General features: G+C 45.1%; 3 protein-coding genes across 3 annotated transcripts; 1 reads left to right on the top strand and 2 right to left on the bottom strand.

The window, feature by feature from the left end:
• The first annotated feature begins 29553 nt into the window (after window positions 1-29553).
• Window positions 29554-32559, top strand: LOC125551124 (bifunctional bis(5'-adenosyl)-triphosphatase/adenylylsulfatase FHIT). The gene is made up of 4 exons (XM_048714281.2): window positions 29554-29892; window positions 31521-31667; window positions 32007-32105; window positions 32200-32559. Exons 1-4 carry the CDS (start codon window positions 29776-29778, stop codon window positions 32314-32316), a joined length of 480 nt encoding a protein of 159 aa, XP_048570238.2. The 5' UTR covers window positions 29554-29775; the 3' UTR covers window positions 32317-32559.
• A 427-nt stretch (window positions 32560-32986) lies between these two features.
• Window positions 32987-33671, bottom strand: LOC125551125 (uncharacterized). The gene has a single exon (XM_048714282.2). The coding sequence runs from the start codon at window positions 33598-33600 to the stop codon at window positions 33202-33204; it is 399 nt and encodes a 132-aa protein (XP_048570239.1). The 5' UTR covers window positions 33601-33671; the 3' UTR covers window positions 32987-33201.
• A 1436-nt stretch (window positions 33672-35107) lies between these two features.
• On the bottom strand, window positions 35108-39851 carry LOC125551123 (putative serine/threonine-protein kinase PBL8). Its single transcript, XM_048714279.2, has 6 exons — window positions 39440-39851; window positions 38228-38562; window positions 37503-37638; window positions 36307-36443; window positions 36072-36195; window positions 35108-35878 (listed from the first exon to the last, which is right to left on the bottom strand). The coding sequence occupies exons 1-6, from the start codon at window positions 39492-39494 to the stop codon at window positions 35433-35435; spliced, it is 1233 nt and encodes a 410-aa protein (XP_048570236.1). The 5' UTR covers window positions 39495-39851; the 3' UTR covers window positions 35108-35432.
• Between the last annotated feature and the right edge of the window lie 32238 nt (window positions 39852-72089).

Raw genomic sequence — 72089 nt, 5'->3', positions numbered from 1 at the left:
CTGTGGTTTGGAAAGAAACCAAAGTTGTCGTTTCTTAAAGTTTGGGGCTGCGATGCTTATGTGAAAAAGCTTCAACCTGATAAGCTCGAACCCAAATTGGAGAAATGTGTCTTCATAAGATACCCAAAGGAGACTATTGGGTACACCTTCTATCACAGATTCGAAGGCAAGACATTCGTTGCTAAGAATGGATCCTTTCTAGACAAGGAATTTCTCTCGAAATAAGTGAGTGGGAGGAAAGTAGAACTTGATGAGGTAACTGTACCCGCTCCCTTATTGGAAAGTAGTTCATCACAAAAATCTGTTCCTGTGACTCCTACACCAATTAGTGAGGAAGCTAATGATGAAGATCATGTAACTTCGGATCAAGTTACTACCGAACCTCGTAGGTCAACCAGAGTAAGATCCGCACCAGAGTGGTACGGTAATCCTGTTCTGGAAGTCATGTTACTTGACCATGACGAACCTACGAACTATGAGGAAGCGATGATGAGCCCAAATTCTGCAAAATGGCTTGAGGCCATGAATATGGGGTCCATGTATGAGAACAAAGTGTGGACTTTGGTTGACTTGTCCGATGATCGACAAGCCATCGAGAATAAATGGATCTTCAAGAAGAAGACTGACGCTGACGGTAATGTTACTGTCTACATGTTGGGATCTACAGTAGGGTGCGTCGACTGCAAATTTAAAATTTCCTACGCGCAGAACAACCAAGAACATGCTACGGGAGATGGATCACAGTTCGTTACCACTAGACGCGCAGTGCTGTGCAGCGGAAGAAGAGTTAGGGCAGCACGTCTGCGTGGATCGTCTCCTCCTCGTCCGATCTCCCTCGTACAGCCGGTGGTCGGTTCCCACGTACAGGTTTGCCGGAGCGGCACAAGTGCACCGCCTCTAACAGTATCCACGCGTGCAGGAGGAACGTCATGCGGCGGACTGCTAGGTCCGATCACACAACCGACGGCGAGTGGAGGTGTCTATTCGCAACACATGCAAACCCTAGTGACAGCGTCGAAGCAATCAATCGCATGAGTGTGCCGCACCTCCACTATATATAGGCGTCCGTCACGGGCTCAACACCTGGGCCTCGCACGGACCCTAAAGCCCATAAGTCTACTCGGCCATAATCCGAATACAGTTCGGATCACATCTGACCAGTGTCCTCGGATCCGACCTCGTAGGTTCCTTCCCTGAAGCGTGCGACCCCTTAGGTTCAAGTCGGCTTGGTCGCAGTTCGGATCAACTCCGAACTGCACGGTTGGTAGCGGCCTCTAGCAAGGCATGCCGAACACCAAGCAGACTATGAAGTTGGTTAACGAACCTGTACATCATACTTCCATTCCTTTTGCCACACGATATATGTTGTCGAGCTCAAGGCGAGTCTGTCATCCTTGTGCTAGCCCGACCTCTTTCTCGTTCCAGTGATGCTGACCACTATCTAGATTATCTCATAATCATTGTCGCATGGCCATGCTTATCCCGATCAGATCACACGAGGGGCCCAGAGTATATCTCTCCTGATCGGAGGGGCAAATCCCATCTTGCTCGACCACGTCTTGCAGCATGGTTCTGGACAAACCCGAAACCTACCTTTATAACTACCAGTTACGGAGTAGCGTTTGGTCGGCCCAAAGCAAGTCTATCACCATCCTGAGTACATGCGTCAGCTCAGGTCTTAGGACAAAGAACATATGTTGTACTAGAGACTCACAAATGACATATCGATGTGTCTCATAGTTAGGTCTGTCCCACTTGGACCTTATCTCGACTCGGATCCGACTACATCGAATCCGACCAGATCCTTCCAAGTCCATATTATCCGGTTAGCATCCAATGCTCCATGGCTAGTGAGACCAAGCCATCGACGGTGTCATATGCTAGTCTAGTTGGCTGCGCGTCCACACAGCCCTTTCGACTAGGGACCTTTTAGGACAGTCATCATACAATGCATAGTCCCACAAACAAGTCACGTACTTGCTGATACACATCATTGATAATGTCCAAGGACTATCTTTATTCATAAACACATAGGAAATATCATCATACATGATTGCCTCTAGGGCATATCTCCAACACTACAAAGCTTGACTTGTTGCGGAAGATTTTCGACAAGTTTAAGGAGTTGACTACGATGAGACCTTCTCACCCATAGCGATGCTTAAGTCCGTCCGAATCATATTAGCAATTGCCGCATTTTATGATTATGAAATTTGGCAAATGGATGTAAAGACTGCATTCCTGAATGGATTTCTGGAAGAAGAGTTGTATATGATGCAACCTGAAGGTTTTATCGATCCAAAGGGTGCTAACAAAGTGTGCAAACTCCAGCGATCCATCTATGGACTGGTACAAGCATCTCCGAGTTGGAATAAAAGTTTTGATAGTGTGATCAAAGCATATGGTTTTATACAGACTTTTGGAGAAGCCTGTATTTATAAGAAAGTGAGTGGGAGCTCTGTAGCATTTCTAATATTATATGTTGATGACATATTGTTGATTGGAAATGACATAGAATTTCTGGATAGCATAAAAGGATACTTGAATAAGAGTTTTTCAATGAAAGACCTCAGTGAAGCTGCTTATATATTGGGCATCAAGATCTATAGAGACAGATCAAGACACCTAACTGGACTTTCACAAAGCACATACCTTGATAAAGTTTTGAAGAAGTTCAAAATGGATCAAGCAAAGAAAGGGTTCTTGGCTGTGTTACAAGGTGTGAAATTGACTCAGACTCAATGCCCGACCACTGCAGAAGATAGAGAGAAAATGAAAGGTGTTCCCTATGTTTCATCCATAGGTTCTATCATGTAGACAATGTTGTGTACCAGACCTGATGTGTGCCTTGCTACTAGTTTAGCAGGGAGGTGCCAAAGTAATCCAGGAGTGGATCACTGGACATCGGTCAAGAACATCCTGAAATACCTGAAAATGACTAAGGATATGTTTCTTGTTTATGGAGGTGACAAAGAGCTCGTCGTAAATGGTTACGTCGATGCAAGCTTTGACACTGATCCGGATGACTCTAAGTCACAAACCGGATACGTGTTTTTATTGAACGGTGGAGATGTCAGTTGGTGTAGTTCTAAGCAAAGCGTCGTGGAGGGATCTACGTGTGAAGCGGAGTACATAGCTGCTTTGGAAGCAGCAAATGAAGGAGTCTGGATGAAGGAGTTCATATCCGATCTAGGTGTCATACCTAGTGCATCGGGTCCAATGAAAATCTTTTGTGACAATACTGGTGCAATTGCCTTGGCAAAGGAATCCAGATTTCACAAAAGAACCAAGCACATCAAGAGACACTTCAATTCCATCCGCGATCAAGTCAAGGAGGGAGACATGGAGATTTGCAAGATACATATGGATCTGAAAGTTGCAGACCCGTTGACTAAGCCTCTCTCACGAGCAAAACATGATCAGCACCAAGACTCCATGGGTGTTAGAATCATTACTGTGTAATCTAGATTATTGACTCTAGTGCAAGTGGGAGACTGAAGGAAATATGCCCTAGATGAAGGAAATATGCCCAGAGGCAATAATAAAGTGGTTATTCATATTTCCATATATCATGATAAATGTTTATTATTCATGCTAGAATTATATTAACCGGAAACATAATACATGTGAGAATACATAGACAAAAAAAGTGTCACTAGTATGCCTCTACTTGACTAGCTCGTTGATCAAAGATGGTTATGTTTCCAAACCATGGACATGAATTATCATTTGATAAACGGGATCACATCATTAGGAGAATGATGTGATTAACTTGACCCATTCTGTTAGCTTAGCACTTGATCGTTTTAGTTTACTGCTATTGCTTTCTTCATGACTTATACATGTTCCTATCACTATGAGATTATGCAACTCCCGAGTATCGGAGGAACACTTTGTGTGTTACCAAACATACAACGTAACTGGGTGATTATAAAGGTGCTCTACAGGTATCTCCGATGGTAATTGTTGAGTTGGCATAGATCAAGATTAGGATTTGTCACTCCGATTGTCGTAGAGGTATCTCTGGGCCCTCTCGGTAATGCACATCACTTTAAGCCTTGCAAGCAATGCAACTAATGAGTTAGTTGCGGGATGATGTATTACGGAACGAGTAAAGAGACTTGCCGGTAACGAGATTGAACTAGGTATTGAGATACCGACGATCGACTCTCGGGCAAGTAACATACCGATGACAAAGGGAACAACGTATATTGTTATGCGGTTCGACCGATAAAGATCTTCGTAGAATATGTAGGAGCCAATATGAGCATCAAGGTTCCGCTATTGGTTATTGACCAAAGAAGTGTCTCGGTCATGTCTACATAGTTCTCGAACCCGTAGGGTCCGCATGCTTAACGTTCGTTGACGATATAGTATTTATGAGTTATGTATGTTGGTCACCGAATGTTGTTCGGAGTTCCGGATAAGATCACGGACATGACGAGGAACTCTGGAATGGTCTGGAGATGAAGTTTGATATATGGGATAATAGTGTTTGGTCTCCGGAAGGGTTCTGGAATTCACCGGAAGGGGTTCCGGATGTTTCCCGAAATGTTTGGGTACGAGAACACTTTATTTGGGCCGAAGGGGAAAGCCCACAAGGTTTTTGGAAAGCACAAAAGGAAGTTTTGCGGAGTCCAGGGGCCAGACGCCAGGGTCCCTGGCGTCTGGGTCTAGACGCCGGGAACCCTGGCGTGTGGCCCTGGAGTCCGAGAGGGACTCTTGCCTTTCGGGTGAAACCGACTTTGTGGAGGCTTTTACTCCAAGTTTCGCCCCCAAGGCTCAACATATAAATAGAGGGGTAGGGCTAGCACCCAAGACACATCAAGAAACACCAAGCCGTGTGCCGACAACCCCGTCCCCTCTAGTTTATCCTCCGTAATAGTTTTCATAGTGCTTAGCGAAACCCTGTGGATATTGTTCTTCACCAACACCGTCACCACGCCGTCGTGCTGCCGGAACTCATCTACTACTTCGCCCCTCTTGCTGGATCAAGAAGGCGAGGACGTCATCGAGCTGAACATGTGCTGAACGTGGAGGTGTCGTATGTTCGGTACTTGATCAGGACGAATCCTGAAGGTGTACGACTACATCAACCGCGTTGATAAACGCTTCCGCTTTCGGTCTACGAGGGTACATATACATACTCTCCCCTCTCGTTGCTATGCATCACCATGATCTTGCATGTGTGTAGGATTTTTTTTGGAATTACTACGTTCCCCAACAGTGGCATCCGAGCCAGGTTTATGCGTAGATGTTATATGCACGAGTAGAACACAAGTGAGTTGTGGGCGATACAAGTCATACTGCTTACCAGCATGTCATACTTTGGTTCGGCGATATTGTTGGATGAAGCGGCCCGGACCGACATTACGCGTACACTTACACGAGACTGGTTCCACCGAAGTGCTTTGCACACAGGTGGCTAGCGGGTGTCAGTTTCTCCAACTTTAGTTGAACCGAGTGTGACTACGCCCGGTCCTTGTTGAAGGTTAAAACATCACTAACTTGACGAAATATCATTGTGGTTTTGATGCGTAGGTAAGAATGGTTCTTGCTCAGCCCGTAGCAGCCACGTAAAACTTGCAACAACAAAGTAGAGGACGTCTAACTTGTTTTTGCAGGGCATGTTGTGATGTGATATGGTCAAGGCATGATGCTATATTGTATGAGATGATCATGTTTTTGTAACGGAGTTATCGGCAACTGGCAGGAGCCATATGGTTGTCACTTTATTGTATGAAATGCAATCGCCATGTAATTGCTTTACTTTATCACTGAGCGGTAGCGATAGTCGTAGAAGGAATAGTTGGCAAGACGACAATGATGCTACGATGGAGATCAAGGTGTCACACCGGTGACGATGGTGATCATGACGGTGCTTTGGAAATGGAGATCAAAGGCACAAGATGATGATGGCCATATCATATCACTTATATTGATTGCATGTGATGTTTATCCTTTATGCATCTTATTCTGCTTTGATTGACGGTAGCATTATAAGATGATCTCTCACTAAAAAATTCAAGGTATAAGTGTTCTCCCTGAGTATGCACCGTTGCAAAAGATCGTCGTGCCGAGACACCACGTGATGATCGGGTGTGATAAGCTCAACATTCTTATACAATGGGTGCAAGCCAGTTTTTGCACACGCAGAATACTCGGGTTAAACTTGACGAGCCTGGCATATGCAGATATGGCCTCGGAACACTGAGACCGAAAGGTCGAGCATGAATCATATAGTAGATATGATCAACATAGTGATGTTCACCATTGGAAACTACTCCATTTCACGTGATGATCGGTTATGGTTTAGTTGATTTGGATCATGTGATCACTTAGATGATTAGAGGGATATATATCTAAAGTGGGGGTTCTTAAGTAATATGATTAATTGAACTTAAATTTATCATGAACTTAGTCCTGATAATATTTGCATATCTATGTTGTAGATCAATAGCTCGCGATGTAGCTCCCCGTTTATTTTTTATATGTTCCTAGCGAAAAACTAAGTTGAAAGATGTTAGTAGCAATGATGCAGATTGGATCCGTGATCTGAGGATTATCCTGATTGCTGCACAGAAAATTATGTCCTTGATGCACCGCTAGGTGACAGACCAATTGCAGGAGCAGATGCACACGTTATGAACGTTTGGCAAAGCTCGGTACGATGACTACTTGATAGTTTAGTGCACCATGCTTTACGGCTTAGAGCTAGGACTTCAAAAATGTTTTGAACGCCATGGAGCATATAAGATGTTCCAAGAGTTGAAATTAGTATTTCAGACTCATGCCCATGTCGAAGGTATGAGACCTTTGACAAGTACTTTTCCTACAAAATGGAGGAGAATAGCTCAGATAGTGAGCATGTGCTCAGAATGTCTGAGTTCTACAATCAATTGAATCAAGTGGGAATTAATCTTCCAGATAAGATAGTGATTGACAGAATTCTCTAGTCAGTATCACCAAGTTACTAGAACTTCGTGATGAACTATAATATGCAAGGGATAACGGAAACGATTCCCAAGCTCTTCGTGATACGGAAATCGACGAAGGTAGAAATCAAGAAAAGCATCAAGTGTTGATGGTTGACAAGACCACTAGTTTCAAGAAAAGGGCAAAGGGAAGAAGGGGAACTTCAAGAAGAACGGCAAGCAAGTTGCTGCTCAAGTGAAGAAGCCCAAGTCTAGACCTAAGCCTGAGACTAAGTGCTTCTACTGCAAAGGGACTGGTCACTGGAAGCAGAACTGCCCCAAGTATTTGGCGGATAAGAAGGATGGCAAAGTTGACAAAGGTATATTTGATATACATGTTATTGATGTATACTTTACTAGTGTTTATAGCAACCCCTCAGTATTTGATACTAGTTCAGTTGCTAAGATTAGTAACTCGGAACGGGAGTTGCAGAATGAACAGAGACTAGTTAAGGGTGAAGTGACGATGTGTGTTGGAAGTGGTTCCAAAATTGATATGATCATCATCGCACACTCCCTATACTTTTGGGATTAGTGTTGAACCTAAAATAAATGTTATTTGGTGTTTGCGTTAAGCATGAATATGATTGGATCAAGTTTATTACAATACGGTTATTCATTTAAGTCAAAGAATAATTGTTGTTCTATTTACATGAATAAAACCTTCTATGGTCATACACTCAATATAAATTGTTTATTAAATCTCGATCGTAGTGATACACATATGCATAATATTGAAGCCAAAAGATGCAATGTTAATAATGATAGTGCAACTTATTTGTGGCACTGCCATTTAGGTCATATTGGTGTAAAGCGCATGAAGAAACTCCATGCTGATAGGTTTTTGGAATCACTTGATTATGGATCAGTTGATGCTTGCGAACCATGCCTCATGGGCAAGACGACTAAGACTCCGTTCTCCGGAACAAGGGAGCGAGCAACGAACTTGTTGGGAATAATACATACTGATGTATGCAGTCCGATGAGTGTTGAGGCTCGTGGCAGCTATCGTTATTTTCTAACCTTCACAGATGATTTGAGCATATATGGGTATATCTACTTGATGAAACATAAGTCTGAAACATTTGAAAAGTTCAAAGAATTTCAGAGTGAAGTGGAAAATCATTGTAACAAGAAAATAAAGTTTCTACGATCTGATCGTGGAGGAGAATATTTGAGTTACGAGTTTGGTCTTCATTTGAAACAATGTGGAATAGTTTCGCAACTCACGGCACCTGGAACACCACAGCATAATGGTGTGTCCGAACGTCATAACTGTACTTTATTAGATATGGTGCGATCTATGATGTCTCTTACCGATTTATCACTATCATGTTGGGGTTATGTATTAGAGACAGCTGCATTCATGTTAAATAGGGCACCATCTAAATCCGTTGAGACGACACCATATGAACTGTGGTTTGGCTAGAAACCTAAGTTGTCGTTTCTTAAAGTTTGGGGCTGTGATGCTTATGTGAAAAAGCTTCAACCTGATAAGCTCGAACCCAAATTGGAGAAATGTGTCTTCATAGAATACCCAAAGGAAACTATTGGGTACACCTTCTATCACAGATCCAAAGGAAAGATCTTTGTTGCTAAAAGTGGATCCTTTATAGAGAAGGAGTTTCTCTCGAAAGAACTGAGTGGGAGGAATGTAGAACTTGATGAGGTAATTGTACCTTCTCCTGAATTGGAAAGTAGTTCATCACAGAAATCAGTTCTAGTGATCTCTACACCAATTAGTGAGGAAGCTAATGATGATGATCGTGAAACTTCAGATCAAGTTACTACCGAACCTCGTAGGACAACTAGAGTATGGTCCGCACCAGAGCAGTGCAGTAATCCTTTCTGGAAGTCATGTTACTAGACCATGATGAACCTACGAACTATGAGGAAGCGATGATGAGCCTAGATTCCACGAAATGGACTGAGGTCATGAAATCTGAGATGGGATCCATGTATGAGAACAAAGTATGGACTTTGATTGACTTGCCCGATGATTGGTGAGTCATTAAGAATAAATGGATCTTCAAGAGGAAGACGGACGCTGATAGTAGTGTTACTATCTACAAAGCTTGAATTGTCGCAAAATGTTTTCGACAAGTTCAAGGTGTTGACTATGATGAGATTTTCTCACTTGTATCGATGCTTAAAAGTTTGTCCGAATCATGTTAGCAGTTGCCACATTTTATGAAATCTGGCAAATGGATGTCAAAACTGCATTCCTTAATGGATTTCTTAAAGTATAGTTGTATATGATGCAACCAGAAGGTTTTGTCGATCCTAAAGGTACTAACAAAGTGAGCAAGCTCCAGCGATCCATCTATGGACTGGTGCAAGCATCTCGGAGTTGGAATATATGCTTTGATAAAGTGATCAAAGCATATGTTTTATACAGTCTTGTGGTGAAGCCTGTATTTACAAGAAAGTGAGTGGGAGCACTACAGCATTTCTGATAAGTATATGTGAATGACATATTGTTGATCGGAAATAATGTAGAATTTTCTGGAAAGCATAAAGGAGTGTTTGAAAAGATTTTTTCAAAGAAAGACCTCGGTGAAGCTACTTACATATTGAGCATCAAGATCTATAGAGATAGATCAAGACGCTTGATATATCTTCAATGAGTACATACCTTGATAAGATTTTGAAGTAGTTCAAAATGGAACAGTCAAAGAAGGAGTTATTGCCTGAGTTGCAAGGTGTGAAGTTGAGTAAAGACTCAAAGCCCGACCACAGCAGAAAATAGAAAGAGAATGAAAAATCATGCCCTATGCCTCAGTCGTAGGTTCTATAAAGTATGCTATGTTGTGTACCATACCTATTGTGTACCTCACCATAAGTTTGGCAAGAGGGTACAATAGTGATCTAGGAGTGGATCACTGGACATCGGTCAAAAATATCCTTAGTGGAATAAGGAAATGTTTCTCGGTTATGGAAGTGACAAAGAGTTCGTCGTAAAGAGTTACGTCGATGCAAGCTTTGACACCGATCTAGATGACTCTAAGTCTCAATCTAGATACATATTGAAAGTGGGAGAAATTAGCTAGAGTAGCTCCGTGCAAAGCATTGTAGACATAGAAAATTTGCAAAATACATACGGCTCTGAATGTGGCAGACCCGTTGACTAAATTTCTCTCACAAGCAAAACATGATCACTCTTTGGGTGTTAATCACATAGCGATGTGAACTAGATTGTTGACTCTAGTAAACCTTTTGGGTGTTAGTCACATGGAGATGTGAACTAATCACATAAAGATGTGTACTATTGGTGTTAAATCACATGACGATGTGAACTAGATTATTGACTCTAGTGCAAGTGGGGGACTGAAGGAAATATGCCCTAGAGGCAATAATAATGTGGTTATTCATATTTCCTTATATCATGATAAATGTTTATTATTCATGCTAGAATTGTATTAAACGGAAACATAATACATGTGTGAATACATAGACAAACAAAGTGTCACTAGTATGCCTCTACTTGACTAGCTCATTAATCAAAGATGGTTATGTTTCCTAACCATGGACATGAGTTGTCATTTGGTAAACGGGATCACATCATTAGGAGAATGATGTGATTGACTTGACCCATTCTGTTAGCTTAACACTTGATCATTTTAGTTTACTGCTATTGCTTTCTTCATGACTTATACATGTTCCTATAACTATGAGATTATGCAACTCCCGAGTACAGGAGGAACACTTTGTATGTTACCAAACATTGCAACGTAACCGGGTGATTATAAAGGTGCTCTACAGGTACCTCCGATGGTAATTGTTGAGTTGGCATAGATCAAGATTAGGATTTGTCACTCCGATTGTCGGAGAGGTATCTCTGGGCCCTCTCGGTAATGCACATCACTTTAAGCCTTGCAAGCAATGCAACTAATGAGTTTGTTGCGGGATGATGTATTACGGAACGAGTAAAGAGACTTGCCGGTAACGAGATTGAACTAGGTATTGAGATACCGATGATCGAATCTCGGGCAAGTAACATACCGATGACAAAGGGAACAACGTATATTGTTATGCGGCTCGACCGATAAAGATCTTCGTAGAATATGTAGGAGCCAATATGGGCATCCAGGTTCCGCTATTGGTTATTGACAAGAGAAGTGTCTCAGTCATGTCTACATAGTTCTCGAACCCGTAGGGTCTACACGCTTAACGTTCATTGACGATATAGTATTTATGAGTTATGTATGTTGGTAACCGAATGTTGTTCGGAGTTTCGTATAAGATCACGGACATGACGAGGAACTCCGGAATGGTCCGGAGATAAAGTTTGATATATGGGATAATAGTGTTTGGTCTCCGGAAGGGTTCCGGAATTCACCGGAAGGGGTTCCGGATGTTTCCCGAAATGTTTGGGTACGAGAACACTTTATTTGGGCCGAAGGGGAAAGACCACAAGGTTTTTGGAAAGCGCACAAGGAAGTTTTGCGGAGTCCAGGGGCCAAACGCCAGGGTCCCTGGCATCTGGGTCTAGACGCCGGGAACCCTGGCGTCTGGCCCTGGAGTCCGAGAGGGACTCTTGCCTTTCGGGTGAAACCGACTTTGTGGAGGCTTTTACTCCAAGTTTCGACCCCAAGTATCAACATATAAATAGAGGGGTAGACACATCAAGAAACACCAAGCCGTGTGCCGGCAACCCCGTCCCTTCTAGTATATCCTCCGTAATAGTTTTCGTAGTGCTTGGGCGAAGCCCTGCAGAGATTGTTCTTCACCAACACCGTCACCACGCCGTCGTGCTGCCGGAACTCATCTACTACTTCGCCCCTCTTGCTGGATCAAGAAGGCGAGAACGTCATCGAGCTGAACATGTGATGAACGAGGAGGTGCCTTATGTTCGGTACTTGATCGGGACGTATCCTGAAGGTGTACGACTACATCAACCGTGTTGATAAACGCTTCCGCTTTCGGTCTACAAGGGTATGTAGACATACTCTCCCCTCTCGTTGCTATGCATCACCATGATCTTGCGTGTGCATAGGAAACTTTTTGAAATTACTACGTTCCCCAACACTAGTCAACAATAAAGTTGTTATTTATATTTCCTTATATCATGATAAATGTTTATTATTCATGCTAGAATTGTATTAACCGGAAACTTAGTACATGTGTGAATACATAGACAAACAGAGTGTCACTAGTTTGCCTCTACTTGACTAGCTCGTTGAAACAATGATGGTTATGTTTCCTAACCATAGACATGAGTTGTCATTTGATTAACGGGATCACATCATTAGAGAATGATGTGATTGACTTGACCCATCGGTTAGCTTAGCACGATGATCGTTTAGTTTGTTGCTATTGCTTTCTTCATGACTTATACATGTTCCAATGACTATGAGATTATGCAACTCCCGAGTACCGGAGGAACACTTTGTGTGCTACCAAATGTCACAACATAACTGGGTGATTATAAAGGTGCTCTTCAGGTGTCTCCAATGGTACTTGTTGAGTTGGCATAGATCGAGATTAGGATTTTTCACTCCGATCGTCGGAGAGGCATCTCTAGGCCCTCTCGGTAATGCACATCACAATAAGCCTTGCAAGCAATGTAGCTAATGAGTTAGTTACGGGATGTAGCATTATGGAACTAGTAAAGAGACTTGCCGGTAACGAGATTGAACTAGGTATTTGTAGCGCCCCGAGACCGATGTGCCAGGTGTCCTCTAGTTATTCGTTGTTGTTGCTATGTCATTTCTTGCGTGTCATGCATTGCATATCATGTCATCATGTGCATTTCATTTGCATACAGGTTCGTCTCATGCATCCGAGCATTTTTCCCGTTGTCCGTTTTGCATTCCGGTGCTTCGTTCTCCTCCGGTGGTCTTTTCTACCTTTCTTTCGTGTGTGGGGATTAAACATTTCCGGATTGGACCGAGAATTGCCAAGCGGCCTTGGTTTACTACCGGTAGACCGCCTGTCAAGTTTCGTACCATTTGGACTTCGTTTGATACTCCAACGGTTAACCGAGGGACCGAAAATGCCTCGTGTGTGTTGCAGACCAACACCCTTCCATTTTGGCCCAAAACCCACCTAAGACATCTCCATCATCTCGGTCGTTCGATCACGATCGCGTGGCCGAAAACCGCACCTCATTTGGACTCTCCTAGCTCCCTCTACCTATAAATATGTGATCCCCTCCCCAAAAATCACGGATGAACCCTAGATCCACTCCTCCCCGCGCCACCGAACATGTCCGTCCCGCCGCTGGACGTGTCCGCCGCCGCCGCCACATCACTCCGACCAATGGGAGCCTGCCACGTCATCTCGGCGACCGCTCCCGGCCAACCGGAGCGCGCCACATCAGCCCGCGTCGCGCCCTTCTCTCTCCTCCCCACCGCCGCGGCCCGCCAGGCCCATCGCGGGCCCGCGGGACCCAACCGCCGCCGCCCCGCGCCTGTCATCCCCGCCGCCATGCCCGAGGCGCCGCCTCCGTGCCGGGGTGCCACGCCGCCGTGCGCCTCCCACCGGCGACCGGCACGTCACCTCGTCGCCGGGCGCCGCCCCGCCGCGCCGGCCTCCGCTTCAAACGCCACCGTCCGCCATCGCCGCCGGTGAGCCTCTCCAGCAAGGCCGGCCGCCCTCGTTCCCGGCGCCGCCGGAGTCAACCGCGCCGCCTTCCGACGAACGCCGCGCCGCCCCGCTCCTCTCCGGCGCCCCCAAGCTCCTCCGGCCGCCATCCCCGTCGTCTCCGGCGAGATCCGCCGTCCTCGTCACCCGCGTCAACCGGGACCAGATCCACCACACCCTCCATCCAAACGCCGTGTCCACATCCCGGATATCCTCATCCCGCGTTGACTTTTTCGCGGAGGTATAATTTCACTAAGTCCCCGAAATTCCCAGATTCATATGCCCATGTTCATCGCATCGTAACTTTGCATCCGTAACTCCGTCTCGCGCATATAGCATATCAAAATGTTCATCTCAAAGAGTACATCATTTCATATCATTGCATCATTTTCATTTGAGCTCATCTTGATGCCCGAAATGCTGTTGGAAGAGTGCTATTTGAGTTAATTGTCAGATCTGCTGCACCAAATAGCTATTTGTCATTTTTGCCATGATTACTGTGTGCATGATATGCTCATGAGCTCTACATGTGTTTTGTTATATGCCATGCCATATTTTTAGAGGTGCTATCCATGTATTTTTGTGATGTGTGTGGTGACTAGAACAAGCTTGCAAAGTGAGGCATTTGTTAATGCTGATTTCAAGGACTTAGCATTTCCACTAAGTCCTTGACCTGTTTATCTCAATATGACATATGTTCATGTTGTTTCCTAGTGATCCGTGCCTCTTTTCAGGATGATCAGTAAGGATGTTTTGTTAATCTTGTAGTGCTCTATCCATCCATGTCTTTGTTTGCAATTATGGAGCACCCTAGCTTGAGTCAATCGAGCTCTACTTTTGTCACTTCGTGAATCTGGACAGATTGTCTACTTGTTAGCGATTTTGCCGATGATGTTGTAGTTGATCCGTGCATGCTATGTTATTGTTCTTGCCATGTCTAGCTCATACAATGTGTATTCTTGATGGGTGTATGCTTAGATTGTCATGACTTGCTCTGTAATGAGTGCATCGAGCTCGTAAACATGCCTACTTGATATCTGTTTTCAGCATGTTCCAGTTTTCACTAAGTCTGTGATCTGATTATGTTTTTGCCATGTTCACATGCTTGCAATTGTATTTTCTGATCCCTTTTGGCTCAAGGTCACTAAGTGACTTTTGTTAAGATCTTTGAATAGCTCCATGCCATGCTTTACTTTGCCATGTTCAGGTCCGGTAGCATATAGTTTTCATGCTCCAAAGTGGGCTACCTGATCTGAAATTCCAGACAAGTGTTAATTTCACTAAGTCTGAGGTCTGTTTGCCAAATGCATGTTTGCCATGCTTGTTTGAACCTGTTAATGGAGGATTTGGCCGTAGCTCAGTGCTAGTATTTTGTTAAGCATCATGAATGGATCCCTGCCATGTATTTTGTTGTCATGTTTGGGTGCTGTAGCATGTTCATCTTGTTGCATTTAGATGGCTACTTGCTGTAAATCGCAGACCGGTGCCATATTTGAATTGCTTGCCATTTCCAAACCGTAACTCCGATTCCGGTGATCTTTATATCGTTTTCAAGCGATTTCATCTCATCTTTCCAGTGGCACACTTGGATTCCCAAGTTGAGGCCAGGTTCATGCATTCCTTGTCCACTCATGCATATGCATCGCATACCGCATCCCGCATATCATATCATGTTCATGTGTTGGTCGTTTACTATGTTGTGTGCTTCTTTCCGGTGTTTGCTTCTTCGGGTTGGTTCCGGTAACGTCACGTTTGTCAGGACCCGTTCGTCTACATCCGTTTATCTTCTTCATGGACTCGTTCTTCTTCCTTGCGGGATCTCAGGCAAGATGATCATACCCTCGAAATCACTTCTATCTTTGCTTGCTTAGTTGCTCGCTCTTTTGCTATGCCTATGCTGCGATACCTACCACTTGCTTATCATGCCTCCCATATTGTTGAACCAAGCCTCTAACCCACCTTGTCCTAGCAAACCGTTGTTTGGCTATGTTACCGCTTTGCTCAGCCCCTCTTATAGCGTTGTTAGTTGCAGGTGAAGATTGAAGTTTGTTCCTTGTTGGAACATGGAGATGTTGTTCCTTGTTGGAACATGGTTACTTGTTGGGATATCACAATATATCTTATTTAATTAATGCATCTATATACTTGGTAAAGGGTGGAAGGCTCGGCCTTATGCCTGGTGTTTTGTTCCACTCTTGCCGCCCTAGTTTCCGTCATATCGGTGTTATGTTCCCGGATTTTGCGTTCCTCACGCGGTTGGGTTATAATGGGAACCCCTTGACAGTTCGCTTTGAATAAAACTCCTCCAGCAAGGCCCAACCTTGGTTTTACCATTCGCCACCTAGCCTTTTTCCCTTGGGAGTCGCCCATCCCGAGGGTCATCTTATTTTAACCCCCCCCCCCGGGCCAGTGCTTGTCTAAGTGTTGGTCCGAACTGAGTAGACTGCGGGGACACCTCGGGGAAACTTGAGGGCTGGTTTTACTCGTAGGATGTCTCATCCGGTGTTGCCCTGAGAACGAGATATGTGCAGCTCCCATCAGGATGTCGGTGCATCGGGCGGCTTTGCTGGACTTGTTTTACCATTGTCGAGGATGTCTTGTAGAACCGGGATACCGAGTCTGATCGGAATGTCTCGGGAGGAGGTCTATTCCTTCGTTGACCATGAGAGCTTGTCATGGGCTAAGTTGGGACACCCCTGCAGGGATTTGAACTTTCGACAGCCGTGCCCGCGGTTATGGGCAGATGGGAATTTGTTAATGTCCGGTTGTAGAAAACCTGAACTTGAACTTAATTAAAATGCATCAACCGCGTGTGTAACCGTGATGGTCTCTTTTTGGCGGAGTCCGGGAAGTGAACACGGTGTTGGAGTAATGCTTGACGTAGGTTGCTATAGGATCACTTCTTGATCATACTTTTATCGACCGTGCTTTGCCTTCTCTTCTCGCTCTCATTTGCGCCACCATATATGCTAGTCGCTTGCTGCAGCTCCACCTCATACCTTTTACCTTACCCATAAGCTTAAATAGTATTGATCGCGAGGGTGCGAGATTGCTGAGTCCCCGTGGCTCACAGATACTTCCAAAACCAGTTTGCAGGTGCCGATGAGTCCGTGCAGATGACGCAACCAAGCTCAAGGAGGAGCTCGATGAAGATCTTGTCCTTTATGTTGTTTCGTTCTAGTTGATTAGTAGTGGAGCCCAGTTGGGGTCGATCGGGGACCTTGTCGCATTTGGGGTTCTTCTTTTATTTTGGTTCCGTAGTCGGACCTTGTTTGTATTTGGATGTTGTAATGCGTTATTCATGTATTTGTGTGAAGTGGCGATTGTAATCCAACTATGTATCTTTTCCCTTATGTATTACATGAGTTGTGTGAAGATTACCTCACTTGCGACATTGCTTTCAATGCGGTTATGCCTCTAAGTCGTGCTTCGACACATGGGAGATATAGCTGCATCGAGGGCGTTACAGTATTGAGATACCGACGATCGAATCTCGGGCAAGTAACATACCGATGACAAAGGGAACAACGTATGTTGTTATGTGGTTTAACCGATAAAGATCTTCGTAGAATATGTAGGAACCAATATGAGCATCCAGGTTCCGCTATTGGTTATTGACCAGAGACGAGTCTCGGTCATGTCTACATAGTTCTCGAACCCGTAGGGTCCACACGCTTAAAGTTTGGTGACGATCGGTATTATGAGTTTATGTGTTTTGATGTACCTAAGGTAGTTCAGAGTCCTGGATATGATCACGGACATGACGAGGAGTCTCAAAATGGCCGAGACATAAAGATTGATATATTGGAAGCCTATATCTGGACATCGAAATAGTTTCGGTTGAAATAGGGATTTTACCGGAGTGCCAGGGGGGTTACCGGAACCCCCCGGGGGTTAATGGGCCTTGTTGGGCCCTAGTGGAGAGAGAGAGGGGCTGGCCAGGGCAGGCCGTGCGCGCCCCTCCCCTTGAGTCCGAATAGGACAAGGAAAGGGGTGGCGGTGCCCCCCTTGCCTTTCCCCCTCTCCCACTCCTTCCTTCCCCCTCCTAGTGGGACTAGGAAAGGGGAGTCCTACTCCCACTAGGAGGAGGACTCCTCCTCTTGGCGCGCCCTGCTAGGGCCGGCCGGCCTCCCCCCTTTCTCCTTTATATACGGGAGCAGGGGGCACCCCAAGACACACAAGTTGATCATTTGATCTTTTAGCCGTGTGCGGTGCCCCCCTCCACCATAATCCACCTCGGTCATATCGTAGCGGTGCTTAGGCGAAGCCCTGCATCGGTAGCATCATCATCACTGTCATCACACCGTCGTGCTGATGGAACTCTCCCTCAAAGCTCTGCTGGATCGGAGTTCGTGGGATGTCACCGAGCTGAACGTGTGCTGAACTCGGAGGTGCCGTACGTTCGGTACTTAGATCGATCGGATTGTGAAGACGTACGACTACATCAACCGCGTTCTGATAACGCTTCCGCTTACGGTCTACGAGGGTACATGGACGACACTCTCCCCTCTCGTTGCTATGCATCACCATGATCTTGCGTGTGCGTAGGAATTTTTTTTTGAAATTGCTGCATTCCCCAACAAGTTGATCCTTGATTTAATTGATCTCTGGCACAAGGACCCCAACACACCAATGCCTGACTTCAAGCTCACTCCTGGCCAAAGTCACATGCTAACCACCTTCATAGGCGAAGAAAAATGTAAATTTGAGAAGGCGAGGAAGCTCAAGAAGGCTCGGTACAAGAAAGAGCACTTTTTGAAGAAGAACGTTGTCAAAATGACAACTGATGAACTTGTGACTGTGCAAGCTAAGATCAAGGCACTCCGTGATGAATTTGACGTCTACCGTGCAGATTGGCTGGGAGCCAAAGTCAGATTCATCAACATGGCAGAGGGATTCACCTCCAATGTTGCAGCCCCAACGCAACATGAATCTCCTCAGGCTGAAGCATCTGCCCAGCCAACTGAAGAACATGCCAGCACCGCTGATGAAAATCAGGCTACTGATGAAAATGAAGGTACCAGGGCTGATGAAGCTATTACAGCCGCTGATGAAATTGCCAGGGACCTCTAGTGTTGCGCCTGAAGAACAAGCCAGGCCAGCTGAAGCATCTGTCGCTGCACCTGAAGACACTGAACAAGCCAGGGCAACTGCATCAGTTGCGCCTGAGGTAAATGAACCAACTTCCTCTGCTCCTCCTGCACCAACGCCAAGTCCTATTCTTCCTTCTGCATCAAAAGCAAAGAAAACCAAAGCTGCAGAGCGAGCAGCAGTGAAGAAAAGGAAAGCATCCACCGCCTCAGAGTCTTCAGCACCAAACAAAGTGAAGACTTTGATGAGCTCTTTTGAAAATCCAATAGATGTTGTTCCAGTCTCAAGCATGCCATCAAAGGAGATCATTCCCTTTGGTGAGGATTATGAAATTCCTAGTAGATCAGATGAAGAAAATCCTTCTACTACTTCGTCAGAGCAGTTGGATGAGGAAATAGAAGTGGACGACATTGCGTCTACTCCATTGGTATCATCGCTCATGCCTCAGTTCACAGCTGAAGAGGCAGGCATCAAGGAAATTGATGAAGAAGATGAAGACGTGGACATTGGGTGCTCCACTCCTATTCTGAATGATGACTACTGGGAAAGTCATCACCCCAATTCACCACTATTCACTCCTCTGCAAAAAATTCCTCAGTCCCCGGTTCAGACTGAAGAAATTCATACAGGGTCTGATGAACCTCAAGCTTCACTACTCACCATTCATGAAGAAATTCCAGCCACTAGTGTTGATGCTCATGTTGTTGATGAAATGGAGACCTAGGGTGCAACTGAAGATATTGCTACTGAAGTTCCTCAGCCTGCGGCTCCTGAGACTGTGATTCCTGAGGCCGTGAAGACATTGACTGATACTCCTCAACCCAAGCCGAAGAATCCCTTCTCAAAGAAGCAGAAGTTCAAAGATGATGACTTCTTTCATGAGCATGTATTCTTCACTGATTACACCCCTTATGACTCTGCTCGTCTTCGAAGGAAGCGTTTCTGGACAACAAGTCAGATGAACTTCTATTCTTCTCTACTTTTCGACAAAGACAAGATCTTCAAGCATGAGCATATTCCTCATGTTGATATGGAGTCATTGCCCTGCTTCACCCCAGTCCTCAGTGTTCTTCATGACGCTGGGCTGCTCAACTTCTGCACCGACATCGTTGACTGGAATGAAGAGCTAATTCTTTAGTTCTACGCTACGTTGCACATCACCGGCAACGCTGAAGATGTGAACTCTTGGGTGTTGGACAGGATGACTGAGAACACTCACTTCAAAGCACCGGCCTCTGAATTACTTCATGCACTGCCAGTCAGTCCTCCCCTTGAAGGTGTGTAGCTCATCTACCATGAACCAGAACTATATGATCATTACATGCAAGTGTTGATGAAGCCTCTGAAGCCTGGTCAATCCCCAAGAACCAAATTCCTCGTAAAGGAATTGCTCTATGTGCCAAGAACTGTCTACAGAATATTGACCAAGACCCTCAGTCCAATCAAGGGCCACGACTCTAATGAAGAAGAGGTCGTTGGCATCATGAAGAATCTGCTTTTCAACATCATACATGGTGTGCCTCTCAACTACCATGATTTCTTCATGAGGACTTTGGCAAATGTCGCTCTATCGCCTTTTGAGTTGAATCCTTACGCTCCTTGGATTATGAGATTCCTTAGATCAAGGTCTTCAATCAACTACAAGGCTAATTTCCAAAATCATGTCACCTATTTTCCCCCCATTGAAGTCTTCAAACAACCTATTTCCTCATCTGATGAGAAGGGCAAGGCTACTATTATTGATGAAGGAATTCGTCCACTGGATGGACGGTTTCACAAAGCTGCCTCGTATTCCACCAATGATGACTCTGCCACGCATGACTCTGCTGTAAATGCTTCCAAGCAAAACCCTCAAGCCACTGCTCCCAGGGTGATGACTGATCGTGAGCTTCTCCTCAGTCTTCATCAGAAGGTTGATCGCAACCACAAGTGGGTCAAACATCAGTTTGGTGCTATTCTTCAGAACATGACAGCCACTCAAAACTCTGTGAAGAAGAACCACTATTATCTGCATGAAGTCTTTGACCGCACCTGGGCTATTCTGTCTAACCTCTATAGTACTAAAGATCTCAAGAAGATGGAATTTCAATAGGACTTTGAATGGGCACAGCCACCTTCGAAGAAATTCAAGAAGGTCAAAGTTCCTCAGCTTATGGCAAGCTCTTATTCTTCATCGCGCGAGACTGATGAAAATGAAGACTTGAACGACACTGCAGCAGGCCCTACATCAACAAATGACCCCAACAACGTTGGCGCTCCTCCATTGACTTCGTGATGATATTCTTCAGGGGCGTTAGTCCTCATTTTTCGTCCCTTTTGGTCATTCGATGACAAAGGAGGAGCATGCAGTAGCCTTCCAGACGATGTCGGTTCTTTGCTTTCAGTTGCCCCGGCGCTGAGCCACCTCGCCGCAGCTTTTCCTTGCTCGCGAGTAGGGCGGCGAGGACCATGAGATGTTCCTCTTCCTGGACGTCGGCATCCGCTTCCTCCTCTAGTAGCGCGGCGAGCGCCTCCTCGTCGTCCGAGTCCATCGCCCAGCAAACAAATCGCTGAACACCTGGCGGGCGTGGTGGGCGCACAACTGTCGGTATACCGCCCTACGCCGCCAGAGCGCCGGAAAACTCGCCCACGGTGGTGGAGAGGATGCCGCGGCGAAACCTTCTCTCTTTTTCGGCGGAGAATAGCCTATCTAGCGGTGCAGGGCGGTGGGCGGTGCCGGGATTGGCAGGGTGGTCGCTGCGCGCGGGGGGGTGGGAGGCGAATCTGGACGATTGGCTTGACTTTTCCCTGACAGTGTGGCCCATGCATGTTTTCCCCTTGTGCCAGAGCCCCCGAGCGCCCCCAGTGCGCTGGGTTCGGCTTGCGATCGCTAGGCCCAAAAACGGGCCGAGCCAGCGAATTTCGATGTCTTGGGGGCGCGAGTGGGGGTTTTTTCGGCGCCGGCGCATAAAAAGGTGCCTGGGGGGCCTGTTGGGGCGCGGCTGGAGATGCTCTTAGTCTAATGTCTAGGCCAGTATCCGCCACAACTTCATTGAATATTGAATTATTAGGTAGAATATGTGTCTTGGCATTGTCTTGCTGGATAAAAATTGGTTGTCCAACACCATCTATAGTTCAGACTACTTGTATTGTTGGAATAACTTTTTCTGTAACATACACCCTCATCACTTCCCTATTCACTATGATGGACTTCTGTAAGTGCATCTAGTGCCCCTTAGTGATTTTGGTATATTGAAGACATATAGGTTAAGGGACTAATGTGTTTGTGAATGTACATAGGTCTATAAGTCTATGAGGAGTTTGATATTTACAGAGAAAGTCGACCCCTAAAAATGAATGTCTTAAACTGACGACTTTGGCTTTCTGAAGACTTTGAAAGTGAAGAAATTGGTGTGACCGTGAAGACTTGATATTCATGCGAGGAATATGAAGCATGAAGACTTTGTTTTCGTAGTTTCATTTTCTCTTTCTTGAGTCATGGGAAACACCGTACTGTTAAAGGGGGTCGATGAAAAACTAAGGAAAAGTTTCCAAGCGATGCTCATCTCAAAATCCTACACCTACCAATCCCTTCGAGTGAAGCCATTAGAAATCTCATACAGTTCAGTCAATTTCTTCAGTGACAGAGACGAAGTTCTTCTGGTCTCTGAGGAATTTGTTCTGACTGAGGAGTTAGGAATTCGCCAGTGCAGATTTCCTACAAGTGAGGAAAATGATAGCCCTGAGGAATTTGATAGTCAAATTTCCGACCATTGTTGTGTTATGCGCCAGCTGTCCCAAAATATCTACCCACCTAACAGTCGTATCATTGAAGGGCATTTATGTCTTATCATGTCGGGATGCTCCCTAGGCCATAAATAGCTGCCCCTACAACCACTAGCTAGTTGGCTGCTTCACGAGAAACTGACACTTATCATTGAGAGCATCCCATCCTCCGAGGACTTTGAGCGAAAATCATCAAGTGAGGAAAAATCCAAAACCCCAAACAAGACACCTACCAACCCAAAGTGATTGAGCATCACTGAAGAGATTGTTCATGTGTGGATCCGACGCTTGTTACCTTTGAAGACTGTGCATCTTCCAGACGGTTAGGCGTCAAGGTCTAGAGCATCCAAGAGGGAATTGTGGATCGCCGAGTGACCGAGTTTGTGAAGGTTTGGAAGTCACATGAAGACTTACCACGAGTGATTGGGCGAGGTCTGTGTGACCTTAGCTCAATGAGAATATGGTGAGGACTATGTGTCCGGGACTGTGTGTCCTCAGGTTTAAATACCTAGCCGCTCCAACCAGACGTACGACTGTCACAACAGTTGGAACTGGTCTACCAAATCATTGTCTTCGCCGAGTTAACTAGTTCTATTTCCTCAACCCTTCCATTTTCACATTACTGTGTTGTGTACTTGATCGCAATTGTTTGAAGACTTTCTCAATTTCCTCAGTTCAATTTCTCCAGTCAGCTTGTCTTCAGCCTGCCTATCTTGTGTTTACGCTTTCGTTACTCTGTCTTGTTTTCATTTCATCATGATGATTGTGCTTCTGTTTTGTTATGCCTGCATCTGAGTACTTATTCCGCTGATAGTCGTTCGTGACTTAGGAATTTCCTCACTGTGAAATTCCTCAGTGACGAATTTGTAAAAATTGCCTATTCTCCCCTCTAGTCGACTTAACGCACTTTCAACTTCGTTTCCAAGGTCACACTTTCTCTATTCTCACTTATTAGAACTACTGCAATTTCTTTCACGAAAGGCCACACACCATTTTTCCGTGAAAATGCCAAATCCTCTTCAGCATGATACCTGGGTCTAGCAACACATGTGAGGAACATAACTTTTCCAATGGACTTATTGTTTTGAACAGTTCTCGGATGATCCTCTTCCTTAGGTAGCAAGTAGTAGTTCATGTTTTTGTCATATTATACCATTTTTGTCAATATGCACAATATTGTGCATACAGCTGAAGCTATGTCTTGCATCTACTACTGGTGTCTCATTCAACATAGAGATGCATAATTGCAATTTGTCACTCTTATGTTTTTCTTTTAGTGCGGGCTTCAAGCAATTAGAATGCCTTCTTATCTTGCCAAGTTTGTATTTCTTTGTAGAGTGTTGTAGGGCTGACACCCAATGCCCTAGCAAGTGACCTCATAGTTGACCTTCTGTTTTAAGGGAACTATGGGGATGAGGGACAAATAACTATCGATAATTTTTCTGCCACATCTTGGAAACAAGACCTAATACGAGAACACATGCAGGGGCCAGATGTAGACGGATTCCTAAACATCCCCTGAGTTAGGAAGTCAGTTGATCAGTGGGCATGGCAAAATGAGAGAATTGGAATTTGTACAGTTTGTTCAGTTTATAGAATGCTCGTTGAGACCAAAGCGAGAAGGGAGGACTGGCTGAAACAGAGACTGGCACCATCAAATACAGCTATAGTTAAGAAGGAAGAGACTGATATATGGAAAATCAACGTCCCGAGTGTCGATGTCAAAACCGGCCGATCTTGGGTAGGGGGTCCCGAACTATGCGTCTGAGGATCGAAGGTAACAGGGGACATGGGGAACACGATGTTTACCCAGGTTCGGGCCCTCTTAATGGAGGTAAAACCCTACGTCCTGCTTGATTGTATTTGATGAGTATAGGGGTTACAAGAGTTGATCTACCTCGAGATCAAAGTGGCTAAACCCTAGATGTCTAGCCTGTATGAATTCTGATAGCCTCTACAGACTAAACCCTACAGTTTATATACACACCAGAGGGGCCTAGGGTTGTATAGAGTCGGTTCGAGGAAGAAGGAAATTACATATCCGGACACCAAAGTTGCTATCCACGCATAAGAGAGTCCTACCCGGACACGGGGGAAAGCCTTTTGCTTTGTATCTTCACGGCCCATCAGTCTGACCCACATCCAGTAGTCCGGACACCCGAGGACCCCCTAATCCAGGACTCCCTCAGTAGCCCCCGAACTAGTCTTCAAATGACGATGCAGTATCCGGCTTATGTCTTCGGCTTTTGCAAGGCTGGTACTTCACCGTATACTGGGCAAACAATAGTTCGGCCATGGCTTCCTTGTTCCGTCTTTATGAATCCTTCCCTATCACCTCGATTTCCACGCGCTGGGCGAATGTGAATGGTCCACCATTTTTTTATTAAAAAGAAAACACCTGGCCACGCAGCGATGGTGCCTATATAAAGAGATTGAATCCTCAAAGTGCCATCCACATCATGCAGAAGAAACACCAAGATCAGCCACAAAAAAACTTCCAAACATGGTCAGCGCCCCAGGCTCTTCTTCGCGCCCCCATGGCCCTCAAGAGGGCGATTGGCAGAGCTGCTCAGTGCATCATCTTCAGCTGAGTCGGCTCCAGACGCAGGGATATCTTCCCCTCGCAGATCTAGTCTCTGTTCGAGCGGGATTGGCCTCAATAGGCAACGATGTGTTGGCTGAAAATTTCCCCAACCCCAATAGGGAGGAAAGAGTGTGCTTCGTTCCATTCCTTTTGCGGGGCTTAGGTTTTCCAATCCATCCCTTTCTCAGGGGTCTATTGGATTTTTACGGCATCCAGCTGCACAACCTCACCCCAGGTTCTATTCTGCACATCTCAGGTTTCGTTGCCCTCTGCGAGCTGTTCTTGGGCATTAAGGCCCATTCTGAACTGTGGAAAAAGTTTTTTGTCTTGTCCCCCGCCATCGAAGAGGCTCCATATTTGAAGTGGGCGGTGCCAAAGTATGGCGTATAGCTAGATCCGGATACCCCATTGGAACTCCCAAAGAGACATATCCACAGTGGTCTACAGAGTGGTTTTACATGGATGTCGTCCCACTGTCGGACCCAATTCGGCATGGCCTTCCCGAATTTTCCAGCGCTCCCTTGAAGAAGTGTCTCAACTGGCGTCCCCGAAGTCCCAAGGATTTGGACAGCGCGGAAATAAAAAGGTTGGTCGGCAAGGTCAGATTATTAGCCCATACCGGGCTCTCGATAATTGAGGTTATGCCCATTGCAATAAAAAGATGCGTCTAGCCCCTCCATTCCATAGTAACTCCCTTATGGTGCTACAACGGAGAAGATGATGCGTCTCGTTACAGACGCAAGGGTCCGGATACCCCAACCAAACTGGCCACGGTCCTGATCGATCTGTACAAGGGCAAAAGGGAAGATTTCCTTCGCTTAAACTACCGGGAAGGTTACTCCATGTACAACCCATTGAATGGGTAGGATTTCGATTACCTGTGTCGCTTTATTGCTATCACGGCATGCTAATCCAGTTGTTTTTTGTTGTTACAAAACAGTCATGGAGGAAGATGATTGAGGACGTTCACTATCCTGCCCCACAGCCAGAGGATCACAATCGCGATGAAGACCCTAGTTTTTGCGAGGGTCCGGATATATACATAGAGTTCGATGATGGGGTATTTTATCAAGCGAGCCTTGACGACTCGGATGTGGCTATTACATCAGACTACCCCCATCCCTATCCTTTCTCCATCGTAAGTAAAAAGGAAATCCCCACTTGCGCCTTTATCCCTTATACTAAACCGTACTTTATAGGATCGGCGCGCGGCAGGCCGCACCCCTTCGAGAGCGTCCCCTGCGCAGGGTAATCGTTCAAAACGAAAGGAGACCAGGAGCGCCGTAGAGGCCTCACAGTCTTCCAAGAGGTATGTCTGCTTGATACATGCCTGGGCACGAGTTTGGATTGCTAAAGTCCCTTTTTATTCTTGATTTAGGAGAAGCACACGGCAGACTGTGGGAAAACCCCCTGCTAGCAAAATGTCAACCAATCCAGCGCCGGACTCATCAACTAGGATGAGGGCCGATGCAATGTCGGTTCCACGGCCTCATGAGGATTCGAATGACGTATCCGTCACGAATTCCGAGGTGGAGAGCATAATGAATCACCGTCGACTAAAAGAGTCCATGCGCGCTCTAGCCTTTTCCGAACAGGAATTTATCGCATTTAGTTCGGTGGACGCATATATCCGGGCCGCTCGAGACGGACTTGCCGGAGTCACTCAGCTGTTCTAAAAGGATATACAGGTAAAAGTTTGTGCAATTTTGATAGCCATATGCTAGTAGCCCCCGAGACTTGAAGCGGTGAAGCAAACCGATTTAAGGATCGATATGACCTGCAGGTTCTCAAAGAGAAGAATACTACGCTATCCCTGGAGCTGAAGACAAACCAGATGCAGCTGAATGCCGTCACCGCCGAACTGGCAGAAATGAAAAAGGTCGCAATGAGCACGTCCAAGAAGAAAAAACATGAGGAGGAAAAAGACGAACAATCCAAAGAGATAGAGAGCTTAAAGGCTCAGTTATCGGCCGCTCAAAAAGAAAATGAGAAGTAGAAGGGCGGCATGTTCGGTATGACTTTTAAAACCACCATAGGGGCTCATGTTTAGTCCACAATTCGAAATGTCATGAGCACCCCTGACCCACGATTGAAGCCGGAGCGTGAAGAATCTCCGAGGTCACTAGTTCAAGATCAGGAGGGTCCTGGTGACTTTTGGGATTAATCCTGATCCTATGTTCGGAGGACATGAAGTCTCTCCCCGAGGATGGGTATCCGGCTCGCAGGGCTTGGAAATCCGAACATAGCTGGTTCTTAACTTAGGAGAAGAAGCATTATTGGCTCGTTCCTCAACGACCGCTACCAGATGGGTGATCAGTGGGGTTTTGATCTCCCTCTGATCGGGTTTAAGCCCAAGCCGATCATAGTCTATTGCGACCCCTAGGGCGGCGATGCGATCTAGCAGTTCGTTCAAGGATGAGACATCTCCCAGGTCCATCTTTTCGGAGTGTTCAAGGCCTATGCGGAGATGATGTTTGGCGGTTGTGGGGGCCGCCATTGGCTTAACGGCCGAGCGAGCGCCCATGGTAAAACCGTCGAGCTGGAGGACCTGTCTTGGAGTTAGGGTCCTTCCAGAAGTAATGTCATCATTAATGACAAGGCGAGCCATCGATCCTTATATCGACAACACAAAGGAACTCTCGATGAAAGCACCAATGTCGGTGTCAAAACCGGACGATCTCGGGTAGGGGGTCCCGAACTATGCGTCTGAGGATCGAAGGTAACAGGGGACATGGGGAACACGATGTTTACCCAGGTTCGGGCCCTCTTAATGGAGGTAAAACCCTACGTCCTGCTTGATTGTATTTGATGAGTATAGGGGTTACAAGAGTTGATCTACCTCGAGATCGAAGTGGCTAAACCCTAGATGTCTAGCCTGTATGAATTCTGATAGCCTCTACAGACTAAACCCTCCAGTTTATATACACACAGGAGGGGCCTAGGGTTGTACAGAGTCGGTTCGAGGAAGAACGAAATTACATATCCGGACACCGATCTTGCTATCCATGCATAAGAGAGTCCTACCCAGACACGGGGGAAAGCCTTCTGCTTTGTATCTTCACGGCCCATCAGTCCGACCCACATCCAGTAGTCTGGACACCCGAGGACCCCCTAATCCAGGACTCCCTCATCGTGCAAGATCAAGAATTTTTGTGGAGGTTGGCGAGAAACTCAATTCTGACAAAAGATGTCCGAGCCCATAGAAACATGTCAGAAATTAGTGTTTGCCCTATATGTAAGGCAGCTAAGCACAACTGGAGGCCCGCCTTAATTGATTGTATTATGTCTAAGTGCATTTGGTCACTGCTTGATGATGGCCTAGTTGATGTCATGTTATCATGCAGATGTCTGGATGCTAGGATCTGGCTCTTGCAAATGAAAGATTCAATGAAGGAAATTGAGTTCATTACTCTACTGGTTATGCTCTGCTCAGTGTGGTGGGTACGAAGGAAGGCTATTCACGAACATATCTTTTAGTCCCCGATGGCCACTATAACTTCTATTCGGAATTTTTTAATCACATGTCCCTGATTCCGAAGAAGGCAAAAGTGGAACCTACAGTGACGAACAGGGGGAAGAGAAAGTGGACACCACCTACATTGGGCTATCGCAAGCTCCATGTAGATGCAGCAGTTCATCTGTGCGATGCAAAGGAAGCACCGACAACTATTTGTTGCGACCATGAAGGGAGATTCATGGATTTGGTAATGCAAGATATGGCATGGAGGTTTCTTAACGATTATCATCTTGGTGCAAGTTTAATGTATTCTCCCACTTAGAGGCTAAACAATCCATGATCAGTGAGGCCAACCCTAAACTAATTTGTTAAGATCATCCTCGAGAAAATAAAACTAACACACTTGCCTGTTTAAGCACTCGGTGCTGACTCATAGACTTTGACTCAAGACTCCACATTCTTTGTTAGTGCTAACCACCTTTACTAAACCATCATACATCAGCTTAACTAAATATTATAAATACATCAAAAAACTGCACGTATACATCAACTATCTTCATGAGGGGCAAAAACGTCTTTTCATGTCTCACTTGATGATGTTAGTGGGCAAAACAAAGGGTGTCAAATAAGGAACAAATGAAGATGTAGTGTCGTAAAGGGAAGAATAATATTTTTCGGGTCAAATAGGGAAGCAAATTTAAAAAAGGACCAAATAAGGAATTCTCTCTTAATAAATACTCCATCCATTCGTTTGTGTAAAGTGTATTATTTTTAACACGATAACCAAGGCCAGAATTATAGACATGTTAAGACAAAATTACCCTTGGCAAGTAAATTAGTTAGTCGAGGAAAGTATGAGATACATGCAATCGACAGAGAGATATTTTTCTTCTTTTGCTACAAGGAGAGATACAGACAATCAGGAGAGAAATATTTTCCTTTTTTCTAAAGGCTAACCAGGAAATTATGAAGACTTAGAAGAAATGCACCTTATATTTTGAAATTTTATCAAAAAACAAATACACCTTATATAAAGGAATGGAGGGAGTCTTATATAAAGGAATGGAGGTAGTAAGAGACAATGCATCTAAAAAAACTCCCTCCCTCAAAGAAAAAACTCGCTGTTCTAAAAAAACAAAAGAAATAAAACTCGATGTTCTTGCTCTCGGTCGGCTGTACTGCTGCTGCTCCTTGCGCTCTCCGCCCTCTACGGTCTTCCAAATCGCCCCGCCGCCGCGGCCTCCTTGCTGCCTGCGTCCGCTTCCCAGCTCCGTCTCCTACTCGTCTTCCCCGCTCCCACCTCCGAGCTGCCCTCGGGGATGGAGGAGCCGCCGCCGCAGTACAAGTTCGGGCCGTACAAGATCGACGCGAGGGAGGTCTTCCACGCCACGCCCCTCTCCTACGCCATGGTCAACCTCCGCCCCCTCCTCCCTGGTAGTCTCGACGCCTTCTTCTCACCTTCCCCTTGCCTGGCCTCTAGGGTTTTGTTTGCTGTAACTATTTAATGCCAGTCTGCCGCTCCCGATTTAGCATCACGCATATCTCGATGAATCGCACGTGAGCATGTGACACATGCTTAGAAAAATTAGCCCGCCCTTGCGAATGCGGCTAATGACACATTTTAAGATTTTTTGTGTAGACCAGATGATAGATGAGAAATTCACTCTTCAGAGTTCAGACCACCATGTAAATAACTTTAACACACTGGATCGTCTTAGATTTTTTTTTTAGAAAAGGAGGATGACCCCGGCCTCTGCATCTGGGAGATGCATACGGCCATTTTATTGATTATTCTCAGGACCTTACAAAGTATTACAACAATGAGTCTGAATCCACCATCTTGGCAACACATGCCGCTACTTCTATCCAAAATGATGAAGGGGTGCTAGCTGGATCGTCTTAGATAGATTAGATCCCAATTTCGTTTATTTCGGGGAGTTATGCCCAGCTTCGAGAATGGAGATCTTCTGCAGTTATTTAGCATCAACGTTAACCTGGGAAAAACAAGTAGTGGCACGGGGTTTCATTCTGTATTTTTGGGCACATGGATCCCCTTTTTCGAAGCCTAAACATTTGACTAAGTACTCTGCAGTCAAGCTTTTTTCTTTGCTTAAGAGGATGCTATGCATCCCTCTCACGGTGCCTTGTTTTGTTTTATCGGCACAGGGTTCCTAGTCCTCAATCTCAGGATCCTGCAATGCATGCTTTCCTTTATAGTTCTTAGTTACCCATTCGTGCCTTCCTATGTAGTTCTTACCGTTTAAGTTATCTGTTTGGACAATTGCAAATCCATTCCATTCAATCACATTTGACTCTTACGTACAAGTCACCATGTTCATGAATGGTGGATTTGTTTCTGTTACCATTTTGTACAACAGCTATTTGTAATTTTAGATTTGTATCTTTTGTACTTCTGGCTGCTATTTTGTATTTATCTATGTCAATCTTACTCTGCAGGTCATATCCTTTGATTTGGCAAAGACATTTCTGAGATTTAGAGTTATGAGAGTGCTAATGAGGACATGCCTGGATGGGGTCTCCTGGTTTTGTCATACTATCGATTACTTTGATTCACTTGCTTGTTTATGCCTGCTAAATCTCATGGATACAGTCCAAACACTTCTAACAAAAAAGGATGACTGATTTTTGTTATTAATTGGAGAATATATTGCTGCATATTTTCATAGTCTTTTGCATTGATATATAAATAAAATCGAGATATCAAGGATGTCGATACTAGAATCTGGTTTCATGTATGTGAGTGGTTTATAAAAAACGGTTGAAACATCCGTCATTAATTCTTTAAAAGTAGTAATATTAAATGTCATGTCATCCCAACCAATTGATCTTCATCTTCTTATGAAAATATAATCGAGTTGTATGCAGCAGTTAGTTCCAGGTATATAACTTTTACTTGAGGTAATACCCCATTGTTTTTTTGGTCCTGCCGTTCAGCTGTTCACAACATTTATCATTTGGAGTTTAGCATCTATTACGCTTTAAAGTTTCATATGACGAGAACACATGTTTTATCGTATATACCATTTTACCTTGACAATACACACATGTCCTCGTGTGCCCCAAACGCGAGGTGAAACGATTTGCTGATCTAAGTTCTGATGAGACTAGTGATTTGTGGGTAACTGCAAAAGAAGTTGGTGCAAAGCTCGAGCAGTACCACAAAGCTTCTTCCATCACATTCGCAATTCAGGTAAAGTCTATATCTATGTGGTGAATAGCTCAGCGTCCAAATTTTATGTAGTTTGCTTCTACTCCATCCGTTCACAAATATAAGACGTTTTGATAGTTCAATTTGAACTACCAAAACGTCTTATATTTAGGAACAGAGGTAGTACAATTTAAAGGGGTTCACCTTATTGATTTTCCTGTTGTGGTACACAACAAAATAGAATGTGTTAGCTGTGGAACAAGTTACATTTGATTACTGTGGTTTTGCCTTTGGTTACTTTGTTCACCTTTGCCTTACAAAGTCACAATAATCAATGGCGGAAGGAGCAGCTGCTGAATTATAGCTATTTGTACTTATCAGGATGGTCCTCAGGCTGGCCAAACAGTTGCCCATGTCCACATCCACGTCATCCCCAGGAAGAAAGGAGATTTTGAGAAAAACGATGAAATATATGATGCGGTAAAATGACCTTGGTGTTCCGTTGATATTATCTGATCCAGTTTTCTTTTCTGGTTGATTCTGACATAAGGCTTGTCATTTTGCCTTGTAACAGATTGACGTGAAAGAGAAGGAAATGAAGGAGAAGCTTGACCTGGACGTTGAAAGAAAAGATAGAAGCATGGAAGAAATGGCTCATGAGGCCACCGAGTACCGCGCCCTTTTCTCCTAGCCAGATAAATGTATTTCTGATGAACTCTCTAATTTTCATCCGTTGCCACTCTTGCCTAAAATAAGCCTTGTGACTGCTTGTCCTTGATTGCGCGGTGTGGTTCTTATTCTCCACGGACCTGGTAGCGTCCAGTCCAAATCTGATGTGGAGGTATCGCTTCGTCGTAAGAATATATCGCACATCTGATGTAGTGGTGTCGGGGGATCACTTGTTCGTCGTAAGAATATATCGCACTGGCCATTCTCCCTTGCGTGCCAATCGAATTTATTTCCCCAATGATTTTCGTTTTGGAGAATAAAGGGAAGGAAAAGATTTGATTTTTGATTGGAAAAAGCAGAGGGAGGCTTGAGTGCTAGCCAGAGCTTACTGGCATTTGATTGATGGAGATTTGGTGCATATTTCGTCGTGCCACTTGGCATCAAATGACCATGCACGATTGCACAATTATTGACGGGTGACTCATATATGCCCGTATAGGCACATGAGTGCAGTCATAGTCAGTGCAACTTTTTTTTTTGGGTGCGTGCAAGAGTCAGTGCTTTGGAAAGTGAAGGTTAGGTACTGGTACCTGTCTCTCTATCTTGCGATGCTTTGCAACGAGTCAACAACGAAATTTTTGTTCGGCAGAGAAGGGGGCAAAATGAGTCAAATGCAACAGCTGCCAACTCTCTAGAGACGAGCAAAATTATTTCGACAGTACCCAAAAGAATTGACATCAGTAATACAAGGAAATAAAAAACAAATCTTGAGCTATATCTGCAGTGCCATTTGGTAGGCATATAACCTTTTTTCCAAATTGAAGTAAAAGTAATAGCGTGTCGAAAACAGCTAGCAGGTTGATGAGGACGATCGTTGGCTGAACGGTGACGAGGCTGATCGGTGTCCCTAGGTGGCGGTGCAGTTGTTGCCGGCGCCGGCGCCGCAGCCGCATGTGCGGGGGGAGAAGGCGCAGACGCCGAAGGGCTTGCCGGGGACGTTGCAGTCGATGGCGTAGCAGCACCGCGTGTCCACGCATGAGCTGCTCGCGCCGCCGCTCCCTGCCGCCGCGCAGCACCGGCACCCCATGCACAGCTGGAACGGCTCGTAACTTCCTCCGCCCGGCGCCTCGTCCCCGGCGGCGGCTACCGTCGCGGCCGGGAGCGCCACCGATCGGTACACCACGGCGCGAACCGGCACGTATCCCGCCGGCGCCGGCGATGGACGCGACGTCGCACCTCTGCCGGCTTGGATGGAAGTGAGGACCAGGAAGAGTATGAGAGAGTTGGACGGCGCGTGGTGCGCCATGCCTGCCTGGGCTTGGGGAGGATGCAAATAGGGAAGGAGAGGAAAATAAGCAAAGCTGCACCCTTTTTGGAGCTAGCAAAGTGACAATTGGGTTTGGCAGGGACTGGACAGCAACTCCACATGTACTAGTATAACGGAGATCATTTCGGGTGTGTTATATATACGACATGTTGTCAATAAAACCATGGACGAAGAGTCAAACACCGAGAGAAGCTATTTCCCCCCCCAAACATTTGAAGTTCTGTCTAACTCTTTTTAAGTTTGGCCAACTCTATGGAAAAATCTATATAAAATTCTACATTATATCAAAATATATTTTATAAAATTTGGTGTCGTAGATGTTAATATATTTTAATATAAGCTTAATGAAAACATAATGAAGTTTCGTTTAGGACAAACCTAGAACTTCGATTAATTTTTAACAGAAGGAGCCTCCCCAAAAAAATTGGCATTGAAGTTGTCTTTTCTTTTAAGCCGCGTTTCTTGGGGCTCCGATTAAAAAGGTAGAAGAGAGTTGACCGGTTTATTTGCGAAAACCTAGACAAAAATTGTTACAACACACCCACAAGAAATGGCATATCGGTCCACTTGGCTACTCACAAGACCAACATACACTGTCAAGGAAAGGACACTATTGAAGTTGCCTGCAATGTCATCGTCATCACTTCTCCCTAAGCAAGTGACTCCGACTTTATCGTGGACAACCTATCAAGACCCCTTCAAATAAACATCACATGAAATCTGTCGGCCTATGCCAAACAACCAACCAAAAGTGCAGAGGACTAAGCAACTCCCAATTTTGCCGACAAGCTTCCCAGGATAAAGTTGCAATTCTTGCATTGACCTAGTCCAACAGACCAAACGAAGAGCATCGCCAACCAAACCAACCTTCATTGGTCATTCTTGCCATAGTGACATCAGCACACAACTTCGACTTCTTCGCCTCACATCGAGAAACAGCAGACACACCCAAGAAGCCCCTTGAAACAACGACATTGGGAGGACACGCGGCGATCCTACTTTGCTCACAATCGTCGTTGTCGCCACACGGATCTCCTCAGCCGGCCAACACCAAATACGAAGCCTACAAGGAGGGAAACGGCGCCAAAGGCGTCACGTTCGTCCGATCCAGGAATCATGATCCGAGGTTTCCCTCGAAGCATAGAGGAGGGAAGGCCACCCAAACACCACCAAAAGCCGGCCAGACCAACCAGAAGAGGCCTTGCTACCAACATTCGCCGAAGAGGCCTTGCTACCAGCCCGCAGGGCTTCGCCTGACTGCTTCCTCCGGCAACGGTGAGGGAGGGAGGGTGGAGATGAGGGGTTGGCAGCGGTGCTTTAGGTTTCCGACTCAGGGACACTGCCCTAGCAAGCAGAGATCAAGGTGTCCTTCTCATCATTGTAGCATGAGGATGTGTAGCCTAAACAACTGCACAATCTGAAGAAACAGAAAATTTATGAAGCCATTCCATACTAATTCCTTCCCTGGAAAGAAAGTTTCACTTCATAAGGTAAAGTTGACCTCCATTTCAGCATATCAACATAAGAGCTCAGCAGTTCATTTCTAGGGCTAAACCCTGCTGGTTTTCGGCAAGGGCTCACTCTGTCTTATCACCACCACATAAGACCACAGTGAGAAAACTAGAGGGCCTTACAAGCAGCAGCAGCACGCGGATCAGATTTACAAATCGGAAAACCATGCAAAAAAAAGAAAATACGCACGACACAAGTGCACATACACACCCACGAAACGCGCAATCCACGACTTGCAAATTTACAACTGAACCTATTTCCTTCTCCTCCAGGCAACATGAACGAAGGAGGCTCGGCTCTCACCGCACCCTGCACGCCGGGACGGCAGCCGGGGCGCATTTCGGGTTTGGGATGGCCCTGTAGTGGACATTGTTCCCCGTTAGCCTACGGTGAATCCTGTAGTCAGGGACATGGATGGACTGAAAGCTTGCATCGCTGCCCTGCAACTGCAGTGGCTCAAGGGTCTCCACCACGTCGCTCATCAGCGGCCTCGCCTTGGGGTTCTGGCTCAGGCAGTAGTATGCCAGGCTGCAAGCCTTGTGAGCCGCTCTGACTGAGTACTGCCCCTCGAGCCTCGGATCAATGATCTGCAGAAGCCTCCTCTTGTCATTCAGCTTGGGGCAGGCCCAGTCGACCAGGCTGTGCTCCCTGCTGGACCGTGACTTGTCGATGGACTTGCGCCCTGTGAGCAGCTCCAGAAGGACGACGCCAAAGCTGTAGACATCGCTTCTAGCAGTCAAGTGGCCTGCTCATATTAGGCAGATACATGCGAACAATTCACCGTCAGATTCTGCTAATGATACTCCTATATCGAGCAAATGATGTGTGGTTTCAGCTCATGCAGTAGAAATGGTACTTCTGTGACTGGACAAAATGGAATCGGTGTCTTCTAAGAAAATTAGTTACTCCAAAGGAAATTTACAAAATGAGGACAGTACCAGTCATCACATATTCAGGGGCAGCATAACCATATGTTCCCATCACTCTCGTCGATACATGGGTCTCATCACCTTCTGGTCCAGCTTTTGCCAAGCCAAAGTCAGACAGCTTGGCAGTATAATCCTGTGTCAATTCAAATCAAAGATAAATGTCATTATGTGAATCATATAATTATTCCCGATGGTTATGCGTAGAACTGAAAACAAACAAGGCATGGGCAAGTAATCACTCAACAGAGTCTAGCAGAATGTTCGAGGTCTTGAAATCTCTGTAGATAACAGGCCTTTCAGCATTGTGGAGGCAAGCCAACCCTTTGGCAGCTCCCAAAGCTATAGACATCCTAGTAGCCCAGGGTAAAGGGGATGCTGTCTCTGATAGAGAACAAGAAAAAAACGAAGATATATGGTCAGCAAAATTTCTTTCCTAACCAATACAAGTTTACTCCAACACATAAGTACAAATACAGTTGATTAGTATAGTGCATATGCCTTAACTAATCAATATATGCATATAGTTTCAGTTATAAATGCACCAAAATAATGCAAACTTCCACCGTAACATGCAGAAGGGATGCATAACAACGGGTGGGGCAAAAATATGATGATGCTTGTATCTCATAATGATAATATTTACAGGTCTTAGATTTAGGCCGCGTTCGGCACTCCACCGCTCCTTCAAATCCAAGAATCTACGGAGCAGCTGTTAGCTCGCTCCAGGGATTATAACTCCAGCTCCGTCCGCTCCAGGAGCAGAGCGGAGCGGAGCGGAGGGCCACCGAACGCGCCCTTAGACTCCAATTGGGAACCAGAAAGACTGCCAAGTGCCAACCAATTGGCTTACCACCCACAACCAAGCAAACCAGAATGTTTAAGTGAAGACTTGTTCAAGTTGCTAAACTATGAGGAAGTCAGAAAAGTTGGGATGATTAACATGTCAGTTTTAACAATATTGTATATATCTCCTAAGTACAGTTTCCAACAATAGTACATTCAAATAGAAGACCAAATTGTACTCAGTTCAAAAACAGAAGATATTCAATTCAAAACAGGCCAAAATTCTACTGCTGATTGCAGCAGTAGCAATTACATGTCGAAATCACCATTTACTGGATAATCTCTGGGGTGAAAATTTTAAGCCCTACAAAGTTTAGGTTGAAATGAAATTTTGCCTGAATTAATCCCGCTACTAATCATTTGCAAAATAGTACGAAGTTGATAGAAGATGCCAACGGCACCTACTTTAGATCCCGGCAGAAAGAACGAGGTGTTGCACCGACAATGCTTAGTTGAAAAGCACATCAATTTTATTGAGCATTTTATGATCAGCTTAAGGTTTTCTTATCAGTGGAGATGGCATTTGAGAAAAGGGAGGCGACAAAATGAGTAAACATATTGTGCGAGAGAAGTTGCTAACAGTACGGGAAGTATTACTTCGAAATAAATGATTTTCTAGACTTCCTCGAAACATGAACTCGTAGACAAGCAGCCGGTGATCATCTTCACAGCAATATCCAATCAACTTAACTAGATTTGGATGCCTTAGCTGCCCCAGGAAATTAACCTCAGTCTGACCACGAAACAGAGAATGAGTTAACAACAGAACATATTGACAACTCATTAGCAAAATGAGAGCTTCAGCAAAGTAATGACTTAACAGGGTAATGACAGTATGCAAAAATAATAATTCCGAAACAAGTTTAATAGCATTATCTTAGCAGTCATTCACATTAATATACGAAGTTAAGTCTCATTGATTGGTGATATTGCTTGTCTCAGCACACCAAGTACATAATTATGTCAATTACACGAGATAGATACTAATGACCTTTACCATCTTATCAACTTTCCACATTTTGATCATGATGGATACCCAGCATAAAGTGTTTTTACTACAATTTCAACTCACCAAGGGTTATTCAGATTAAGCAACCAAATTTTGCATATAGTCCTCAATGTGCGTTTTCATTGCAAAGATGCTTATTAGAAACATGAGCATGACTGCATGAACCACAGATGCATAGCATCTGCAGATTTCACAAGACTGCACGCATAAGTAGGATATATCAGATTCTGGTATAAGTACAAAATTTATGGATGTCCCTGCACACAATAAACACTATAGATCGTGGGAAATACTGAACAATTTGGTGACTCACAAGCCATTCTCTGTGTCCTTGATGTCCATCTTTGTTGAGCACCTTGACAGCAACAGGCAGCGATTTCAGGCCAACCCGGACATTCTCGTCTATATAACCCTTGTAAACAGTCCCAAAGCCTCCTTCACCAAGAACATAATCGGCACGAAAGCTCTTTGTGATTGTTTCAAGCTCAAACAATGTGAAGGCAATCACATTGTTGTATATAGAAATGTCCTTGGTATCTTCAATTTTGCCAGGCGTTGAAGGATCACTTATGTCTGAAAAGGTCCGGTTGTGCTTCCTATCTGCAAGAGCATTCTTGGCAGAATGTTGCAGCAAGTGCAGCTGCTGAACTGAAGACATGTCATAGCAACAACAAGAGTGAGAAAATAAAGACGGGTTTACAAGGTGTTATTATACATGTATGAAAAGAAAGTTAACAAGAAATTCTCATAGGCAGTATAAATTTTACACGAGCAAGGGGTAAACAGGTTAGGACCAGTGGACCAGATCTACTGCAAGGTTGCAGGCAATAAACCGAAAAACAATCTTCAAATTGCTCACACGATTCAAGTAGGTACTACTAGTACAAGAGATTATGTTAATTCAACTTGCAGGATCATGATTTTATTCTGCAGAAAACCGAAGAGAGTAAACACTGGGGTGGGGGCACCCCAACTGCAGATGGCAAGGAGATGTCCCTAATGAAGCCAATCAAGCAGAATTCATGATGCGAAAAACAAGGGGATAGGATAAGAGAAAGCACAGGAGGGGCAGCTCAACAAGCAAATGCATCAAAGAGGAAATCACAGGTCAGCGGTCTAGAAATATATCATCAGTACAGTAAAAGAAGAAACTTGAAGGAAGACCCAAGGAGAGATGAAGGCTTCCACCAATAAGGATGGAACTTGAGCAAATGCATACGCTAAGGCCAAATCTCTGCTGAAGAAGAAGAAGAAGAAAAAGGAAGACAAAAATGTAGAGCAGATAAAAATTCATCCGAGCAGCCCCTGGCAAAAAAAGTCGAACTAAATTCGCTACCAAAATCACCAATCCGAATAACCAAGAAGGAACTTCTGGCAAATTCCGCACCGACAAAGAGATCCCATGAACTTGCATGCAATTGGAACCCACCAGCCCGAGATCCCGGCAACTACCAGCCCCCAACCGCTCTAGAAAACAGAAATCTCCAACAAACAGAAAGGCAGCCGGCCAGGCAGAGGCCCGCACCTTGCGCGTGCGCGGCGACGACGGCATTCTCCTCCCGCGTGCCGCAGTTGCCCATCGCCTCCTCCTCGCCTCCTCGCCGGCGTCGTCTTCCTTGCGGTGTGGGTCGGTGCGCTGGTGGGAGAGGTAGCCCAGCCTCTCATTCTTGGCGGGGGCCGACAGCCGGCCTCATGCGGTCATGCCACCAGCGGATGCGCCTCCTAGTCCCCCCTCCTCCTCGAAGCAGTGAGCTGTGCGTGCGTGCGGCGTACGAGGAGAACAAGGTGCGAGGCAAAGCAGGCAAGCAAAGCCGGCAGCGCAACCGTGGGCGAGATGGAGACGGCGAGGAGCGAGTGAGGAAAGACTCTTCTTGTTGTTCTTGGCTTGGGTCGTCGTCTCATGAGCGAGTGAGATGCGTCGTGACTCGTGAGAAAGCGCGACGCCTCCTTAAAAAGTGCAGTAGTGCTCCCTTTCACTCTACAATGCCTTTGCCACAAAGAAACCCCAGTTCTAGATTATTTGATTCTTTGAATTTCCAACAAAAGATCACGACTTTCACCAAATTTACAGTCTTGAGGTAAATTTAACACCAACATTTTCAGTCCGTAGTTTTTCGATGATGTTATCTCACAAACGTCAGCTGAGAAGAGGGTGATAAACGAATGTATTTTGCTGACAGTCTTAATTGCGACACGAGATCAAACGGTGATAACAATAAAGAAGAAATTGTTATGTTGTTCTCAAGAAACTATCAATCTCATACAACCAAAATTGTTATCTAAGCGTTCGCAAATGCCACCCCCTTCTAGCGAACGTTTACTAGCTAAAAGAGTCCCTAATTTTTCATATATTATCTCTACTGTACTGTATCATCTTCTCTTCGGAGAAATCCCAACACAACTCACAAGTAGCAGACGGGAGACGGGGTCATGGTTGGAGTTGTCGCGGCCAGGGACGACGGAGGCAAGCTGCTCTGCCGGTGGTCATTGGTTATTCGGGGAAGATCCTGAACAATGTCAGCCGGGAGACACAAGATGGTCATCCAACCATCCGGCGTAGATCGGACAGTAAAAAAAAGCGTGTGACCCCAATTTAGTTTTCAGTCAATTAACGTGTGACCAGGCTCGTACCTTAGTGTTGAACTCTTAGTGGGTATTTATTCAGATTAGAGATATGTGTCATTTTTAACTTTATGTGTTTTCTGCATCTTCAGCCACACCGCCTCCCTTCTCACCGGAGTTGCTTCAATAAGGAAAGCATACACCAGAAAAGAGCTATAGTCCTGACTCAAGAGTTCCCTGCCTCGAATGTGCCTACTCGATATGGACAACCACAACAATCGCAGTGCTATCGACAAGTCAACGGATGATGCTCACTCCTATGAAGGGCGGCCAGATAGGTTGTACCCTCATCTTACTTGTGTGCAACATTTATGGCTTTATTATTCATCTAAGCATGGAAAATAGATTATCACATGTAGCTGTACATTCATGCTGATCTCTTAAGAGTCTTACTTCAAATAAGAGACTTGTTCATGAATTAACATTGTTCCATAGTTACAATCCATCAACCAATGTTATCCCACGGGCTGGTGATTATACCACTTCTAGTATTATCTGTGTTGTTTTTCTTTAATACTTTTGTGTGTCATCTAGTTAATCTCAAGTACAAACAATACATATTCTGTAGCTATCATATGCGCTCTCTCTTTAGTTTTTGAAACCTGTTGCTGCTAGTTAAGTCCATTCCTACTATTTTAGTTGTCTCCTATAGATACTCAAGGCATAATCTCACTACTAGTTGTCTTCCATGCATGTCAGATATAATTGCACACACTGATATTGAATATCGGTACAAATCCACTAGAAGAACCTCGTGGAGCAATGTAACGACCAACAAATTCGACATCAATGATATCCAATATGATGGAACAGTTAAATGTAGTTCTTCGGAAGAGTTGCAGAAAGATGATGAATCCTATTCGCCCCACAAGGTCCTTGCTCTAACTTGGCATGTAATATGGGTAGCATCATGCATATAATGTCCTGCGGTGCATCTACTCTGTTGTAATGTCATATGCTTAGCCTCCTGATCATACGTGTAAATATGTCATGCCTTCCTGTTTTCAATACCTATTCCATTCATGGTAACATGTTTTCAGATTTAAGTACTATCATTGTACTATGTCGCAATGCCATTTGCTTAGTTTGGATATCATGCTTCTATATATCTTATACATTGTTATTCATCAGTATCTACTCCATCCATTTACCATAACATGTTTTTTTACATTGAAGTGTTGTTCTACTGGTCTGTTGCAATGCCATCTTAGTTTCCCCATTGTACACGCATATGTTGCCTTCCTGTTTTTCTGCACCTATTCCAGCTATCATAAAGTTTTACATTCAACTAGTGTTTCTTTTACTCTGTTCTCCTGTCCTATCGTTAGCTCTTACATCATACTCCCTCCGTCCAGATTACATGTCACAAAAATGGATGTACTAGAACTGAAATAAGCCTAGACACATCCATTTATTTTTGGATGGAGGGAATACATGTCAATATGTCATGCCTTTTCATTCTTCAGTACCTATTCCATCTCTTTGTCGTAGCATGTTTTATAATTGAAAGACCATTATTCTATATAAGACATGCAAGGGGAAGACGGCTATGTTAGAATCTGAAGGGTTACAAACAAAGTCTTTGCAAAAGATCCAAATGCCAGGAGATAGTAAACCAACTCCAGTGTTCATAGATACTGCTCTAGCACTGCCGTGGTTTTGTCACGCAGATGTCCTCGTGAAAGGACTTAGTCGTGGAGCCATCGCGACGGGTTAGCTTGAAGGGGTTAAAGCGGACAAGGGACGCGAGGAATTATACTGGTTCGGCCCCTTACGATGAAGGTAAAAGCCTACGTCCAGTTGTGATGGAATTGCTAGGGTTTCGATGACCAGGGAGCGAATCTGCTTTGCTTGGCTCTCGAGTTATTGTTTGTTGTCTGTCCCTAAACCGCCACTGGGTCATCCCTTTATATACACAGGTCGACGCCCGGCGGTTTACAGAATCCCGAGGCCGGTTCATAAACGTGCCCGGCTCGGTTTCTACCTTTCCTTGCCTTACAACATAAGTTACATATCATATGACGGTTTATGTCTATGGGCCCTAATCCACCTTTGGGCCCTGGGCCTTCATGTTAAATCTCCTCCATAAAGCGCCATACTTCTTGTCTTCACGGGCTTCAAACATGACTAACTCATTATGGGCATAACCCGGCCCCTCATGGCCAGTTTATACCTAGTAGTAATATCTCCAACATTAGGCCCCAGATTGATTTGAACTTGTTCATGTAAATCTTCAACACTTAGGAAAATTCCTCCTTCCGCACCTTCGCATACATCTTGTAAACCGCCATGACGTCATCTTCCAGGTTCGTAATAAACCACCATGATGTCACCTGTTATTGAAAATTGAATATACCGCACCTTCATTAATGAGCCTCCGACAATCGAGGCGACCGCTCTGTCACATATCCAACTTTTGGGCTCCTCGATTTTCACGCCTGTCACTTATCCTTTCACCTTATAAATAAGACCGGGGGGTCCTTTTCATTTTCCCCTCTTGCCTCCTCGCTTCTTCTTCCTCGTGCCGACCTGACCCGTACGCGTAGCCACCGTCGTCAAGCTCCGCCCTCGTCTTCACCTCCGGCCGCTGCATCAACCTGATCGTTCCAGAAAAACGCGGCGCGCCTCCGCTGCTTCAACAGCTTAGGTAAGTTCCTCTTCCCTTCCTCTGTAGATCCGCTAGGGTTTGCAAGTTCTTCTGTGTTCTTCGCTGTTTCTTACGGATTCTTCATAGTTTCTCCACTGCATCCTTTTTTGATCTAAAAGAAGTATGAAACTCACGCGGTAGCTGTTTCGTATCCATTTCAGATGCTAGTAGATCCCTTTTTCTTGTACAAAGGCCTCCTTAGAACTGATGAACTCCTCTATACTGGTTTTTAGGTCTAGACTTATTTTCTTTTTCCTGACATGTGGTAGATCCAAAATTCCAATGTAAAACTATGAAACTTGTTTTTCCTCACTTTGTCATTTTTGCTTCAGATCTGTACTTTCATTGTCTGCGTGGGCGGTTTATCCTTTAGAAAACAATCTGCCATATGCCATTAGTCCCCTCGTAAACCGCTAGCCGCTTTACCATTTATAATATCATCAACCTCCGGTTTAACAATTTTGCATGCTTGAATGCTTTTTCCTTAACCTGCTACGCTTTATGCTTGCTAACCATGAGTCTTAAACCGGCATCAATCTTTTCCGTTTCCTCATTCGAAATGTCCAAACAATTTTATGCTTGTAACTGGGTCCCTTCCCGGGTTACTGAAGTGCAGCTAGATGGATGCGTCAGAACTAGCGTTTTACCAAAACAAAGCGAAATCCACTGGCGTATTCCCGGTCTAGAAAATCCCCCTACCCCAAAAGATGACGAGGTAGTGGTATTTGTTGATCACATGAATCGTGGTTTTAAATCGCCCGGATCCAAGTTTTTCCATGATGTGCTTGCCAGCTTCCAGATCCACCCTCAAGATATTGGACCCAACTCTGTGTCCAATATTTGCGACTTTCAAGTGTTTTGTGAAGCCTATCTGCAAGAAGAGCCAACGGTTGAATTGTTCCGGGATTTTTTCTATTTGAACCGTCGTACTGAATTCGTAGATCGACCCAACACTGAACTTGGCAGCGTCTCCATTCAGAAAAGGAAGGATGTCAGCTTCCCTCACGCCAAACTTCACAGTCATCCTAAGGATTGGAACCAGACTTGGTTCTACTGTAAGGATACTTCCCCTGAAGATGAGAACCCTCTGCCGGGTTATCGTGCTCACCGACTTACCAACACACACCCATTTCCGCAACGACTGACTGCCAAGGAATGGTCCACATACACACCACAACTCGCCAAGCTTAGAGCTTTCATGGCTAACGGTTTGACAGGAGTGGACTTTGTTCGCTGCTGGATATCTTGGAGTATTTTACCGTTAAGCCGTCGCCCCGTTTTAATGTGTGAGTACACAGGGGACCCAAAAGATCCTCAACATCATATTGATATTCATCTAATAGAGGCTGAAGTTACTGAATCTGTTAAGAAGATGCTGAATGAACTGCCAGCTGTCTGCAGTAGGACCGGGTTAAGTCCCTTTTATACATTGAATAAACCGCCAGTTGTAAGAATTGCCTCACTCCTGCTTTGTACTTGATATTCTTAACTGTGCAATCTTTTATATCCTTTGTCAATCTTTTAACAGGGTGACGACCCATTCTGGAAGAAGAAACCACATGATAAACCGGCGAAGACCCCTCGACCAAAGACGAAGGTTGTTAAAAGACCTACTAAGAAAAAGGCAGCTGAACCCATCGGGTTAAACGTTGATGACGACCTTGATGATCCGGACGTAGCGGTAGAACTTGACTCTCTTGGCTCATTTTTCATACACCTCATTGACAATGATTATTATCAGAATGACGCTGAAGGCAGCCAAGCCGATGACGCAGAGGTAATTATCCTTTCCTCCAGTTCAGACCCTCTGCCAACACAAAGAATCCGTCAAGCAATCGGAAAGTAAGATTTTCTCACCCCCTAGCTCACTTGGATCCAAACTTTCTTTTGAATAAGCAGCAACACGAAGCTCGCCGCACAACCCGGCACAGTGGCCAAGTAGTCACTTCAGCCAGTTTACCAAACACTCCGGTTTGGAATCGTCAATATGAGGTCTCACCCACTTCCGATCCTTCTTATCCCAAGGCAGGTTATTTCCGACAACCCCTTAATCCGTCTGATTCCAATTATCAGGGAACGCCTCATTCATCATCTGGCGAGTCAACGGCCACACAGCTCCCTCCTCTTAAGACTGTTCCTGGGTAAATACTTTAAACTTAATCTTTTGACGCTTCATACTTGCATGTTATATTGACCTTTATATCTTTTCCTTTCAAGGCCAAGGCCAGACCGAGCAAGAAAGCTCGGGGTGAATAAACCGTCTGATGACCATGTGGTTGTTGAACCGGAGAGAACTCCAGAACCGAAAGGAACGAATGCTGACGCCATGTTTGATGATCCACCCCCTCAAGACCATGATTTGGTTGAACAAGTAGAAGTTGATGCAACATGTCATGTTGATAAACCGACAAGCCTGGTCGGTACTGATGATAAACCGTCTAGTCCAGCTAAGGCTGCTGATAAACCATCAACTCCAGTAAAGGCTGCTGGTGACAAGGAAGATGATGTTATAATTACTGGCGTTGGCCACACCACCCCTGGCAATCCTGTTGCGTTATCAAAGCATAGTGCCAAGGAGGAACTCTCTGCTATGGGCAAAGGCAAGTAGAGCACAGACTTGTCAAGCTACGCCCACCTCAACGCCCAAGAACTTCATTCTGGTTTCTTAAACCGTCTGTACACAAACCGTGACTATGAATCCGGTTTAGTGAATCTGATGAAGGAGCGATATGAGGTAACTTCATAACTGTTTCTCTCTTATGTCCAAGTTCAAGTACCAACTCCAGTAGCCCCCAAGGGCCGGTTTATCTTTTTAATATGAACCGGTACTTTAGCATTGTAATCTTTTAGCTTTCGTCTGTGTAGTCCCTAAGGGCCGGTTTATCTTTTCAAGCTGAACCGGGACTTTAACCAATGTCACTTTGAGCAAACGTACATTAGTCCCCAAGTGTCAAGAATAATACTTGTATTGTGCTTGGGACTTGTAAAAAAATTCTGATAGTCAATCAAATAGGCATTAGCCCCCAAGTGCCAAGTGTATAACTTGTTATGCGCTTGGGACTTCCAATATTTACTGCCACCTCATAATATGTCTTTCTCTTATAGGCTGAGCTGAGAAAAAGGGAAGCCCAAACTGCTGACCTTCAAGAAAATGTCAAATCTCAGCAAGCAGAAACCTCCAAAGCCAAGGAGGAACTGACCAGTGCCTTAGTAGCCATGGAGAAGCCGAAGGAAACTTTTAATAAGGAATGGGCGGACTGGGGCATAGAGAAAGCCGCTTTACAAAAGAGAGCTGAAGACGCAGAAGCAGCCCTTAAACCGGTGGTCAAAGAGCTGACGGGTTTAAAGCGGCAGATCAATGCCATGACCTATGCTGTTTTGGTAAGTACCTTCACCTAAAGTTTCCAACATACATTATCTCATCAGTTACCGGTTTACTGATGCTTGCAATGACACGAAACTCGCATTACCCATCTGGGCTCTGACATGCGGACGAAGCTGAAGGCTGCCCATACTCTGATAGAGCAGTTATATTTCGGAGCTCAACGGGCCATCTGCACTGCTGCTCATAACAAACCGCCTCCAACCTTGATAAAGGAAACCATTGAGAAACTGTCAATGTTGCCTGCTCGGCTGGATGAACTAAAAAGATCAGCTGCAAGGTCAGGTGCGCTGACTGCGCTAATCCGGGCGAAGGCATGGATACCAGATCTTGAACCGTCGGATATAGGCAGCGGCTACCCTGGCGTAAAGGAGGACGGTTCAGAATTTAACAACGATGACCTTAGAAGGTTGACAAGGGAAATGCGCCCCATAGCGAGCAAATTGGCTGAGGAAACAGATCTCTCTCATTATCAGCCGGTTTACGATTCTGATAAAAAAAGATATCCTATGCCAACACATGATGTAGAAGACCTTACTCCGCCAATTCGTAAGCACGCCTATGCCCCTGATGTTGACCCCTCCAACCTTATAAGTGATGAAGCTGTGTTCCAAGCTTTAACTGGAATCGATTGGGCAACCATTGATTTCCAGCCACTGGGTAGAGCGGAGGAGGAGGATGCACCAGCGCAAGACGACTCACAACCTTCAAGTCAGCCTGGTGACAAGTCATGATCCGGAGGCCGTTTTATCCTTCTGCGTACTGCCACCCTTGCTGAAAACAATTGTTCTTTTTGGGCCTTAAAGCGCCTTGTAATAGGCTAGTTCAAAATACTTGGTCTGCTATACCATCATGCATATTTATGTTGCCTGATACTATTAATCCAGCCTGCTTCAGGATATATTATGTTCATAATCCATAGCAGTGTTATGCAAACTGTTCCTGCATATAAGAAATTTGATAGTGTCCTGGCGGTTTACCGCTGGACGGGTCATGATGCCCAAATATATAGCCGGGGTTTATAACCAAGGCTGTACTTTGAAAATAATCAAAGATGAAAGATATGATACATGTCATATTGAATCACTCTGTTGGTTGACCAACTTTTGTATATTTTAGGGTAATAACCCCAATCTTGAGTATTGATAACTCCTTCCCTGTTTTGCCGGTTTATGATAAAACCGTACCGGGTTATAATAAACACCGGTGTATCCATATATGATGCTGGTGACTTGTAGTCGAAACCAGACCGGGTCAATAAACACTGGATTACAACTGATCATGTACTTACAACTTATTGTTGAAAGCCAACCCGGGTCAATAAACGCCGGTTTATCATAAAATATTATAAATCTAACCAAAGGAGAAAAAACTTGGCAAAAACATAAAAAGAATATGCAAGGCTTTTCATGGGCTACCAGGCCCTAAATTGAGGCTTTTCATGGGCTGCCAGGCCACTGAGTTAAACCATTTTTCGAAGCCTTTTAAGATGGACCTCAATCATTAACCAATCATTGTTTTAACTTTGACAAGTTCAGGGTCTATGAGATTGACTTGTCAAACGTTCGGCAGGTCATACCAGGTTTACCTGGACAGAGTGGCTTACTTAAAAAAGGCAGGATAACCCGGGTTTTTAGGTGAATACACCTGGCTTCCAAGCCTGGCTTGATAGCCTATTGCAAGGGTGCAAGCTCTTTGTTCTTTGAGAAGCAAAGAGCCCCCAAGCAACATTTGAGTTGTGCTCGGTGGGTGCCTATGTTTGAGTTGTGCTGTTGCAACACTCTCTTTGGCCCCACATGATTTCCTTTTGTCCTTAAGCCGATCAAGAGGTGTAGCTATGGTTCGAATACGACCAAGCCCCCTAGTGATTTCCTTTTGGCCTTAAGCCGATCAAGAGGAGTAGCTATGGTTCGAACATGACCAAGCCCCCTAGTGATTTCCTTTGATATGTATGGCTTTATAAGCTGGATCAATAGAACTCCGCTTTATAAACAAAAGCCCCCATGTAAGCACACATGATGTAATAAAAACAACAGAGACCCCGCTTTAGCTGAGGCTCCGGTTTATTATATTGATCATAATATATACATTGTCATAATTATGTACATAAGAAGAGTCTGTGGCTCAAGTATAGTAAGGCCAAAGATGAGCTATATTCCACGACCGTTGGGTCTCCTCCTCCAATTTATGTGAGTCTTTGTGCTCTTGAGCATCGATAAGGTAGTATGATCCGTTGTGCATATTTTAGCTAACCACAAAAGGTCCTTCCCAAGGTGGGGACAACTTGTGCATATCAGTCTAATCCTAGATGAGTCGGAGCACCAGATCGTCTTCTTGAAAAGTTCTGGTCTTAACCCGGTGGCTGTGATAACGTCACAGATCTTGTTGATAAATCGCCGAACGTGCCTCTGCAAGATCACGCTCCTCATCTAACAGGTCCAGTGAGTCCTGACATGCTTTCTCATTATTAGCTTCAACATAAGCCACCACACGAGGTGAGTCATGACGGGTATCACTAGGGAGAACCGCCTCTGCTCCGTAAACCATGAAGAAGGGCGTGTAACCCATAGATTTGTTTGATGTGGTGTTGATACTCCATAACACAGAAGGTAACTCCTCCACCCAATAGCCCAGCGTCCGCTTTAAAGGAACCATAAGCCGGGGCTTGATGCCTCTTGTCGGTGCCAAAACCGGCGGATCTCGGGTAGGGGGTCCCGAACTGTGCGTCTAGGCGGATGGTAACAGGAGGCAGGGGACACGAAGTTTTACCCAGGTTCGGGCCCTCTTGATGGAGGTAAAACCCTACGTCCTGCTTGATTAATATTGATGATATGGGTAGTACAAGAGTAGATCTACCACGAGATCAGAGAGGCTAAACCCTAGAAGCTATCCCATGGTATGATTGTATGTTGTCCTACGGACTAAAACCCTCCGGTTTATATAGACACTAGAGGGGGCTAGGGTTACACAAGGTCGGTTACAAAGGAGGAGATATACATATCCGTATTACCTAGCTTGCCTTCCATGCTAAGTAGAGTCCCATCCGGACACGCGACGAAGTCTTCAATCTTGTATCTTCATAGTCCAACAGTCCGGCCAAAGGATATAGTCCGGCTGTCCGGAGACCCCCTAATCCAGGACTCCCTCAGTAGCCCCCGAACCAGGCTTCAATGATGATGAGTCCGGCGCGCAGTGTTGTCTTCGGCATTGCAAGGTGGGTTCTTCTCCAACTTTCAAGTGTTCGTAAGCAGTGTCCGGCTCCATAAATGTTGAACCTCTTGGCTTCTGTGCTCAATAAGGGCTTTCTCCCACGTGTCGAACGAATACGAGGCGCCAGGGTGTTTTTACCTTCACCCCCTAGCCAGATAAATAAATTATCTATTAAAGGAATGGGGATTCTTAGATCCGATCCATACCATCCTCCCCCAGCGAGAATTCATTAGAGCGTGCTTCGGAAAGATCCATTCCAGCATGGCCGACCTCCGCAACTCCTCCTCCCGCCCCCGTAGCCCTAAGCCCGATGATTGGGAGAGGTGTTCAGTCCCGCACAGTCGATTAGTTGAGCTACAGACTAAGGGATTTCTCCCTCCGGCGTATATGGTGCCCGTCCGAGCCGGGCTCGCCACCTACAACGGCGGAGCGCAAGCGGAGAGCCTTCCTTGTCCCTCCATGGGAGAACGGGTTTGCCTTGTTCCTTATTTACTAAGGGGACTCAGATTTCCAATTCATCCATTCCTCCGCGGGCTCCTGGAGTTCTACGGCCTCCAATTACACAATATCACCCCTACCTCCATTCTACATATCACCGGCTATGTTGCTTTCTCCGAGTTGTTCCTAGGCTATGAGGCTCACTTCGAGCTGTGGAAAAGGTTATTCTGCCTTGTCCCTCGCACACAGAGGGAATCACTTTATCAAGTGGGCGGAGCCGAAATATGGCGCATCGCCGATACCGGATACCTGTCCGGTACCCCGAAGAAGCCGTCCAAAGACTGGCCTTCAGAATGGTTTTATATGGAGGACGTCCTCCTTCCGGACCCTGTTCAGCGGGGTCTTCCTGAGTTCAACAATGCTCCTCTGAAGAAGCGCCGAAGTTGGCGCCCATGGAGCCCCCAGGCGGAACACAACAGAGAAGTCCTTTGTCTGATGAACCGGATCAAAGCACTGGCTCAATCAGGATTGACAATAATCGAGGTTATGTCGATTTGCATAATGCGGGGAGTGCAGCCACTTCAATATCGTGGGCACCCCTTGTGGTGTTATAACGGGGCGGATGACGCCACCCGCTGCGGGCGTAAGGGTCCGGACAATGCTGCCGCTCTAGCAAAGATTCTGTCCGAACTGTTCAAGGGTGAGGAGGAGGAGTTCACCCGCATCAAGCCACGAGATGGATTCTCCATGTACAATCCTCCAAGCTAGGTAAGTTATATCTCCCTGCTCCCATTTTTCCCGCATTCTTTGTCGTAAGTATTCACCTTGCCACTTTGCGGCAGGAACTGCGGAAAGCCATAAAGGAGGTCAGCAGCCCTTCTCCACAACCGGAGGACCCTGACCAGGCCCTTGACTCCGGACTCGAAGAAGATTCAGTTATATCCGTGGAGCTGATGGACCAGCAGTTCTATCAGTTAAGCTGCGATGATGCCATGGTGGCCATTACGGCTGACTATCCCGGACTGCTCCCTGCATCGCACGTAAGAAAAACCAAAAATCCCAACTCCAAAACTAGGATCCCCCTTTAGACACTTCACCCACCATATACACATGGCATTTTACAGGGAAGGCATTTGGGACGCCCTGCCGAACCCATGGCAACGCGCCAACAGGAGGCACCGAGGCCGGGTAGGCCAAAAAGGAAGGCGGTCAGGACGGAGACGCCGGCGCAAAGGTATAACAAATCCCGCTCCGTGGTTATCGTCTTTCTTGAAATATAATGACGCCCGCGTTTCTTTAACAGGAAAAACACTCGCCGGAATATGTCAGGCGATGTTACTAATCATGCTTCCACCAGCCGGGCGCCAGGACCGGACATAGAGGCGGAAGATGATATGGGGCAGGCGCTGGATAATCCCCCTACAAAGGATGCAGATAGATTATCCTCTACAAACTCAGAAGTGGAAAGCTCCATGAATCATAGGCGCCGCCGGGCCGTACTCTGCGACGCTTGTTTCTCACCAGAGGCGTTCGACGCCTTCAATTCTGGAGAGGCGTACCTCCGTGCTGCTCAAGATGGTCTAACCAGAGCCACGAATCAGTATGTAAAGGATGTATGGGTGAGTAAATCTGACGATTTATATGTATCAGTAGCCCCTGAGACATGAACCAGTTAGCAGAACTGATTTAAGGATCATCTTTAATGTGCAGGTTCTCACAGAGAAGAATACTAGGCTGTCCCAGGAGCTGGAGGAATGCAAGACCCAACTGGGGGCCGCTCTTGCCGCATTGCAGGAACAAAAAAAGCCTCCCGCTGGTAGCATTTACTTTAAAGAATGGTGGTTACCATATAGGGTCCGGCGTGTCTGCAGATCTAACAATTGATGTTGCAGATGAGTCCGGAGAAAGTCTGGGGGACCAGCATGTTATGCGACAGCTAGAGGCTGGCAAACATGTGCTGACTAAGATTATACTGGAGAAAAACAATCTCCAAGACGCCAACATTAAGCTGAACGTGGAACTAAAAGACGTTCGGGGCCAGCTTGCGGACTCCGAGAAGGAGAATAAGCGGCTTCGGCGCGGTATTTTCAGTAAGTGTTTGAACGAATCCTTTTTAGAGGAATTCGGCGAAGAAGCTGTCTAACAGCGTTATGTCTGTAGGTATGCTGACGGGTCATCCCGCGGAGGAAATGCCCGGGTCTGCGGGTGATCTTCTGTCTGAGCTGTCACATCTGCACGAATAAGTTCGGCAGGTGATGCAGGGCGTTGCCCAGGCCTTGTGGCCATCCGTCCCCCTGCCAGAAGGCGTTGTAGAGCTTGCGGAGAAGCTGAAGGGAGCACGGCAGCGCTTCCGTTTATGGAAGATATCAGCCTGCCGACAGGGTGCCAAAGAAGCATGGGCCATGGTGAAGACGCGGTATACCAAGGCAGACCCAAATCACATGGCTGAGGTCGGACCTGTGGGGTCCGACGGAAAAGAGATCCCCATTAGCTTAGTTTATGGGCAAGTAGAATTAGCCGCAAAGTATTCTCAACAGGATTGTAAGCTAGACCGCCTGTTGGATGGTTTAGAGGAGGAATTTAGCCAGTCCGCATGACTATGTAATTAAAGTGACATGTATAATGCCTTCTAGCCGGATTGTAGATCATTTGTCGTTGCGGACCTTTTCGCTTCAACCTCCGGGCCCGATAGTCCGGAGTGAATCCGAATACCCGCTCAGTTATATAAAACTGGGGTATGCATGGAGACCAGGCGTAGGGGTCATTAGTGCTTTATCAGACAAGTGCCCAACTAGTTATGTTATATTACATGGGTAGTAAGAAACATCTTCCAGGGAGAATAGTTCCGTTAAGGGTTCCTTTCCCTGGGTAAGCATGCCCTAAAGTGCATGTCCGGATTGCGATAAGAAACATAGAAAAAGCATCTGGGGGCAGATATGGACAATAAATAAAAATCATCTTTTGTTCACCGACCGAATATTCCCTTAAGAACGCTAGCTTTCGGCTTCACCCAGTCTGAGGTACACATCCGGCTGACCCGGCAGTAACAATCGCAGAGGTGCTCCCCTTATGCCCTAGCCGTATTAACGGGAACGTAGGGCATAAATACAAGAGCCAGGCAACCCAGCTTGGCCAAAACTTAAGTCATATTGATGCATATAATGGTGAAAAAAGGTACATGCGGAAGTATAACACATGTGTTGGGCGTGAGGCCCAGATAAATAATTTAAGCTTCTGTGAAAGAAGCCCCCAGGTATGAAGAGTGCGGCTAGCGCATCTGTAATGTACAAGTGAGGCACAAGGTGACCCTTGAAGGCCTAGAGAAATAATAAGAGAAAGAAAGAAAGGGAAACAAGACAGATGATGTATATGCAGAAAATGGACAAAGGGAGGGGACTAACATAGAGTCCGGTGCTAGGCGTAGAATCTTCGGAGCCTGGCCGCGTTCCATGGGTTCGGCTCGAGTTGACTAGTCGATGCATCTCGCAGTCGGTATGCTCCACCGATCAGAACTTGGTCAATAATGAAGGGACCTTCCCATTTGGGCTCAAGCTTGTTCTTTTTCTTATCCGACAGGCGTAGAACTAGTTCGCCAACGTTATAAGTTTTGGCCCGTACTTCTCTACTTTGGTATCTGCGAGCCTATTGCTGATAAAATGCGGAACGGGCTTTGGCTACGTCGCGCTCCTCCTCCAAGGTGTCCAGACTGTCCTGCCGATCGAGCTCGGCTTCTCTTTCTTCGTACATGCGCACTCGAGGTGAGTCATGAATGATGTCACATGGCAAGACTGCCTCTGCGCTGTACACCATAAAGAACAGTGTATATCCGGTACTACGATTCGGCGTGGTCCGCAGCCCCCAGAGTACAGAGTTGAGCTCCTCTACCCAGTGCGTGTCAGACTCCGTTAAGGAACGCACTAATCTGGGTTTAATGCCGCTCATTATAAGACCGTTTGCTCGCTCGACTTGACCGTTAGTTTGTGGGTGATAGACTGAAGCATAATCAAGCCTGATGCCCATTTTGCTGCACCAGAGTTTTACCTCGTCGACCGTGAAGTTCGTGCCATTGTCAGTGATGATGCTGTGGGGGACGCCATAACGGTGTACAACCCCGGATATGAAGTCTATCACCGGTCCGGATTCGGCTGTTTTAACAGGTTTGGCCTCTATCCATTTGGTGAATTTATCCACCATGACCAGTAAGTATTTTTTCTTGTGGGTTCCCCCTTTAAGGGGCCCAACCATGTCAAGCTCCCAGACCGCAAAGGGCCATGTAATGGGGATTGTTTGGAGGGCGGTGGGTGAATGTGGCTTCGATTTGCAAAGAGCTGGCAACCGGCGCAACGTTGGACCAAGTCCAGTGCGTCTGCCCGGGCTGTTGGCCAATAGAATCTTGCGCGGAAGGCCTTGCTTACAAGGGCCCGGGCTGCAGTGTGATGACTGCCGAGTCCGGCGTAAATTTCTGCCAAAAGATTCCGCCCTTCCTCTTCGGAGATGCACCTTTGAAGGACTCCGGTAGTGCTTTTTTTGTACAATTCTCCCTCATGGACCCTGTAGGCCTTGGATCGCCGCACTATGCAGTGTGCCTCATTTTGGTCCTCCGGAAGTTCCTGTCTAGTTAGGTAGGCCAGGAATGGTTCTGTCCACGGGGCAATAATGGCCATTATTACGTGGGCTGAAGGTGTTATTTCGGTGGCAGAGCCTCCGATTGTGTCAGAGTATTCGGTATCGGGCATTTTGGCCGGGTCTGGACTATTATTACCGGTGTCTCCTTCCCATACTACGGATGGCTTGGACAACCTTTCCAGAAATATGTTGGGGGGGACCGTATCGCGTTTTGCGCCGATGCGGGCGAGGACATCCGCCGCCTGATTGTTTTCCCGAGCCACATGGTGGAATTCGAGCCCCTTGAACCGAGCTGACATTTTTAGGACGGCATTTCGATAGGCCGCCATTTTCGGATCCTTGGCATCAAAGCCTCCATTTAGTTGGGATATTGCGAGGTTTGAATCCCCACGCACCTCCAGGCGTTGAATGCCCATGGAGACTGCCATCCGAAGACCATGCAACAGAGCTTCGTATTCGGCTGGATTGTTGGAGTCTGTATACAATATTTGCAGTACGTACTGAACGATATCCCCGGTTGGGGATGTCAGGACGATGCCAGCCCCTAGACCGGCCAGCATTTTAGAACCGTCGAAGTGCATGATCCAGTTGGAGTATGTGCCGTACTCTTTAGGGAGTTCGGCCTCCGTCCATTCGGCGACGAAGTCGGCCAATACTTGCGATTTAATGGCTCGTCGGGGTTTGTATGTTATGTCGAACAGGAGGAGCTCAATGGCCCATTTGGCAATCCGGCCCATAGCGTCGCGGTTGTTTATAATATCATTAAGTGGCACTTCCGAGGCTACCGTAATCGAACACTCTTGAAAGTAGTGTTGTAGCTTCCGGGACGCCATGAATACCGCATAGGCTATCTTCTGATAATGTGGGTACCGTGATTTGCATGGAGTGAGGACAGTGGATACATATTATACCGACTTTTGAAGAGGGAATTTATGTCCGGCAGCTTCTTGTTCGACGACGAGCACTGCGCTTACAACTTGATGAGTTGCCGCAATGTACAATAGCATTGGTTCGCCAATGTTTGGTGCGGCCAGGATTGGGTTGGTTGCCAAAATGGCCTTTATTTCTTCCAATCCGGCTGTGGCAGCGTCCGTCCACTCGAAGTGTTCGGTGCGCCGAAGAAGGTGATAAAGGGGTAAAGCTTTTTCTCCTAAGCGGGAGATAAAGCGGCTTAGAGCCGCCACACATCCAGTTAACTTCTGGATTTGTTTGAGGTCTGTTGGTGTAGCCAACTATGACAAAGCTCGAATTTTGGCCGGATTAGCTTCAATACCCCTACTGGAGACAATGAAACCCAGGAGATTTCTGGCTGGTACGCCGAAAACGCATTTTTCCGGATTGAGCTTGATGTCGTATGTTCAGAGGTTGTCGAATGTGAGCCTCAATTCGTCTATCAAAGAGTCGACGTGTTTGGTTTTAACAACCACATCGTGTACGTATGCCTCTACTATATTGCCGATTTGTTTCTCCAGACATGTCTAAATCATGCGCTGATATGTTGCGCCGGCGTTCTTGAGCCCAAAAGGCATTGTGTTAAAACAGAAGGGACCGTATGGTGTGATGAATGCCGTTGCGGCTTGATCGGACTCCGCCATCTTTATTTGGTGGTAACCGGAGTATGCGTCGAGGAAACACAATGACTCATGTCCTGCGGTAGCATCAATGATTTGATCGATGCATGGGAGGGGGAAGGGATCCTTTGGGCAAGCTTTATTGAGGTCTTTGAAATCGACACAAAGGCGCCAGGATTTGTCCTTCTTTGGTACCATCACCAGGTTTGCTAGCCAGTCTGGGTGTTTTATTTCTTTGATGAATCCGGCCTCCAATAACTTGGCTAGTTCCTCTTCCATGGCCTGTCTCTTAGGTTCGGAGAAACACCGAAGAGCTTGCTTGACCGGCTTGAATCCCTTTAGGATATTGAGGCTATGCTCGGCCAGCCTGCGTGGGATTCCTGGCATGTCTGAGGGATGCCAGGCGAATATGTCCCAGTTCTTGCGCAGGAACTCTCGTAGTGCGGCATCCACAGCGGGGCTTAACTGTGCCCCGATGGAGGCTATTTTTGTAGGGCCCGTTGGGTGGACTTGGAATTTGACTATTTCATCCACTGGTTTAAAAGAGGTGGACTTGGATCTCTAGTCGAGTATCACGTCGTCCCTGTCCACTTTGGAGCGTAGCGTGGTTAATTCCTCGGCCTCGAGGGCTTCGGATAATGCCTCGAGGGCCAATGTGGCTGTTTTGTTTTCGGCGTGGAGTGCTGTGTCCGGATCGCTGGCGAGAGTGATGATTCCGTTGGGTCCGGGCATTTTGAGCTTCATGTACCCGTAATGAGGTACGGCTTGGAAGATTGTGAATACCTCCCGTCCTAAAAGAGCGTGATAACCACTGCTGAACGGGGCCACTTGGAATGTAATTTCTTCAGACCTGTAATTATCCGGCGTGCCGAATACCACATCTAGTGTGATTTTCCCAGCACAGCGTGCTTCCCGACTGGGGATGATTCCTCTAAAGGTTGTGCTACTTTGGTCAATGCGCTTCCAGTCTATTTCCATGTTTTGAAGAGTTTCCTCATAGATGAGGTTTAATCCGCTGCCGCCGTCCATGAGTACTTTTGTGAGTCGAAAGCCGTCCACGATTGGACTGAGGACCAGTGCGGTTGGTGCTCGGGCTGTTCGGAATTTAGGTTCGCCACTGGCATTGAAGGTAATAGCTGTGTCACTCCATGGATTTATTGCTGCTACGTGGCAGATTTCGGCCATGCTGCGGAGTGTCCGCTTGCGTCTATTATTTGACGCGAAGGTCTCAAAGACCGTTAACACCGTATTGTTATCCACGGGATGGTGCTCTGTGGTATTTGGGAGAAGTAGATCCTCACCACTTTTGGCCACCTGCCGGAGTATCCAACATGCTCTAAGGCTGTGCGTTGGTATTGTATCCGCTGTACTATGAATTTTGCAGGGTCCGTTGAGCCATCCTTCTAGTATGGTTCCATACTCTGTAGAGGGTTTTTGTTTTTTGGTAGTTGACCTGGGTGTATTGTGATAATGCACCCTTTTGTTTCGGACTGGGTTTGTATTCAGGGCCGGATTATCCCAAAAGTTTATTTCGGTTTTCCAGGCACTTTCCATCGCACAGTACTTTCGTCCTATGGATGCCAAGTCAGCGAAGCGTGTTATCTCATGGCGATTTATGGCGTTAAGGATTCCCTTGTCTGTGCAATTATTGCAGAAAAATAGGATTGCGTCTTCCTCGCGACAGTCCTTAACCTTGTTCATCGCAAGGAGGAATCTGGCCCAATAGTGATGTACTGTTTCCTGGGGCTCTTGCCTGATGTGGGAAAGATCACCTATGTTTGGGTGGGTGGGTGGAATTGAATCCGAACCCTCACCTGATCTGGGATCCAGGGGCCGAGGAATTTCCAACTTTGGAAGTTTCGGTTCTGGGGTGTGACCCGATAATCCTGGCCCGCTGCCTGACTCTAAGATCAGGGACTGGATGTTGTCCTCCCGTGAACGGGCGTCCGGCTCAGAGAGCTCGGGAATCCGGACATAGTTGGTCCTCAAGATGGAGGAAAGGTCGCCGCATTGTTCCTCCACCACTGCAATATGATGGGTGACCGGTGGAGAGTTAATCTCCCTTTGATCGGGTTTAAGCCCAATCTGATCATAGTCCGTAGCGTCTCCCAAGGCGGCGATGCGATCTACGAGCTCGTTTAGGGAGGCGAGCTCCATTGGATCCATCTGTTCGGCGAGTGCCGATTTGACATGGAGGCTGTTTTCGATGACCCGAGAAGTCATCGTCGGCGCGGCGGCCGAACAGGCGGTCATGATGAAACCGCCTAGCCAGAGAGTTTGGCCGACAGCCAAAGCTCCCCCGACAGTAGTACCGTCTTTAAAGACGAGACGAGACATCCTTCCTTCTGGCGACGGCACAGAGGAACTCTCAATGAAAGCACCAATGTCGGTGTCAAAACCGACGGATCTCGGGTAGGGGGTCCCGAACTGTGCGTCTAGGCGGATGGTAACAGGAGGCAGGGGACACGAAGTTTTACCCAGGGTCGGGCCCTCTTGATGGAGGTAAAACCCTACGTCCTGCTTGATTAATATTGATGATATGGGTAGTACAAGAGTAGATCTACCACGAGATCAGAGAGGCTAAACCCTAGAAGCTAGCCTATGGTATGATTGTATGTTGTCCTACGGACTAAAACCCTCCGGTTTATATAGACACCGTAGGGGGCTAGGGTTACACAAGGTCGGTTACAAAGGAGGAGATATACATATCCGTATTGCCTAGCTTGCCTTCCATGCTAAGTAGAGTCCCATCCGCACACGCAACGAAGTCTTCAATCTTGTATCTTCATAGTCCAACAGTCCGGCCAAAGGATATAGTCCGGCTGTCCGAAGACCCCCTAATCCAGGACTCCCTCACCTCTCAAAATCTCTTGATTGGCTCTCTCTGCTTGACCATTAGATTGGGGGTGAGCCACTGATGACACGTCAAGCCGGATGTGCTCACGTTGACAAAATTCCTCCATAGCACCCTTGGACAGATTAGTACCATTATCAGTTATGATGCCGTGTGGAAAACCAAAACGGAAGATCACCTTTTTGATGAATTGAACTGCCGTAGACGCATCACACTTACTGACTGGCTCTGCCTCTACCCCCTTGGTGAACTTATCAACCGCCACCAGTAGGTGGGTCTTTTTGTCCTTGGACTTCTTAAAGGGCCCAACCATATCCAGCCCCCAGGTTGCAAATGGCCAAGTGATTGGAATCATCCTTAATTCTTGAGCCGGAACATGAGCGCGGCGTGCAAACTTCTGACAACCGTCGCACCTCTTTACCAAATACTCAGCATCAGCATGAGCCGTCAACCAATAGAAATCACAACGAAATGCCTTAGCTACCAAGGATTTTGAACCGGCGTGGTGACCACAATCTCGTTCGTGGATCTCACGCAAAATCTCACAGCCTTCTTGAGGAGACACACAACGCTAAAACGCCCCTGTTACGTTGCAATGATGCAACTCCCCATTGATAATGGTCATTGACTTGGATCGCCGGATTATCTGCCGGGCCAAAGTTTCATCGTCCGGTAACTCGCCGCGGTTCATGTACGCCAGGTATGGGATTGTCCAATCCGAGATAACATGAAGAGCCGCCACCAATTGAGCCTTGATGACCCACAAGTATAGGGGATCTATCGTAGTCCTTTCGATAAGTAAGAGTGTCGAACCCAACGAGGAGCAGAAGGAAATGATAAGTGGTTTTCAGCAAGGTATTCTCTGCAAATACTGAAATAAGTGGTAACAGATAGTTTTGTGATAAGATAGATTGTAACGAGCAACAAATAACAAAAGTAAATAAAGTGCAGCAAGATGGCCCAATCCTTTTGTAGCAAAGGACAAGCCGGAACAAACTCTTATAATAGGAAAAGTGCTCCCGAGGACACATGGGAATATCGTCAAGCTAGTTTTCATCACGTTCATATGATTCACGTTCGATACTTTGATAATTTGATATGTGGGTGGACCGGTGCTTGGGTGCTGTAATTACTTGAACAAGCATCCCACTTATTATTAACCTCTATTGAAAGCATCCACAACTACAACAAAAGTATTAAGGTAAACCTAACCATAGCATGAAACATGTGGATCCAAATCAGCCCCTTACGAAGCAACGCATAAACTAGGGTTTAAGCTTCTGTCACTCTAGCAACCCATCATCTACTTATTACTTCCCAATGCCTTCCTCTAGGCCCAAATAATGGTGAAGTGTTATGTAGTCGACGTTCACATAACACCACTAGAGGCTAGACAACATACATCTTATCAAAATATCAAACGAATACCAAATTCACATGACTACTAATAGCAAGACTTCTCCCTTGTCCTCAGGAACAAATGTAATTAATCACAAAGCATATTCATGTTCATAATCAGAGGGGTAATAATATGCATATAGGATCTGAACATATGATCTTCCACCAAATAAACCAACTAGCATCAACTACAAGGAGTAATTAACACTACTAGCAACCTACTAGCACCAATCCCGGACTTTGAGACAAGAATTGGATACAAGAGATGAACTAGGGTTTGGAGATGAGATGGTGCCGGTGAAGATGTTGATGGAGATTGCCCTCTCCTGATGAGAGGAGCGTTGGTGATGATTTCCCCCTCCCGGAGGGAAGTATCCCCGGCAGAACAGCTCTGCCGGAGCTCTAGATTGGATCCGCCAAGGTTCCGCCTCGTGGCGGCGGAGTCTCGTCCCGAAAAGTTCCTTCCGATTTTTTTCTCATCGAAAGGCTTCATATAGGAGAAGATGGACGTCGGAGATCCACTAGGGGGCCCACGAGGTAGGGGGGCGCGCCCTAGGGGGGGGGCGCCCCCCACCCTCGTGAGCAGGGTGTGGGCCCCCTGGCCTTCATCTTTGGCAAGGATTTTTCTTTATTTATTTTAAGACGTTCCATGGAGTTTCATGACTTTTGGAGTTGCGCAGAATAGGTCTCTAATATTTGCTCCTCTTCCAGCTCAGAATTCCAGCTGCCGGCATTCTCCCTCCTTATGTAAACCTTGTAAAATAAGAGAGAATAGCCATAAGTATTGTGACATAAAGTGAAATAACAGCCCATAATGCAATAAATATTGATATAAAAGCATGATGCAAAATGGACGTATCAACTCCCCCAAGCTTAGACCTCGCTTGTCCTCAAGCGAAAAGCCGATAACAATAAATATGTCCTCATGTTTAGAGGTAGAGGCGTCGTTAAAAATAAAATACGGACATGAAGGCATCATGATTATTCTCATAACAGCAACATATATAGATTTTGTCATATGATTACTTATGTTCAAGTGATGATCTATTCACAATGCAAAAGTATAAATCATAAACCTTATTGGGCTCCGACAAACTATAATCTCAGTCATTGAAGCAATTGCAATTTATCATAACATCGGAAAGAGTCTATGTCAGAGCTAAAAAGCAAGTCCACATACTCAACTATCATTTAGTCCTCCATAATTGCTAACACTCACGCGATACTTGTGGTTACGGAGTTTTAATCAGACACAGAGAAAGATAGGGGCTTATAGTTTTTCCCCACAACCTTTTACCTCAAGGGTAATGTCAACAATAATGGTTCATGCTCCCCTACATCCAATTAGATATATATATATATATCATGTTCTTTCCAACATGCTGAGCTTGCCAAAGGATAAAATGAAAAAGAAAAGGTGAAGATCACCATGACTCTTGCATAAGGTAGAAGATAATAATAAAGGATAGGCCCTTCGCAGAGGGAAGCGGAGGTTGCCATGCGCTTTTATGGTTGGATATATAAAATCTCAATGCGAAAGAACGTCACTTTATATTGCCCCTTGTGATATGAACCTTTATTATGCAGTCCGACGCTTTTATTACGTCCACATCACAAGATCGTATAAAGCTTATTTCTCCCACACCAATCAATCATACATATTTAGAGCAATTTTTATTGCTTTGCACTGATGACAACTTACTTGAAGGATCTTACTCAATCCATAGGTAGATATGGTGGACTCTCATGGCAAAACTGGTTTAAGGGTATTTGGAAGCACAAGTAGTATTTCTACTTGGTGCTGAGAATTTGGTTAGCATGAGGGGGAAAGGCAAGCCCAACAAGTTAGAGGATCCATGACAACATACTTTATCTCAGATATAGGAAAGACATAACTCATTACGTTGTCTTCCTCGTCCAACATCAACTCTTTAGCATGTCATATTTTAATGAGTGCTCCCAATCATAAAAGATGTCAATGATAATATATCTATATGTGAAAACCTCTCTTTCCTTATTACTTCCTATTAATTGCAACAATGACCAAAGCTATGTCTGCCAACTCCCAACAACTTTTAATCATCATACTCTTTCTATGTGAAGTCATTACTCTCAATAAGATCAATATGAACTCTTTATTTCTTTTTATTCTTTTTCTCTTTTCTTTTATTCACCCAAGATCATGGCGAAATAATCAAGCCCTTGACTCAACACTAATCTTTATTATATATAGCTCACTGACTCGATTACATAGAGAGATCATAAAGCAAAACTCAAAACTAGATCATGGCATAAAATTTATTCTACTAGATCAAGATACTACTAATAGGATCGAACTTAAGAAAAACGGTAAAGATTGGAGTTGTGATTGTGATACGATACCGGGGCACCTCCCCCAAGCTTGGCAGTTGCCAAGGGGAGTGCCCATACCCATGTGATTATGTCTCCTTCTTCGTTGTCGGTGTAATATTCTTGGCGATGATTCCCCTCAGGATGCGGTTCTCCTCCTCGAGCTTATTGACTTGATGTTTGAGGTCCATTATTTCCTTACGAAGCTTTCCTGTGACAGCTAAAGCTCCTTGCACCCAAGGGTGTTGCATACCTGCGGGAGAACAAGTGACACTCCTCTTCATATTTTCGTAAGAAAGAAACCTAACATTGGAAGGGATAACCGAGTTTGGAATGGCTGAGCTCTGTGGTTCCCCCATCGTGAATCCAGCTCGGAAGCGAGAGGTGACTTCTTGATCCTCCATGGCATCTACCCTCATCAAGTCAGCCTCCATCTCCTCCTCCGTTGCTAGCCCAAAGTGGTCAGCGTCTCGATTGACTCTTGAGAAGACATCTTGCTCTAATCTGCAGCAGCAATAGCTTGAAAACAAAAACAGAGGAAGTTTGCGTGATACGGGAGTCAAAACCTTCAGGAGAATATATACTGATTTTTTACCGACCAAAATACGTAACGTGCAAGAAAACGGAGTCCGGGAGGCACACGAGGTGCTCACGAGGTAGGGGCGTGCCCAGGGGGGTAGGGCGCGCCCACCACCCTCGTGGGGCCCTCGTGTCCTTCCCAGACTGCTACTTATTTTTCTATTTTTCTAAATATTCCAAAATGGAGAAATATTGCCTTAAAAATTGTTTTGGAGTCGGTTTACTTATCGTACCACATACCTATTCCTTTTCGGAGTCTGAAACGTTCCGGAAAGTGTCTCTTATGTATTCCTCCGGGGTTACGGTTTCAATAATATTGGTTTCAACATTTATGGGATTACCTGAGATATAATGTTTAATTCTTTGACCGTTTACCACCTTTGGATTTGTGCCCTCGAAGTTGTTGATCTTTATGGCACCGGAACGATAGACCTCTTCGATAACATAGGGGCCTTCCCATTTAGAGAGAATTTTTCCTGCAAAAAATCTTAAACGAGAGTTGTATAGCAATACATAATCACCTACATTAAACTCACGCTTTTGTATCCTTTTGTCATGCCATCTTTTAACTTTTTCTTTAAACAACTTGGCATTTTCATAAGCTTGGGTTCTCCATTCATCAAGTGAGCTAATATCAAATAACCTCTTCTCACCGGCAAGTTTAAAATCATAATTAAGCTCTTTAATAGCCCAATATGCCTTATGTTCTAGTTCGAGAGGTAAGTGACATGCTTTTCCATAAACCATTTTATACGGAGACATACCCATAGGATTTTTGTATGTAGTTCTATAAGCCCATAATGCATCATCAAGTTTTTTGGACCAATTCTTTCTAGACCTATTAACAGTCTTTTGCAAAATTAATTTGAGCTCTCTATTGCTCAACTCTACTTGACCACTAGACTGTGGGTGATAAGGAGATGCAATTCTATGATTAACATCATATTAACAAGCATTTTACGGAAAGCACCATGAATAAAGTGTGAACCACCATCAGTCATTAAATATCTAGGGACTCCAAACCTCGGGAAAATAACTTCTTTAAGCATTTTAATAGAAGTGTTATGATCAGCACTACTAGTTGGAATATCTTCTACCCACTTAGTAACATAATCAACAACAACTAGAATATGCGCGTATCCATTAGAGGCAGGAAAAGGTCCCATATAATCAAAGCCCCAAACATCAAACGGTTCAATAACAAGAGAATAATTCATAGGCATTTCTTGACGTCTACTAATATTACCAATTCTTTGACATTCATCACAAGACAAAACAAACTTACGGGCATCCTTAAAGAGAGTAGGCCAATAAAAACCAGATTGCAATACCTTATGTGCAGTTCTATCTCCAGCATGGTGTCCTCCATAAGACTCAGAGTGACACTTGCGTAGGATCTGTTCCTGTTCATTCTCAGGTACACAACGTCTAATAACACCATCTACTCCTTCTTTATAAAGATGTGGGTCATCCCAAAAGTAATGTCTTAAATCATAGAAAAACTTTTTCTTTTGTTGGTATGTGAAGCTAGGTGAGTACTACGAGAAGTACTTATAACATTTAATTGTTCATCAGGAAAGCTATCATTAATAGGTAGTGGGTCATCAAGAATATTTTCTAACCTAGACAAGTTGTCTGCAACGGGGTTCTCAGCTCCCTTTCTATCAACAATATGCAAATCAAATTCTTGTAGCAAGAGAACCCATCTAATAAGTCTAGGTTTAGCATCTTTCTTTTCCATAAGATATTTAATAGCAGCATGATTAGTTTGAATAGTTACTTTAGAAACAATATAAGATCTGAACTTATCACAAGCAAATACAACTGCTAAAAGCTCCTTTTCAGTAGTAGCATAATTTCTTTGAGCATTGTCTAGAGTCTTACTAGCATAATGAATAACATTTAATTTCTTATCAACTCTTTGCCCTAGAACATCACCTGCAGCATAATCACTAGCATCACACATAATTTCAAAGGGTAGGTTCCAATCAGGTGGTTGAACAATAGGTGCAGTGACTAATGCTTTCTTAAGTATTTCAAATGCTTCTACACAATCATCATCAAAGACAAATGGTATATCTTTTTGCAATAAATTAGTCAGAGGCCGAGAAATTTTTGAGAAGTCCTTAATGAACCTCCTGTAAAATCCGACGTGACCAAGGAAACTTCTTATACCTTTGATGTCCTTGGGACATGGCATCTTTTCAATAGCATCAACCTTGGCTTTATCAACTTCAATACCTCTTTCAGAAACTTTATGCCCCAAGACAATACCTTCATTAACCATAAAGTGGCACTTTTCCCAATTCAAGACAAGATTAGTTTCTTCACATCTCTGCAAAACTCGATCAAGATTGCTCAAGCAATCATTAAAAGAGGAACCATAGACGGAAAAGTCGTCCATGAAAACCTCACAAATCTTTTCACAAAAGTCAGAGAATATAGCCATCATGCATCTTTGAAAGGTAGCAGGTGCACTACATAAACCAAAAGGCATACCTCTATAAGCAAAAGTACCAAAAGGGCATGTAAAAGTAGTCTTTGATTGATCTCTAGTCGACACAGGTATTTGAGAGAAACCAGAATAACCATCTAGAAAGCAATAGTGTGTATGTTTGCATAATCTTTCTAGCATTTGATCAATAAAAGGTAAGGGGTAATGATCTTTCTTAGTAGCTTTATTTAATTTGCGTAAATCAATTACCATCCTATAACCTGTGATAATTCTTTGTGGAATCAATTCATCTTTATCATTAGGAACAACAGTAATACCTCCCTTCTTAGGGACGCAATGGACATGACTTACCCACTCACTATCAGCAACATGATAGATTATACCTGCTTCCAGAAGCTTGAGTATTTCTTTTCTTACCACTTCTTTCATTTTAGGATTCAGATGTCGTTGAGGATCACGAACTGGTTTGGCATCTGCTTCCAAATTTATTTTATGTTGACATAGAGTGGGACTAATGCCCTTAAGATCATCAAGAGTATATCCAATAGCAGCATGATGCTTCTTCAAAGTTTTCAATAATCTTTCTTCTTCATGCTCTGAAAGGTTAGCACTAATAATAACAGGATATATCTTCTTTTCATCAAGATAAGCATATTTAAGATTATCAGGCAAAGGTTTAAGCTCAAACACGGGATCACCCTTGGGTGGAGGAGGTTCCCCTAAAATTTCAACAGGCAAATTGTGTTGCAGAATAGGTTCCTGTTTAAAGAATACTTCATCTATTTCTCTTCTTTCATTCATGAACATATCATTTTCATGGTCTAGCAAATAGTGTTCTAAAGGATCACTAGGAGGTACGGCAATAGAAGCAAGACCAATAATTTCATCCTTACTAGGTAACTCTTCCTCATGATGTTGTTTACTAAATTTAGAGAAATTAAACTCATGAACCATATCATCCAATCCAATAGTAACAACATTCTTTGTGCAGTCTATGGTAGCATTGACAGTATTTAAGAAGGGTCTACCAAATATAATGGGACAAAAGCTATCTTGTGGGGAACCAAGAACAAGAAAATCAGCAGGATATTTAGTTTTCCCACACAAGACTTCAACATCTCTAACAATTCCAATTGGTGCAATAGTATCTCTATTAGCAAGTTTAATAGTAACATCAATATCTTCTAACTCAACAGGTGCAATTTCATTCTTAATTTCTTCATATAAGTCAATAGGTATTACACTAGCACTAGCACCCATATCACATAAGCCATGATAACAATGATCTCCTATTTTAACAGAAATAACAGACACGCCTACCACAGGTCTATGTTTATCCTTATCACAAGGTTTAGCAATTCTAGCAGTTTCACCTTCGAACTGAATAACATGCCCATCTATATTATCAGACAAGAGATCTTTAACAATAGCAATATTAGGTTCTACTTTAACTTGCTCAGGAGGTGTATAAGTTCATATTGCTTTTACGAACAACAGTTGAAGTTTTAGCATGATCCTTTATTCTAACATGGAAAGGTGGTTTCTCAATATAAGAAGTAGGAACAATAGGATCATTATAAGTGACAGTCTTTTCTTCAGCTTTAATAGGTGCAGCTACTTTTACTTCTATGGGAGGATGATATTTAAAGCACTTCTCCTTAGGGAGATCAACATAAGTAGCAAAAGATTCACAGAAAGAAGCTACTATCGCATAGTCAAGTCCATATTTAGTGCTAAACTTACGGAAAATATCGTTATCCATAAAAGATTTAACACAATCAAACTTAGGTGTCATACCTGACTCCTTACCTTCATCGAGGTCCCAATCTTTAGAGTTGCGTTTAATTCTATCCAATAAATTCCATATGAATTCAATAGTCTTCATCATAAAAGAGCCAGCACAAGAAGTATCGAGTATGGTGCGATTGTTATCAGAAAGCCGAGCATATAAATTTTGAATAATCATTTCTCTTGAGAGCTCATGATTGGGGCATGAGTATAACATTGATTTAAGCCTCCCCCAAGCTTGAGCAATGCTTTCTCCTTCGCGAGGCCAGAAATTATATATATAATTGCGATCACGATGAACAAGATGCATAGGGTAATACTTTCAATGAAATTCCAGCTTCAATCTTTTATAGTCCCAGAATCTCATGTCATCACATAGCCTATACCATATCAATGCGTCTCCCTTCAAAGATAAAGGGAAGACCTTATTCTTAGCAACATCATCGGGTATACCTGCAAGCTTAAATAACCCACAAACTTCATCCACATATATTAAGTGCTCATCAGGATGCCTTGTTCCATCTCCTGTAAAAGGGTTAGCTAGCAGTTTTTCCATCATACTCGAAGGAAATTCAAAAGGAGTTTCATTTTCAATAGGTTCAGTAGGTTGAGGAGCAACACTTTGCTCTACTGGACGGGGTGAAGATACCCCGAACAAGCCCCTCAGAGAATTACTTTCCATAGTAACAAGTGACAGTAAATTTCAGCACACTATATAAATTTTTCCTTACCAAATTCCACCTACCAAAAGCGCTACACTCCCCAGCAACGGCGCCAGAAAAGAGTCTTGATGACCCACAAGTATAGGGGATCTATCGTAGTCCTTTCGATAAGTAAGAGTGTCGAACCCAACGAGGAGCAGAAGGAAATGATAAGCGGTTTTCAGCAAGGTATTTTCTGCAAGTACTGAAATAAGTGGTAACAGATAGTTTTGTGATAAGATAGATTGTAACGAGCAACAAGTAGCAAAAGTAAATAAAGTGAAGCAAGATGGCCCAATCCTTTTGTAGCAAAGGACAAGACGGAACAAACTCTTATAATAGGAAAAGCGCTCCCGAGGACACATGAGAATATCGTCAAGCTAGTTTTCATCACGTTCATATGATTCGCGTTCGATACTTTGATAATTTGATATGTGGGTGGACCGGTGCTTGGGTGTTGTTCTTACTTGAACAAGCATCCCACTTATGATTAACCTCTATTGCAAGCATCCGCAACTACAACAAAAGTATTAAGGTAAACCTAACCATAGCGTGAAACATGTGGATCCAAATCAGCCCCTTACGAAGCAACGCATAAACTAGGGTTTAAGCTTCTGTCACTCTAGCAACCCATCATCTACTTATTACTTCCCAATGCCTTCCTCTAGGCCCAAATAATGGTGAAGCGTTATGTAGTTGACGCTCACATAACACCACTAGAGGCTAGACAACATACATCTTATCAAAATATCAAACGAATACCAAATTCACATGACTACTAATAGCAAGACTTCTCCCTTGTCCTCAGGAACAAACGTAATTAATCACAAAAGCATATTCATGTTCATAATCAGAGGGGTAATAATATGCATATAGGATCTGAACATATGATCTTCCACCAAATAAACCAACTAGCATCAACTACAAGGAGTAATTAACACTACTAGCAACCTACTAGCACCAATCCCGGACTTTGAGACAAGAATTGGATACAAGAGATGAACTAGGGTTTGGAGATGAGATGGTGCTGGTGAAGATGTTGATGGAGATTGCCCTCTCCCGATGAGAGGAGCGTTGGTGATGATTTCCCCCTCCCGGAGGGAAGTATCCCCGGCAGAACAGCTCTGCCGGAGTTCTAGATTGGATCCGCCAAGGTTCCGCCTCGTGGCGGCTGAGTCTCATCCCGAAAAGTTCCTTCTGATTTTTTTCTCATCGAAAGGCTTCATATAGGAGAAGATGGACGTCGGAGATCCACTAGGGGGCCCACGAGGTAGGGGGCGCGCCCTAGGGGGGGGGCGCCCCCACCCTCGTGAGCAGGGTGTGGGCCCCCTGGCCTTCATCTTTGGCGAGGATTTTTCTTTATTTATTTTAAGACGTTCCGTGGAGTTTCAGGACTTTTGGAGTTGCGCAGAATAGGTCTCTAATATTTGCTCCTCTTCCAGCCCAGAATTCCAGCTGCCGGCATTCTCCCTCCTTATGTAAACCTTGTAAAATAAAAGAGAATAGCCATAAGTATTGTGACATAAAGTGAAATAACAGCCCATAATGCAATAAATATTGATATAAAAGCATGATGCAAAATGGACGTATCAAGCCTCCGGGTCAGGAACGGCCAAATCCTCCTCTGTAGGTATCTTGACCGACGGATTATGTAGCACATCCAGGAAGACATTGGGCGACACCGGTTTACGTTGAGAGCCTAAGCGACTTAAAACGTCCGCTGCTTCATTCTTTCACCGGTCTATATGGTCAACCTGATAACCCTTGAAATGACCAGCCACTATGTCCACCTCTAGTCGATACGCCGCCATGAGTGGATCCTTGGAATCCCAAGTGCCAGACACTTGTTGAACCACCAGGTCCGAGTCACCAAAGCACTTAACCCAGCTTAAATTCATCTCCTTAGCCATCCGAAGACCATGGAGCAAGGCCTCATATTCAGCTGCATTGTTAGTGCAAGGGAACATTAAACGGAAAACATAACAAAACTTATCACCTCATGGGGAAGTTAATATGACTCTAGCCCCCGAGCCTTCCAATTGTCTGGACCCATCAAAATGAATAGTCCAATAGGTGTTATCTGGCTTTTCCTTCGGGTGCAACTCTGTCCAATCATTGATGAAGTCCACAAGTGCTTGGGATTTGATTGCTATGCGAGGCGTATATTTTAACCCGTGAGGTCCAAGCTCAATAGCCCATTTGGCAATCCGGCCAGTTGCTTCTCTGTTTTGGATGATATCCCAAGGGGGAAGAACTGACCACTGTGATAGGATGACCCTGAACATAATGCTTGAGCTTCCAGCTTGCCATGAAAACCCCATACACTAGCTTTTGCCAATGTGGGTACCTCTACTTGGACTCAATAAGCACTTCGCTGATGTAATAAACCGGCCGTTGAACCGGATACTCCTCTTCGGCCTCCTTGCGCTCCACAATGATAGCCACACTAACAGCCCGGGCATTAGCAGCCACATATAACAACAAGGGCTCTTTATCAACAGGAGCAGCAAGGATAGGCAGTTCAGCTAACTGCCGCTTTAAACTCTCAAAGGCTTCATTGGCAGCATCACTCCAGACGAAATGGTATGTCTTCTTCATCATCTAATACAGAGGGATTGCCTTTTCTCCCAAACGGCTGATAAACCAGCTCAATGCTGCAATACGACCCGCCAGCCACTACACATCGTTAATACACGCCGGTTTAGCCAGAGACGTAATAGCTGTGATCTTCTCCGGATTAGCTTCAATGCCCCTATTAGACACCAGAAAACCCAAGAGCTTGCCTGTCGGTACACCAAAGACACATTTGGCCAGATTAAGCATCATCTTAGAAACACCGAGGTTATCAAAAGTCTCCTTCAAGTCATCTATCAATGTTTCCTTCTTTCTGGACTTCACCACAATATCATCCACATAAGCATGGACGTTGCGCCCAATCTGATTATGAAGACAATTCTGTACACATCGCTGATAAGTCGCCTGGGCACTCTTGAGCCCAAAAGGCATTGATACATAGCAGAAGGCTCCAAAGGGAGTAATAAAAGCTGTCTTCTCCTGGTCCTTAATTGTCATTTTGATCTGATGATAACTAGAATAAGCATCCAGAAAACACAAACGGTCACAACCCGCCGTAGCATCAATGATTTGATCAATACGAGGGAGAGCAAAGGGATCTACTGGACATGCCTTGTTCAAATCTGTGTAGTCCACACACATACGCCAAGTGCCATTCTTCTTAAGTACCAGCACTGGATTAGCTAGCCACTCAGGGTGAAATACCTCCACAATAAACCCTGCTGCCAAGAGCCGGGCTACCTCCTCACCAATAGCCTTGCGCCTTTCTTCATTGAAGCAGCGGAGAAATTGCCTGACCGGTTTAAACTTAGGATCTATATTAAGAGTGTGCTCAGCGAGTTCCCTCGGTACACCTGGCATGTCAGAAGGTTTCCATGCAAAGATGTCCCGGTTCTCACGGATGAACTCGATGAGCGCGCCTTCCTATTTAGGATCCAGGTTAGCGTTGATACTGAACTGCCTGGATGAATCGCCAGGAAC

This window comes from Triticum urartu, chromosome 4A (genome assembly GCF_056163025.1).
Source record: "Triticum urartu cultivar PI428250 chromosome 4A, HENAU_Tu73, whole genome shotgun sequence".
NCBI lineage: Eukaryota > Viridiplantae > Streptophyta > Magnoliopsida > Poales > Poaceae > Triticum > Triticum urartu.
Note: the sequence above shows the minus strand (reverse complement) of the source record. Positions and strands in the feature narration are given on the sequence as shown.

What these genes read in the sequence shown, in the direction of transcription:
- LOC125551124 (XM_048714281.2), top strand. Translation starts at nt 29,776, where the DNA reads ATGGAGGAGCCGCCGCCGCAGTACAAGTTCGGGCCGTACAAGATCGAC. An exon ending in CCATCACATTCGCAATTCAG is followed by an intron (nt 31,668 to 32,006) that starts GTAAAGTCTATA and finishes TGTACTTATCAG; the next exon opens with GATGGTCCTCAGGCTGGCCA. An exon ending in ACGATGAAATATATGATGCG is followed by an intron (nt 32,106 to 32,199) that starts GTAAAATGACCT and finishes GCCTTGTAACAG; the next exon opens with ATTGACGTGAAAGAGAAGGA.
- LOC125551125 (XM_048714282.2), bottom strand. Translation starts at nt 33,600, where the DNA reads ATGGCGCACCACGCGCCGTCCAACTCTCTCATACTCTTCCTGGTCCTC.
- LOC125551123 (XM_048714279.2), bottom strand. Translation starts at nt 39,494, where the DNA reads ATGGGCAACTGCGGCACGCGGGAGGAGAATGCCGTCGTCGCCGCGCAC. An exon ending in CGAACATTCTGCTAGACTCT is followed by an intron (nt 36,196 to 36,306) that starts GTTGAGTGATTA and finishes GAATTGACACAG; the next exon opens with GATTATACTGCCAAGCTGTC. An exon ending in CCCTGAATATGTGATGACTG is followed by an intron (nt 35,879 to 36,071) that starts GTACTGTCCTCA and finishes TAATATGAGCAG; the next exon opens with GCCACTTGACTGCTAGAAGC.